Source organism: Coregonus clupeaformis, chromosome 28 (genome assembly GCF_020615455.1).
Source record: "Coregonus clupeaformis isolate EN_2021a chromosome 28, ASM2061545v1, whole genome shotgun sequence".
NCBI lineage: Eukaryota > Metazoa > Chordata > Actinopteri > Salmoniformes > Salmonidae > Coregonus > Coregonus clupeaformis.
In genome coordinates, this window is record NC_059219.1 from 13688283 (window position 1) to 13760371 (window position 72089).

General features: G+C 42.8%; 1 protein-coding gene across 3 annotated transcripts; it reads left to right on the plus strand.

Annotated features, from left to right (window-relative positions):
• The first annotated feature begins 1600 nt into the window (after window positions 1–1600).
• LOC121542716 (ephrin-A4) lies at window positions 1601–46171 on the plus strand. Of its 3 annotated transcripts, XM_041852221.2 has the most exons (6): window positions 1601–1731; window positions 1926–2239; window positions 30151–30464; window positions 34949–35017; window positions 43761–43796; window positions 43904–46171. In XM_041852221.2, the coding sequence occupies exons 2-6, from the start codon at window positions 2118–2120 to the stop codon at window positions 43996–43998; spliced, it is 636 nt and encodes a 211-aa protein (XP_041708155.1). In that variant the 5' UTR covers window positions 1601–1731; window positions 1926–2117; the 3' UTR covers window positions 43999–46171. The 3 variants fall into 3 exon arrangements, with proteins under 3 accessions (XP_041708155.1, XP_045064321.1, XP_041708156.1); XM_045208386.1 differs by having other exon boundaries at window positions 1601–2239; XM_041852222.2 differs by having other exon boundaries at window positions 1601–2239; window positions 44293–46171.
• The last annotated feature ends 25918 nt before the right edge of the window (window positions 46172–72089 follow it).

A 72089-nucleotide genomic window follows, 5' to 3' on the forward strand; every position in this document is an offset into this window, starting at 1 on the left:
GATATCTCTAGTTTAAACTGACAGATTTTTATGGGGATTTTTTTATTATGCGAATTAGATTTTTGCGGGAGTGCAGACATCAACTCTAGGTAAAAGGGATACTTCGGGATTTTGTCATTATCTATTTCCCCAGAGTCAGATTAACAATTTTTATGAGTGTCCAGTAGAAGTAGTTTCATGAGCCAATGCTAACTAGTGTTAGCGCAATGACTGGAAGTCTGTGGGTATCTGCTAGCATGCATGTGACTAGGTTCAGCGTTACCTAGACCCTAGCCAGTTCAACATTGGAAAACCAAACGGACAGCAAATATTAACTATTAACTATATTATTATTATATTATATTATATTATTATATTATATTATTATATTATTATTATTAACTATAATAATCAGAATTACGACTGACTTACCGGTAAAAAAATATGATTAGTCTCTTTCGAGTGACGACTAGTACAGTTAAATACAAAACATGCCGGCATGGTGACTCTCTTTGTAAAATCTAAAAAGTGGACTATATATAAATTATAAAATTATTTCATCTCGATTCTATATTTCATCTCAATTCTATATATTTTTTTATTTGTAGACTATCTTTATCATTTGTGCAACTGCGTCATTTTGTCATCATAAAGAATAACCTTAGACATACAATGTAGTTTGGAATTCAAAATGTATTCAATTATAATTGTGTACAAATTGATATTTCAAACATAGTGTGAGCCAATCCTCCATCTCCATCCCTTGTCATCCTCTGTCAGCCCCTGAAACATTGGTCAGCCCCTCCATCTCCATTTGACAGGCTCCTTGATTCCGGACTATCACCAGGAAAGAGCGTGGATTGGTCTGTGTCAGCACATGGTTCTGTGTGACTAATGTATTAGTCAGAATGGATCACTATTTAATTAAATATCTCGATTTGTAGCGAACTTTAAAATAATTCAACATGGGGATCGAACTTGATCATAATATACTAACTTTAAAGGCCAAAACGGCCATCTAAAAAAAATGTTTGGACTGTTCTGGCGATCATAATTTACTTAGGCTTTCTAGGGCAGACCTGGGCCCATATCCACAAAGCATCTAAGAGTAGGAGTGCTGATCTAAGATCAGTTTGAACTTTTAGATCATAATGAATACGTTTATATGGACAGATCCTAGATCTGCACTCCTACACTGAGACGCTTTGTGGATAGGGGCCCAAGGTTTTTGGCCCAACTAGGTTGCTACGCAGTAGCCAACCAGCAGAGCTCATGACTTCATGCTCCAGACCAGACATGTGGGCCTGACTTGCGTTTGACTTGCAGCATTGTGTTACAGAGGCAGTGGCTTGTTGCACGGATATCCAGATGATGCTGCACAATAAAGCTGTAGGTGTGATCGACGCATTAAGGGCAGAAGAGGAGAGGAAGAAACGTATTTGACGCACTACACCCGTGAGCTCACACAAGTCGGCGCACCTCACACCTCTAAAGAACTATGGAATGTTGACACCGCCCATGCGTTCCACTGATTGGTTTAAAGTTTCCCGGGTCCCTCCCTCGCCCATGGCCCTCTCGCCCTGTGCTCCTCCCATCCCAAATCACAGCTCATCGGCTCGAGACAGGATTCATTGACACAAATCAACTGATTTGGACTCTAATTACCGAAAACGCTGCTGTTTAAACGTAGCATACTCATAGTTCATCAGGTGATTATCAACAACTTGCAAGTTAACTTTAGGGATATACTCGGTAAGTGAGTCTACTTTTAAAAGTTGTAATGCTGCTGATTTTTTTTATTCTAAGGAAATAAATTGTGCTGCACCAGAAAAAAGGAGGCTATTCTTTTGAATATCAGTCAGCAACTTTACTTTCTTGTGTTCAGCTTTTGAGGGGTCTCTCCCTCGCTTGACTTTATTCACCATGCAACAACGGTTTCCCCATAGGATGTACACGGAGGGGAAGGTATTTTGGTGAATTAATTTGAGAACGTTTGAACGGGAATATTGCGTCAATCTGCGTTGACCGGGGCCACTTGTCTACCTGTCACCGAATTCTTACAACCCACCACTCCCACCGGTCACCTCTGGTGCTGTCTACGGTGGGTCGCCTGCCTTGCGCCACGCCCGCTAACCGTGATGGGGTGCGGTTGGAGTCCGGGAGTTGTCACGGTTTGGAGAACTACCGTTTTCCTGCTCAACATCGCGTGCACAGCGTTGGCCAAGAGACACGTCGTCTACTGGAACGCCACCAACTCTAGGTGAGCAAAGTGTTTAGAAAACAAGCACGGAAATCCTCCCCGCTGCTCTGAAGCAGAGTGGAATAGTTTAGGGATTGTTCATTTGGTTGAGTTTACGCATTGCTCATTTGGAACAAGTCCATGAACTTCAATTTCCCATTATCTCACGTTTCTGCATGAGTAGCCCACGTCCTTTTGCATTAGCCTACTGCACAGACAGGACAATACCATAGTATTTATGCATATTAGTCCAGTTTGAGTGAAAACTGGTAGCACATTGAGATTGGGCAACATTCAACCTCCAACCCTGTGGTGCTCTAACTGAGCTGTGTGATAGGCCAACTATAACAGGAGTCAGGACCTATCCTTCCTACATTCATGTCAAACATACAACCCTGGTTTTTACCTTTATTGACATGCTCACCTGCGGTTATGCAATAACTAACCGTTTAAACGGTGATGGCTTCCCATGCAGGTCAACATTCATGAGTGAAGTTGTGCTGACAGCTTCTCCAAAACACCCACATGACCCAGTCCTTTACTAATGCATAACCAACCGCCAGCGCCAGCCTTCATCATACCCTGATGAAGCTAGATTGGCTGTCGAAACGTTGCTAATAAATGATTGCAGCTGAGCTCCTAGTGCGTGCAGTGCTTTTCCTTTTTAAAGAGGCAAAGCAATAGACGTAGTTTGAATGAGTACTTTCCAGATGTATCCTTCTCTCCTTCCTTGCGGTAATAATCACTGTTCTGACATGACTGGATTAGTGTTAGTTCTGTAGTGGAAACCCTTGCTTTCACTTATCCAGCCATGTTGTAGGAAGAATTCAAACAGGGCCCTAGATACTGAAGTGTTCTGCTGACAGGTGTGTGTTTGACTCCAAACCACCACCATGTGTAAGTGTTTAGTTGGTAATGGGAGGGTGCTGTGTGGTTTTATATAATACCGGTGTAGTACCTGTGTGTGTGTGTTTAATGAGTTGATTGGGGCCATTAGTCAGGCAGAGAGAGGTTCACCTGCTGGTCCAGGTGTTACCAAGCAGCTAATTGAAGACTAGAGCTCTGGAAGCTGCACCACCTCAGGGTTTCCCATCGCAGGTAGGTAAGGGCCCCGAGCAACATACAGGGCTGCGTTCATCAATCACTGAAGTATCTGATTGGACTTAAAGGGATACTTCAGAATTTTGACAATTATGTATCTGCGTCCAGTATTAAGGAAGTTGGAGGTAGTTTCACGAGCCAATGCTGAAATTAACGCTATTTAGCAATTGCGCTAGCGCTAGTTAGCAACTTAATTCAAACTGCACACAGAGACATAAAAATGGTATCCACGAGTTCATCTGACTCTGAGGAAGTAGATAAAGGGCCTCACTAGGCTTGGGCGGTATACAGTGTATACCAGAGTATTTGGAAATAGCCACGGCATGGTTTTTCAATACCGTTGAAATACATTTTAATATTTGTAGCTAATTTTTAAGTTAATACCTGCAGTCAACTTGTGCAATACATTAGGAGATAAAGCAGATCGTGTTCTTCATTTCACCTGTCACATTATTCTACATTATGAAGCTTACCGTAGTTCTCTCCCGAGTGGCGCAGTGGTCTAAGGCACTGCATCGCAGTGCTAGCTGTGCCACTAGAGATCATGGTTCGAATCCAGGCTATGTCGTAGCTGGCCGCGACCGGGAGACCCATGGGGCGGCGCACAATTGGCCCAGTGTCGTCCAGGGTATGGGAGGGAATGGCCGGCAGGGATGTAGCTCAGTTGGTAGAGCATGGTGTTTGCAACGCCAGGGTTGTGGGTTCGATTCCCACGGGGGGCCAGTATGAAAACAAAAATAAAAAAATAATAATGTATGCACTCACTAACTGTAAGTCGCTCTGGATAAGAGCGTCTGCTAAATGACTAAAATGTAAATGTAATGTAAATGTTCCCCAGAACAGTTGAGCCAGTCAGGTGTTTGTTTGTAAATAGCACAACAGTAGAAAGCGGGAGCAGGTGAGTCCAGCTGTGTCTTGACAGGGGTTGTGTTTTATATTGAAAGTCAAGTGTTTTTTTTTTTTTTTTTTTTTTTAATAGAGTGATCAGGGGTGTGCAGCTATAGTTTCACAAAAAATGTATTAGTGCAACACGTGGTAGAAGTGCAATGCTATTTGGCTGGCAGCCACACAAGTAAATGAGCTTACAATGAAAAAGCGAGGTATTTTTGCAAAAACAATGCATGGCCATCATATTTCTAATGTTAATCTTGCATATTACCGGAAAAGTAGGCTACCGGAGAAAAGTAGCTAAATCAGAGTGCTGTCTTCTGATAGAATGCCCGTTCATGAATTCTCATCCGAGTGGAGAAGTGCAACTGAAGTACAAAATGAGTCTGATGCCAAGCAGAAATTAGAATAAGAAGCAGAAAAACTCAGAATTCTGCATTAACACGACCCCTAAGTTTAACTTACTAGTTATTTAAGTAAGTAGCTGAATTAATAAGAAGACGGGGCATCATTCGCTTGTAAAAGTCCAAACCTACCAAAAATTCTATTCTGTAGCTCCTACCAATATACAGTTGAAGTCGGAAGTTTACATACACCTTAGTCAAATAGATTTAAACTAAGTTTTTCACAATTCCTGACATTTAATCCTAGTAATAATTCCGTCTTAGGTCAGTTAGGATCACCACTTTATTTTAAGAATGTGAAATGTCAGAATAATAGTAGAGAGATTTATTTCAGCTTTTATTTCTTTCATCACATTCCCAGTGGGTCAGAAGTTTACATACACTCAGTTAGTATTTGGTAGCATTGCCTTTAAATTGTTTAACTTGGGTCAAATGTTTCGGCTAGCCTTCCACAAGCTTCCCACAATAAGTTGGGTGAATTTTGGCCCATTCCTCCTGACAGAGCTGGTGTAACTGAGTCAGCTTTTTTAGGCCTCCTTGCTCGCACATGCTTTTTCAGTTCTGCCCACAAATGTTCTATAGGATTGAGGTCAGGGCTTTGTGATGGCCACTCCAATACCTTGACTTTGTTGTCCTTAAGCCATTTTGCCACAACTTTGGAAGTATACTTGGGGTCATTGTCCATTTGGAAGACCCATTTGCGACCAAGCTTTAACTTCCTGACTGATGTCTTGAGATGTTGCTTGAATATATCAACATAATTTTCCTTCCTCATGATGCCATCTATTTTGTGAAGTGCACCAGTCCCTCCTGCAGCAAAGCACCCCCACAGCATGATGCTGCCACCCCCGTCCTTCACGGTTGGGATGGTGTTCTTCGGCTTGCAAGCATTCCCCTTTTTCCTCCAGACATAACGGTGGTCATTATGGCCAAACAGTTCTATTTTTGTTTCATCAGAGGACATTTCTCCAAAAAGTACGATCTTTGTCCCCATGTGCAGTTGCAAACCGTAGTCTGGCTTTTTTATGGCGGTTTTGGAGCAGTGGCTTCTTCCTTGCTGAGCGGCCTTTCAGGTTATGTCGATATAGGACTCGTTTTACTGTGGTTATAGATACCTTTCTACCTGTTTTCTCCAGCATCTTCACTAGGTCCTTTGCTGTTGTTCTGGGATTGATTTGCACTTTTCGCACCAAAGTAAGTTCATCTCTAGGAGACAGAATGTGTCTCCTTCCTGAGTGGTATGACGGCTGCATGGTCCCATGGTGTTTATACTTGTGTATTATTGTTTGTACAGATGAACGTGGTACCTTCAGGCGTTTGGAAATTGCTCCCAAGGATGAACCAGACTTGTGGAGGTCTACAATATTTTTTTCTGAGGTCTTGGCTGTTTTTTGGCGATTTTCCCATGATGTCAAGCAAAGAGGCACTGAGTTTGAAGGTAGGCCTTGAAATACATCCACAGATACACCTCCAATTGACTCAAATGATGTCAATTAGCCTATCAGAAGCGTCTAAAGTCATGACATCATTTTCTGGAATTTTCCAAGCTGTTTAAAGGCACAGTCAACTTAGTGTATGTAAACTTCTGACCCACTGGAATTGTGATAGAGTGAAATAATCTGTCTGTAAACAATTGTTGGAAAAATTACTTGTCATGCACAAAGTAGATGTCCTAACCGACTTGCCAAAACTATAGTTTGTTAATAAGAAATTTGTGGAGTGGTTGAAAAACAAGTTTTAATGACTCCAACCTAAGTGTATGTAAACTTCTGACTTCAACTGTATATCCTTATGAGCTGAATTGCCTAGCTTTGCAATTTGTGTATTTTCATTTGCATATTTAGCTAGCAGCCTCCATGGAAATTCACTATTACTTGTGCTAATTTTGTTAGCGTTCTGGTAATAGATGCCCAATGGTCTTTTTTCCTTTTTGTGGAGACTCCTTGTGTACTTAGCCGGTAATACCATAAATCCCTGGATGAGAGAAGGCCGGTATGACGTTATGAAAATCTGGATACTGCCCAACCCTAGGTCTCATTGCCAAAATCCTGAAGTATCCCTTTAACTGAACCCAAATATTTTAACGCTGATGACTGTTCCAAATGTTATCAAATGCATACTTCCTTCCTCCCTTCCCTGAGGAAATCTCTGACCTGCATGTATGTGATTGGATGAGTGAATATATGGTTGCCGTCCTACTGCTTTGACCAATTAAATAAAAATATAAATTCCTCAAGGAAAGAAGGAATACGTTTTATATGTATTTGGAACGGGGCCCTGGAATTATGAGCCACCTAAAATTCTGGGAAACACCACTGCACATCTGTCTCTCTCAGGGGAAGCTGTGAGGGTCACACTCTGTGGCAAGGAAAACACTTTCTGCTGCACCACCACCCAATCAGAAACCCATCAGTGTGTCCGTGATGCTGCACCCAGGACAGGGTCCCCAGGGGCCAGTGTGTGTGTGTGTGTGGTGTTGCTCTCATTCCCCCTCTTCTCCCTACTCCTTCTCCCCTGCCCTCTCCTCTCCCTCTGTCCAGAGCAGGATATTGGCTGTGTGATTAGTTTAGGTTCAGCCATTTTCCCTGAGCTGCTGTTGAGAAGCTATAGGCCGTCCCGAGGCCCATAAACCTGGCCAAGCGACCACTGCCTCCCTCTGCCTGTGTCTCTGCAATACACCACAGTGCTCTCTTAACCACAGATCTAGGATCAGCTTACCATATCCTTAACCATTAAGGTTGAACAACAAAACTTACCTGAGATCAGTGTCTAGTGGATTCATCCTACTGAAGTGAGGGTCTAGTGGAGGATAGAGAGGGGCGACAGCTGACATTTAACATTAACACCAGGCTCCTACAGTCACAACACACAGCAGGCTGCTGTTAATATAGATGATTTAGGACCCTGACTTGTCACCTTTTCCCATAGAAATCAGGATTTATAGTTTTAATGAAGAAAAAGCAGTGATGTGTGAACGGGGGTTTATAAAGTCAGCCATCTTCTCTAGTTAAAATGGCTGGAACAAAGAAGACTATAGCCTGGTCGCTGTAATTTATTACTGCTGCACAATTAGCTAGCAGACTCTTGGCTATAACTTTATAATACTTTCATTAATATGCATTACTAAACTAATATACATAGTATGTCATATTAATAAATGAGTATTTTGACATTTATTAACAATTATAAACATGTATACTTTTAAGCATTACACACATTTATATGCAATAAGAGTAATTACTTAATAATTGAAAGTTATATAAAATTAAAGTTATTGAAGTGTATCCGGCTCTACTCTAAAATGAAAGATTTACTGCAGGAGAGGTATAAATGAGATAATTTTTTGTTGTGATGTGTTTTTATATTCTGAATGAATGTTTTCTACAGGAGCTGTCTCGTTGGCCAGGGCTCCACATGCTTTATCTCTGTGGTACTTCCTGGTTTAAATAAATGTGAAATAAAACAACCGAGTTATAAACCAAAGTTCATGTAGTGGCGAGTGCATAGCTACAGTATAGTGTATATACAGCTTTCCTTCCCAGTGTGTAGCAGGCTGGGGCTAGTTCTCTGCTGTGGATTTGGTTGACCTTGAGTCTGTGGCTCCAAACCAGTTTACCATGTAGGGGACCATGCATGTCTGTACATAGGCCTGCACTCTACTCGTTTTGCCACATTCTTGGTTGTGCCATTTTGGTTTTCATACTCCATATCGCTGTCTCTGTTTGGTTGGTCTGCTCCTTTATCCCCCATTCTCGGTTCACTCACCCTCACCTCCTTTACACACTCGAACACCCTTCAGTCCTCTCCTCCTCCTTTACACACACTAACACCCTTCAGTCCTCTCCTCCTCCTTTACACACACTAACACCCTTCAGTCCTCTCCTCCTCCTTTACACACACTAACACCCTTCAGTCCTCTCCTCCTCCTTTTAACTTCCTATTCCTAAGAATCTCTGCCACCAAGCCTGTTGCAACAGCTCTCTCTCTCTCTCTCTCTCTGCATGTGTGCTGAGAGAGCTCTAATAACAGTAACATGGAGAGATACAATAAGAACACGCTGTCTTTCACTCACTCTTTCTCTCTTCAACTCTTGTCCTCTGTCTTTCTCTCTCTTAGATGTAGGATCTGAATTTGATCACCCTGTTGCAGGAGAACTTTCCTGCAATGCAGGACATTTAAAACTAGTAGTGTATTTGTGGTTTGAAATTTCAGACTTGATTTTTCCCTTATGAGAAATGTATGAACTCCTATAAAGATGTCCATTAATTATAATCCACATAATAGACATTTCCTGTTGTAGGATTATTTTCACTCAACAAGTTTGGACATGTACTGTATATGCAAGAAATACTAGTCCAGCTCTCTCTTGCTGCAGTAGGAGGTAGAGATGAGTATTTATGTTGGTATTTCTGCATCTTTATTGAAAAAGTAATGTTCATCATGTCAACCTGGGTTCAGGCATGTACTGTACTGTAGACACTGAATGGAAAGCTGATAGTGTCTGTGTAATTGGGCCTAATCAGGGGAGTTATGATTGCACCTGTAGACTTGTCTCTCTCTCTCATATTCCTGTGTGCGTCTATCTTTCCTCTCTCTCCTGTGTGTTTCTCTCCGCTGTGTGTCTAGCTCAGTCTTAATCTCAGTCCTCCCCTGGTAAATGATTAACATGGAGAAGCTGTGAACTATAATCAACAAGACTAAAGTGTGGTAATTACCACTCTATTCCCTGTCCTGCTTACACCATCTCTCTCTCGCTTCCTCTCCTATCTGTGTCGATGATGCTCATTCCTCGTCTTGCCTGACGTAGTAAACATTGTGGTTGATGGTGTGTACCAGGAGGCAGTCTGACTGTAGTTGTTGTGTACAAAACAATGTGTTGCAGTAATTCCAGTGATTTGTCGCAGGCTGAATCAATGTTTCTGGCCATTGTGCTGAACTAAAGTTCATTACAGTAGAACAATGACTCTGTCAGGCTGTGTGTCCTAGACTGTCGGAACATGTTTCTTGGAGCACTGTGTGTGTGTGTGTGTGTGTGTTTAGGGGAAGTGTGTGTTTCCGTCACCAGAGCAGGGCTGAGATACGACCTGTTACTGGAAAGACCAACACTCAGTCACAGGAGGTCTCTCCTTGACGCTTTCAAAACAGGACACACTCTCCTAAAACCGAGACATTTCATAAAGGGTTAGGCCTATTTTCTAGGTTTTCCTTTTCCAATAAAGTAGTGAGATACTGTAGAGCATGGCAGACAACATTGTTTGCTTTTCAACAAGCAAGGACCTTTCTCCCTGCATGTGAACTTTCCTCCTACTGGGCAGTGATGATAATAATAATAATAAAATAATAATAATAATAATAATAATAATAATAATAATAATAATAATAATAATAATAATATGCCATTTAGCAGACGCTTTTATCCAAAGCGACTTACAGTCATGCGTGCATACATTTTTACGTATGGGTGGTCCCGGGGATCGAACCCACTACCCTGGCGTTACAAGCGCCATGCTCTACCAATTGAGCTACAGAGGACCACCAGTGATAAGGAAAGGCCTAACTGGAAGGACCAAACCCAGGTCTCAGCCAGTGATAAGGAAAGGCCTAACTGGAAGGACCAACCCCAGGTCTCAGCCAGTGATAAGGAAAGGCCTAACTGGAAGGACCAACCCCAGGTCTCAGCCAGTGATAAGGAAAGGCCTAACTGGAAGGACCAACCCCAGGTCTCAGCCAGTGATAAGGAAAGGCCTAACTGGAAGGACCAACCCCAGGTCTCAGCCAGTGATAAGGAAAGGCCTAACTGGAAGGACCAAACCCAGGTCTCAGCCAGTGATAAGGAAAGGCCTAACTGGAAGGACCAACCCCAGGTCTCAGCCAGTGCTATGGGAAAGGTGCCAAGTTTTATGACAGAGTATAATTTAAATGGATCATTGTTTTGTTTCAACTTGTAGTTAATTTATTATGACAGTGTCAAAGAGGAAAATGTGTTTTTGAGGGAGGGTGTAGACTAGAGACTTGTATTGTACTGTGACTGCCATGTCTGTCTTTTTGTAAACATTAACCTACCTGGCCTCAATTTGTAAATCATTCTAACAAATCCATTAACATTTTTGTATTGAATTGGAGCACCGTCGAGGTGTGTGTAATCCACAGTATTGCGAGGAGCCAGGCGGCTACAGACTGGTGTATTACCCCTCTGAATGAAATCTTATTTAAACGAGCTTCCAAACAGAACATATAATCCTGCAGCAAGCAATTGAGGTGGATAAACACACACACACACAGTTGTAAATTAGTTTTTTTGGTGGAGAGGGTGAGAGAGAGGCCTTGTACTCAGTCTGATACAGACATACAATCAGATAGTCATGGTGCTGAGTGCATTTACAGAGCGGTTAGAATACCCCTGGTCAAGGTATTTAGGGAATATCGATACCAATTTAAATGGTAGATATAATCACTGTACCGTTGCATTATCGCAGGACTACATATGGACCCAAACCTGGCCCCAGACCTCTCTTTCGATCTCTCTCTATCTCTCACCATTTCTCTCTCTCACCATTTCTCTCTCTGTGGAGAATCATTATTGAGTTTATTTAGTGTATCTAATATTGACTGTAGAGTGAATGTCTTAGTGTCCTGAAACGGCTGTTGTCCAGGGACAGATGAGGTTTGGATAGCGGGTCTGTCGACATGGATACTCACACGGCTTCGGTTCGGCACAAAATGGCTGCCATGTGATAAGGAGGTTTGGGATGATGCAGACGAGCAGCAGTGTGTTCGAATCATATTGTATGCATTAAACATCAACAAAGCAATCTTGAAAAAAAGTTATTCACTTTTATGATGTTGGAAGTATTCTATTGATTTGGTTTGTCTCACCTGAAAGCTATAGAAATGAGTTAAATGGTTAACACTCATTCAACTCCCTCTGCTTAACCACTGTGTTCTGCTTCATCACACACACACACCTCAGAAGCCTTGCCAAGAGGCTGCCAGGGAATTCTCTGCTATAGAAAAATTGAATTAGTATTGACCGAGGAGGACGAGGTACAGGGAGACGCAGAGGAACCTGGATTATAGAACCGTACAGAAGCCTACAAGGCATTTGACAGAAATCCTGTGTTTCACATGAAAGCTGTTAGCGTGTGTGTAGGCCGCAATTGTTGGGTTTGTATTGTCATCAGGTTCATCGAAGTTGTGGAATATCTCTTGAGCTTGGAATTTCCATTTTCCTGTTTTATGAGCAAATTGGCATAGGTCATATGATCATCAATGGTGGTGGTTGCTATGACTACAAATATTTTTTGTCATTGTTCTCTGATAAACGCAAGAGATGCGTAAATGCTTTTTTGCTCTGACCTGATGAAACTTTGTTTGGACAAATCCTCACCAAAATTCGTCCATATGATTGATATATTAACCATCTATATGGTTCTCTAATACAAGCCCACTAGCATGCAGGTGCGTTGGAGTAGTCTATAGAATGTATTTAGAAAGAGGAGCATATTTCTGTACTGTTTGCCTGCAAAGTTTCACTGTTTTTATTAAATGTTTTGGTGTTCTGACCTTTTTTCCAAGATATAATTTCTTATGAATTACACAGTAATATTCATATAATTTATTGCAGTCTATGGGGTGTGTATGGGTAACAGACACTGCATGAATACCCTGATGTTGCTTTGACATTCATTAATGTTTCATGTAAATAATATTGCAAACACCCTAACCCATAATAACAAAAGCTCAGAGACCGCTATAGAATACCCTTTCCATCCACATGCAGGTCTAAAGTATCACTCCATCTTAAATCATATTGTTGTCTCCATCGTAACCTGAAATGGACAGAAAGATATTCAATATATACATTCAAAACAACTGTGACATAGGAGCTGGAAAAAATATGAAAGTGAATTGCCTGTGATCTTTATTGGTCTGACTACCTGTCTGGCTCTATCTTTATATCTATATTGTTGGTTTTATCTATTGCAGGTATTAGGCTTGTCCCCTGTGTACTACTGTGTTCATCTGTACAGTAGAGTTGAGTTCAGTACAGAGGAGAGAGGTAGGGTGGACTACTATGTTAATCTGTGGAGTTCAGTACAGAGGGGAGAGGTAGGGTGGACTACTATGTTAATCTGTGGAGTTCAGTACAGAGGGGAGAGGTAGGGTGGACTACTATGTTAATCTGTGGAGTTCAGTACAGAGGGGAGAGGTAGGGTGGACTACTGTGTTAATCTGTGGAGTTCAGTACAGAGGGGAGAGGTAGGGTGGACTACTGTGTTAATCTGTGGAGTTCAGTACAGAGGGGAGAGGTAGGGTGGACTACTATGTTAATCTGTGGAGTTCAGTACAGAGGGGAGAGGTAGGGTGGACTACTATGTTAATCTGTGGAGTTCAGTACAGAGGGGAGAGGTAGGGTGGACTACTGTGTTAATCTGTGGAGTTCAGTACAGAGGGGAGAGGTAGGGTGGACTACTATGTTAATCTGTGGAGTTCAGTACAGAGGGGAGAGGTAGGGTGGACTACTATGTTAATCTGTGGAGTTCAGTACAGAGGGGAGAGGTAGGGTGGACTACTATGTTAATCTGTGGAGTTCAGTACAGAGGGGAGAGGTAGGGTGGACTACTGTGTTAATCTGTGGAGTTCAGTACAGAGGGGAGAGGTAGGGTGGACTACTGTGTTAATCTGTGGAGTTCAGTACAGAGGGGGAGAGGTAGGGTGGACTACTATGTTAATCTGTGGAGTTCAGTACAGAGGGGAGAGGTAGGGTGGACTACTGTGTTAATCTGTGGAGTTCAGTACAGAGGGGAGAGGTAGGGTGGACTACTATGTTAATCTGTGGAGTTCAGTACAGAGGGGAGAGGTAGGGTGGACTACTATGTTAATCTGTGGAGTTCAGTACAGAGGGGAGAGGTAGGGTGGACTACTATGTTAATCTGTGGAGTTCAGTACAGAGGGGAGAGGTAGGGTGCAGAACACATCATACCAGTTTATGGTGTAATAAAGCTCCTTGTACAAAGCACCGCTCCACAACACATTATCTACACAATATACAGTAAGGGGTCAGTAGTCTGACTTTGCTGTGGGTGGTTGTGGGTGGTTGTGGGTGGGTGGGTGTGCACTGCGATTGATTATTCTGTCAAATTAATCTGTTTTTGTGTGAGTGTCTGTACTAAGGTTCTATTCTATGGTCTGCATATTGGTTACCTACTGCTGTCAGGAGGCCTTGAGTATAATTGTAAAGTGGTTATCCCACTGGCTATAGGGTGAATGCACCAACTTGTAGTCGCTCTGGATAAGAGCGTCTGCTAAATGACGTAAATGTGCCCTTGAGCAAGGCACTTAACCCTAATTGCTCCTGTAAGTCGCTCTGGATAAGAGCGTCTGCTAAATGACTAAAATGTAAATGTAAAATGTTATAGCTACTCCTGTATTTTACTGGATGGTTTTAACATGATATTAGTTATATTCTGCTACATTAATATTGTACCATATCTCCCCCAGTAGTTTAGCAATGCCTCTCTGTAGTATCACAAGCTACTTTCCTACCTCCCCTGAGAGATCAGAAAAACACACACACACACCAGCCCCCAGAGATGGTAAAAACATTAGACCTGTGCTAGTGGAAGAGGGGGATGGAGAATGCATTAGGAAGGATGGCAGAGAAAGAGTCAACAGATTTCATCTCCCCAAACGGCAAGGCCTTCTCTAGGGATGGAGGGATGAGGTGAGAGGGAACGAGGGAAGAAAGGATGTCAGCTGGTATCACTATCACTGTCAGGAGGTAGTGGGAGGAGAGGACCCACGCACACACTCATACGCTGCCTATGTATATACACACTCTCACTCACACACCCCACTAACACGCTCTCATAGCTGCTGGTAGAAGCCTCTGGGGAGAGTCAGAGTGGGGAATTGCAGCCCATTTTGTGCGTGCGTGTCGATATGGCCAACACCTTAATTATTTTAATTTTTGTACAAAATCTGGATGGAATCCTGTATCACGTACTTATTTAAACACTACTCCCACTTTGACTTGGCTGGGTGTGTATATAGTATGAGGTATTGGAATGTGTGTGTTTGTACATTTGGGTGTGTTTTTCTAATGATAACCAGTACCACGTGAATTTCAGGTTGGCAATCTGTTTGCACTAATTCCTCACCCTGTTTCACCCTCTTTCCTTCTGTTCCTCTGTCTTTCTCTCCCGCTATTCTTTCTCTCCATTCCCCCCACCCCTCCAAATCTCTCCATTCCCCCCACCCCTCCAAATCTCTCCATTCCCCCCAACCCCTCCAAATCTCTCCATTCCCCCCACCCCTCCAAATCTCTCCATTCCCCCACCCCTCCAAATCTCTCCATTCCCCCCAACCCCTCCAAATCTCTCCATTCCCCCCAACCCCTCCAAATCTCTCCATTCCCCCCACCCCTCCAAATCTCTCCATTCCCCCAACCCCTCCAAATCTCTCCATTCTCTCCATTCCCCCCAACCCCTCCAAATCTCTCCATTCCCCCCACCCCTCCAAATCTCTCCATTCCCCCCAACCCCTCCAAATCTCTCCATTCCCCCCCACCCCTCCAAATCTCTCCATACCCCTCCATATCTCTCCATTCCCCCCACCCCTCTACATCTCTCCATTAGTCCTTCTCACCCTCTCTATTTTAAGGAGAAACTCTGTTTAACCCTCTTTCCCAAACAGATTTTTCAGAGGCTTCATTTAAATGAGGAGCGTGTCCTGCTGATATTGTCAGACTATTTTGTAATGCGGCTACAATTATCTGGTTATTATTCACAACATTAGAAAAAACAGAGAAGTGGTTGTATTTTTCCAGTCCCATTTTAAATCTTCATAGACTTATACCCTCCTAGCAGAAGAACTCATCAATCTCGTTGCACTTTCATTCAGATGGAAATGGATGTATTGTAGTCACTCTGCTTGTCCAAATACTGTTGGGAAAAACTCCATTAGAGATGTAATATTCTGTGAGTTCAAAAAATATACATCTAAGTAATGACTATTGGAAAGTGCTTAGTCATTGCATCTGTCCTGTTTACCTAGAATACCTACTTTCTTTCTTTATGTATTTTGAGCATTTTAGCTGGAGTGATATGTTGCTTTCATAACACCGCTATTACAGAATCTGTATGTTCTGTACAGAAAACAGACACCAGCGTACACACACAAACACACACACACACACACACACACACACTTCCCATGTTGATAATCAGGTAACTCTAGAGTCAGCCCTAGATGGGGTCTGACTCTACCATTACTCTACTGGTGTTGTCACAATACCAGATTTTTTACTTCGATACCAGGTTTAGTATCATAATACTTATATAATATTATATTATTTATTTATTATAATACTTGATACCAAAACGATACTCAATACTGAAAAACAAATATATTAGCTAAAGTCACCACTGGGCTTTATTTTGAACAATGAACAACATGTTGATAACTGGTAGAACACATAGAATGTCTTCTATTCTATATTCAATTTCTTGCAAAAAATTAATCCCCATATTACATTTCAGAACAATACCTTACATTTTCCTTATGCAAAACCATATCGGAGACTCTGAACAGACAATCATTTTACAATTTCAGTAAAACTGTTTTCAAATGTAATTTGATACTTCAGGGTTAATTTGCTCAACTATGGCCATAATATTGGGTCAAATGACATTCATTTGACCTATAATTCATTATTTATTACAGCTAAGTAATTGAATGTATTAAATGAATAGTTTAGTTCCAAAACTAAATAAACACTTTGAAGCTCATTTAGTTAATTTCTGAACTAAACCTCCCTTTTGCTTAGTTGTTTAGGTGCGCCGGCCTCATCTGCTCTGTAATCAAAGTATTCCCATAGTTCGTTTCTACAGACAGTTTTGTCAACAAGCTGCGGGTGTGAAGGTATGTTTCCCTTTGAAGAAGCCATGCTATCAGCATTTTCTCTCTTCTTGATTGCTTCTCAAATGTGGCTCGCGCTGTGTCCGCTGCATGCGCAAGCGCAGCCTGGCTAGCTACTGCCCCCTTGAAGATTCAGACAAATTACTAGAAAGACTCTATCCTCTCAATCCGTATATGTAAGCCACATTTGACAGAAGTACCAAAAGTAACAAATTCTAGTACCGACCCATTTTTCATGTTCTAGTAACGAAAAAGTACAGAAGTTTCGGTATACCGTGCAACACTGTAGCCTACTCTATTCTACTCTATCTCTACTATAATTTACCTCTACTCTACCTCTACTATATGTTTCTACTCTACTGTACCCCCTACTCTAATCGACCTCTACTCAACTCTACCTCTACTATACTCTATTCTATTCTACCTCTACTATACTTGACCCCTACTCTAATCAACCTCTACTCTATTCTACCTCTACTTCACCTCTACCTCTACTATACTCTACCATACTTTACTCCTTGCTCTACTCTACCCCTACTCTACCTCTCTCTCTCTCTCTCTCTCCCCACTCGTCTCCCATATTTCCCTTTTAGTTCTCTTCTCATCTCTGCACATTTATTTCTTAGTTTTTAGTCACCATTTTTAAAGACCATTTGAAAATAATATAGAATGTATGGCCATTTTATTTTGGTGGGGATGAGCGGTTGAGTTTTTCATCAATTCATCTGTTTTATTGTGTAGGAAAAACTGATTTACAGAAAACAAAAGGTTATTGACATAATTCAGACAGTTGCTAGGACTACCCTGCTCTGAATGTAGTGTGAAAACTGTCTGACCAGAGCTTTAAGTCAAACTTTGTTCATAAAAACTGTTTGACCTCAAGTTTTGAACCGACATGTTAACATTCTATCCATCTGTACATCAACAGTGAGCCATAAGCTCACCTCAAGCAGTGACTTAGATAGATGTCTACATTATTGGGTTAGGTTAGGCTACCTATAGATTAGTCTTAGCCTACAGCTTTAGGTTGAGATGGAACCAAGGCATTAAGGAAATGGAAGGAAGGAAACGTTTGCCTTTGACTGACATGGTTTGAACATTTCCAACCTACTAGGACGTTTAGTATTACAGTGACTAGTGTGCCTCTTCTAACACATTGTTTAGAGGTGGCAACTTCCCTGTCGAGGGGTGTGTGGTGTGTGTGTATGGGTGAACGTGTGTCTGAGGAGACAGGGCGGGGGGGGCTTTGGGGTCCTGTGCGTGACTAGAGCAGGACAAAGCTGGCAGCCTGGAGGGGATATGGGGGGAAACTGGGGGGGGCATTTCATCCTGCCGACAGATCCACTAGATATGAACATGACCCAATCGGACGCAGAAAGATGGAGAGAGAGGGGAGTGTGGACAGGCTGCGACAGAGAGAGGGAGTGGGTTAGTGTGTGAGAGAAAGGGGGAGAAGGAGAGAAAGAGCGAGGGAGAGAGCTGGTTAGTGTAGGATACAGAGAGATGGGGCAGTTTAGTCCCCTGGGATTCCTAGGCAGTGACCGTGAAAGTACTTAGATAAACAGAGAAAGGGAAGGAGGGAGACGGACAGAGGGGGAGAGGAGGGAGGGAGAGTGGTGGAGAAATGATGACGGGGAGGAAATGAGACCTGCTGAAGATGGAGTGAAGGAAAGAGAGAAAAAGAAAGTAAAGAAGTCTAGAACTTTTTATATGAGCTCACTGAGGGACTGGAAAGGGCCGGCTCATAGTGATTGGGTAGAAAACCAATGGAGTTACATATTGGGATATATGTTTTTGTGATAGATCGTTTTGACAATATTGCAATATTATTTTTGCGCTAGTTGACGGTACCTGCACCAAAACTCCAGTATTTTTCCTTCATAGCTTGTTTTCTATCTTTTTAAATACGGAGCCAATTTGTTTTCAGCACTTTTATTTCCCTGACTGATCAAAACTCGTTTTCTCATGGCTCTCTCTTGTCCATCTGCAGCAGACATATGGTGAGCAATATGTTTAGAACATCGAATCTAAATAAAATCACAGTATGGAATCACAATGCATATACAGTAGAATCATGAGAATCACAATACACATCGTATCGGCACCTAAGACATGCCACGAGGTCACTTCAGTCCCCAAGTCCAGAACAGACTATGGGAGGCGCACAGTACTACATAGAGCCATGACTACATGGAACTCTATTTCACAACAAGTAACTGATGCAAGCAGTAAAATTAGATTTAAAAAAACAGATACAAATAAATCTTATGGAACAGCGGGGACTGTGAAGCAACACAAACATAGGCACAGACACATGCATACACACGATAACATACGCACTATACACACGTACACATGGATTTTGTATTGTAGATATGTGGTAGTGGTGGAGTAGGGGCCTGAGGGCACACAGTGGGTTGTGAAATCTGTGAATGTATTGTATTGTAATGTTTTTAAAATTGTATAACTGCCTTAATTTTGCTGGACCCCAGGAAGAGTAGCTGCTGCCTTGGCAGGAACTAATAGGGATCCATAATAAATAAATATTGTGGTATCGTATCGTGAGGTCCCTGGCAATTCCCTGCCCTACCGACTCACTCTCATTGCTTCCCACATTCATTCCCTCCTTGCTCTCCTCCCTCCTCTCCCTCTGTCCACGTAAATAATTCATGCCAGTCCGCTGTGCTGGGGCAGGATCCTAGTTGTCTAAACGTGTGTGTGTGTGTGTGTGTGTGTGTGTGTGCTCTAAACGAGGGCTCACAACCCCAGAGCCCAGACCTGCCGTCCTCTCCTCTGTTCCCCCACTAACAACCACAGAGGCGTCAGAGAGAGGGATGAGAAAGAGAGCACACCTGGTCCACGTACATCAACCTCTGAGCGGTGTTAGTACTCACACTGACCTTCACGTCAGAACAAGAGGGAGAGGAAAGAAAGAAAGAAAGAAGGAAGGAAGGAAGGAAAGAAGGAAAGAAAGAAAGAGTGCATACCATCAGAAGACTGACCCAGTTAGTAAATGATGGTTTCTCAAAGCCAGAGCTGATTTATTGGTGTACAGTATTTGCTTAGTGAGTGCCCTTTTCACCAAGCTTAAGTTTGCGTAGGGTGTATGTGTTAACACGTGTGTGTTTAGGCCCGTCTCTCCCACTATGTCCTCCTTAACCTACTTTTTACAGGTGGTCTTTGCTGAGACCTCCACACACAGCTACACACACAGCTACACACACAGCTTAGTCTACATACACAGCTACACACACAGCTTAGTCTACATACACAGCTACACACACAGCTTAGTCTACATACACAGCTACACACACAGCTTAGTCTACACACACAGCTACACACACACAGCTTAGTCTACATACACAGCTACACACACAGCTTAGTCTACATACACAGCTACACACACAGCTTAGTCTACATACACAGCTACACACACAGCTTAGTCTACACACACAGCTACACACACAGCTTAGTCTACACACACAGCTACACACACAGCTTAGTCTACATACACAGCTACACACACAGCTTAGTCTACATACACAGCTACACACACAGCTTAGTCTACACACACAGCTACACACACAGCTTAGTCTACATACACAGCTACACACACAGCTTAGTCTACATACACAGCTACACACACAGCTTAGTCTACACACACAGCTACACAGTCTAGCCTACATACAAATTCTAGGGTATGGAGAGTACCTAAACATGGGATTTTGTGACTGGGGGGGCTATCCATTTTTAAAAGCGCGTCTCGGCAGATATATATATGTGTGTGTGTATATATCTCTCAAAAATATAAACGCAACAATTTCTAAGATTTACTGAGTTAGTTTCATATAAGGAAATTAGTCATTTGAAATAAATAAATTAGGCCCATATCTATAGATTTCACATTACTGGGCAGGGGCGCAGCCATGGTCGGGCCTGGGAGGGCATAGTCCCACCCACTTGGGAGCCGAGCCAGCCCCAGCCAATCAGAATTTGTTTTTCTCCACAAAAGGGCTTTATTACAGACCGAAATAATCCTCAACAACTCAGTATTACGGTACTGTATATCTCTGTCCTTCTCTCCAGCTAACGCAACACTGTTATTTAAGCTCAATTTAGAGACATGGAGAGCACTCATTACTCTGAGGTTTGGAGGAAGGATGGAGGAATGGATGGAGTGAGAGATGGGTGGGGCAGAGGCCTTATTTACCCCTACACGCCCTCGCCGTGCACACACACTCCGCTCACACACACACTCCGCTCACACGTACACTCCGCTCACACACACACACACACTCCACTCACTCTGCTCACTCTGCTCACATACACACTCCTCTACTGCTTCTGATGGGCTTGACAGAATGGAATAGACTTCCTGTCCATTTGTCTGAAAGCTTGACGCTACAGTGTGTGCATATATCTGCTTGTGTGTGTTTTTTGTATTCCTTTTTGGATAAAGATTCTATGTGGAGCAGGAAGAAGCATGTATAAAATAACAAGTCACTTCCCAAAGCTAGAGCTGGAGTCCTATTGGACTGGCTCTGTTGGAGGCCTGTCTCCATGACGATTGGCCCTGTTCTCCTCAGCTGTGAGGTCCTCCTGTTTCCTGCTTCTGCTGCTGACTCCCTCAGAACACACACACAGCGCTCAGGCCCTAACAGGCATAAAATAGGGTCTGGGGTGTCGTTTAAGCTGACCAGGCCCCTTGCTGCCCCAGAGTGTGTGTGTGTGTGTCCACTCTCCATTGAGAGATACGGGGAGTAGAACCATCTGAGGCACCAGGTCATTTAACGGATCATGCAGAGTGAAAGGTGCAGCCTGGGGTCAAGATGCACTTCCTGTTATCCCTGTAGGAAGTGTGGGAAGTACAACACACACACATAGGAGGAAGGGGAGATGAGAACAGGAAGTACAACACACACACATAGGAGGAAGGAGAGATGAGAACAGGAAGTACAGCACACACAGGGAAGAGATAACAACAGTGTCTTCCACTAATGTCCCCTTTCCTCTACCAAATCAATTTGTATTTGTCACATGCTTCGTAAACAACCGGTGTAGACTAACAGTGAAATTCTTACTTACGGGTCCTTTTCCAACAATGCAGAGTTAAAGACACAGTGGAATAGTAGGAGGGGGGGACTGGGGGGAGATTTTAGAAGGCAGCTGGGGAGGATGGGGAGGATGGTGGGGGGGTCCCAGATGGCCAGAGGTGAGGGGTTAAGTCTGTGTTTGTGCGCGTGGAGGGGACAGCGAGAGGACAGAGGCCTAAGCACTAGGTTAGACACAACATGCATGTCTGAGCTGCTTAGGCCACTCTGGGTCTGTAATGACGAAACCGAGACAAAGGAGGAGGGGTTAGGGCTGTGCCATATATCGAATTCATTCAAATGTATGTTTTTGCGTGATATTCCAAATGCGTGTATCGCATTTTTTAAATAAAAAAGTGTTTTTATTTAATAACAATTTTTCTGAGCGTTTGTCCACTTGGTCTCATGTTGTTGCTTTGGTCTCATTTCCTTCGCTCCTTCTGTGCTGTGCACACACACCAAGCCCCTCCCCCACACACCAAGCCCCTCCCCCACATACCAAGCCCCTCCCCCACACACCAAGCCCCCCCCAACTCGCTATTTTAATTTGAGGTTTGGTCCAACAGAATCCGTCATATGGACACCGAAACACATTGAGACATTATTTTGCTGTAATAGAGGAGAAGTTAACCTTTCTAACGATACCATTTTTATGTCTCAACTCCTCAAATTGCGCGCGGAGCAGACTCTACTAAAACGGGAGTATCAATGAACATTGATTCTGGAAAATGAATGCTCAGTTTGTCGTGCGCCGGCATTGCAGTACCACATACCGCTAGCAGCATTTTAGCCAAACACTGTTATACTAGCTGTCTAGTCTGTGTTTTTATAAATGTGCAATAAGCATAAAACACACTTATATAAGGAATTGGCAACTTGTTCTCATTCTGAGAAATAAGGTAGGCCACTTGAGTTCAACATCTGAACAAAGTGGACAGGCTAGCATGCTGTTCAAACAGTTGGAGACGGACAGAAGGTTGTGTTCATAACTTTTCAACTGTTCTACCTCGTTAGCTAGCAGATATATCTAAGTTGGCTAAACTTGAAATATAAAGATTAGCTGACTACTCATTATCAGGCGGGCTTGTGCTTGAGAGATTGTTTGAGACCTGTGTTAATTTTCTATAATGTCTGCTGCCAGACGTTTGTCATTATTAGTGAATGTGCATTATTCATGGTTCTGGTTAATAAATAAATGAAATATATAGCATTTTCATAGACAGACTTGAAAGCTAGATAAGTGATCATTGCAGAAAAGCAGGTTAAACTATTTTGATAAAATAATTTAATCATTAGTGGGTGTTATGGTTGTGGAAGGCTTATTTAGGCTAGGTATAATTTCACAAGCCCTAAATTCATTAGATTATTGTTGACTGTTTGAAAAGCAGTGTATTTTACCTTTTTAATTGTACAACAAAGTTTATTTAGATAATTTTTTTTGTAAAGATATATTGTGAATCGCCTATAAGTTTGAAAAAATGGAGGTATGATCTTTAGGCCATATCGCCCAGCCCTAGGACGGGTAAGGGGTAGACTGATGGAAACATTGAGACCTGTAGGACATTGAGAGGAAAGAGGTCTCTCCCTCCCTCCCTCTCTCCCCTTTCTCTGTCTTCTCATGGGCAGTGGTGCTCTGTTCCTGTCTTTCACTCAGTGATGGAAGGATGACATGTGGAGAGATCGCTGGAGCGATGGAAGCCTTTAGGAAATCATGTTCTCACTCTTGTTGATTCTCACTCCCTCCATCCCCCTTTCCCCCTACCCCCTCATTCTGCAGTGTACCTCGGTTTCTACCTTCTCTCCCATTTTTTCCTTTACTCTCTCTTCTTCTTTGATGGACTGCTAGAGGTCAAGGACTCTTTCATGCACTTGAGGTAGAAGTACCCCTAACCACAGATCTAGGATCAGATTTCCCCACCCCCAGTCCAACCCATATACATTTGGGTGAGGAATAATATCTGACCCTGTATCAGTGGTTCGGGGCATTGTCTGCTCTGGATTACACAGAGAAACTGTCAGTGTTGCGTTGCTCTTTTGTGGTCTGTCATTGACATGTTGCTACACACCACTACAAAACTCCTCTGTTGAGTTGCAGTGTTATTCCATGGTAATGATGACTACCTTTTATGTTTTGGAACACAGTAGAAATGTGGGAAATCATTCTGCGGCAGGTAGCTTAGTGGTTAAGAGCATTGTGCCAGTCACTGAAAGGTTGCTGGTTCTAATCCCCGAGCCAACTAGGTGTAAATCTGTCGATGTGCCCTTGAGCAAGGCACTTAACCCTAATTGCTCCTGTAAGTCGCTCTGGATAAGAGCGTCTGCTAAATGACCCCCCCCCGAAAAAATACGTCCTGTATTATTATTACAGCATGATAGACCGACTTCCATAGAGGGGTGTTAAGACATCATGCTATGCCCAACCAAGGCAGAGTTGCAGCTACATGCTATGGCTACATGCTATACCCAACCAAGGTAGTGGTGCAGCTACATGCTATGGCTACATGCTATGCCCAACCAAGGTAGTGGTGCAGCTACATGCTATGGCTACATGCTATGCCCAACCAAGGTAGTGGTGCAGCTACATGCTATGGCTACATGCTATGCCCAACCAAGGTAGAGTTTGGGCTCCACCGAGCCTTACAACCTCTCCACAGTCACTACAATAACAACACCTCCCCGGTCACCCCACAGACCATTCAGGAACCCTTCTCTCCTTCCCTTCTCTCTTCTCCTCGTAGTTTAGTTTACTTGGTTTATGTACTAGTACACTGTTCTCCTTTGTACTAGTGTACTTTGGTACTTGTTGTGTGCAGTAGCACAACTTAACTTTTGTCATTCGGAGAGTGCGACCCTGCCTTACACAGGAAGCGGCGCAGGTCCTGGTCCAGGCACTTGTCATCTCCCGTCTGGACTACTGCAACTCGCTGTTGGCTGGGCTCCCTGCCTGTGCCATTAAACCCCTACAACTCATCCAGAATGCCGCAGCCTGTCTGGTGTTCAACCTTCCCAAGTTCTCTCACGTCACCCCCCTCCTCCGCACACTCCACTGGCTTCCAGTTGAAGCTCGCATCCGCTACAAGACCATGGTGCTTGCCTATGGAGCAGTGAGGGGAACGGCACCTCTGTACCTTCAGGCTCTGATCAGTCCCTACACCCAAACGAGGACATTGCGTTCATCCACCTCTGGCCTGCTGGCTCCCTTCCTCTGCGGAAGCATAGCTCCCGCTCAGCCCAGTCAAAACTGTTCGCTGCTCTGGCACCCCAATGGTGGAACAAGCTCCCTCACGACGCCAGGACAGCGGAGTCACTCACCACCTTCCGGAGACATTTGAAACCCCACCTCTTTAAGGAATACCTGGGATAGGATAAAGTATTCCTTCTAACCCCCCCAAATTGTAAAGTGGTTATCCCACTGGCTATAGGGTGAACGCACCAATTTGTGAGTCGCTCTGGCTAAGAGCGTCTGCTAAATGACGTTAATGTGCCCCTGAGCAAGGCACTTAACCCTAATTGCTCCTGTAAGTCGCTCTGGTTAAGAGCGTCTGCTAAATGACTAAAATGTAAATGTAAAATGTCATGTACTTGGTATGCGCAGTATGTACTTAAAGTGTAGTAAAGTGTGGTTATATTCAGTATGCGTATTGTGTCGTTGACAGTAGTATGTGTAGTAGAGTAAGTGTTCTGTATTCCAGGCTGACTGTCTGCTGAGGGATTGTTGCTTGTTTAATTATTCTCTCATATAAAGGATCAAAGATCCCTGGCACAGTCAACCTCCTGCATTTCATTACAACTACACACACACGTGCACACACATACAGTACACTCCTAATCCTCACGCCACACACACACACACGCACGCGCATCAGTAATACCATCCATTATGTACAATATTCTTTTGATTTAGTTATGAGGTTTTGTAGTTGTTAATTGGCTATATTTTACATCGCTGTATTGTTGAAGCACTCAACATGTGGGTTATCGTAAGAATGGATTAGTTTGAACAGACCATAGAGTTAACATAGGACCTCAGGAGAACTGTGGTAAGCTAACTCCACATCCATCTTCCTGGGTTACACACTACACCAAACACAGAACAGAACACACACCTAGCGTCCGGTAGAGGGCTGGACATGGGATGTCTGACAAAGACTTTCCCCTAGTCCTCCTCTCTCTACTGTTTGTTTCTGTATGTTCCTACAATGTCATGGTGTCATCCCCAGACCCTGGCCCCTGTCTCTGTCATAATTCCAGGTTGTGTGTCCTACACTGCCCTGTATTTGATTATCTTCCTGTTTCACTTTGTTCTCTCACTGATTGGCTGCTCTGACATTCTACTCTGTGACACTGTTCTACAGCACTTCCATGATTCTATGTGCTGTCACAGCTCCCCTGGCTCGCAGCTGGCACAGAGCAGAGCATCCTGGGTATAATTAGGGTGTACCTCATCCTCCAAGGTCTGGAGAGAGGGGGCGGGGGAGAGGGGGGGAGAGGGGGGGGGGGAGATATTGAGGAAGGAGGAGAGAAAGAATGAGAAAGAGGGAAAGGTTGACAGTGTTTGGCACCTTTGGCACACACCCTCTGTAATTGTCATCTGAGCTGAGGATAGAGGAGAGGAGGATGAATGGATGGAGCAGGGGAGGGATGCAGGGAGACGTGAGAGGAAGAGTCTCAGAGATGGGTGGGGGGGAAGAGTGATTGATATGCAGAGAGAAAGGGAGAGGGGGGGGAAATAGCAAAGGGGGGAGGAAGAGGAGAGGTGGTTTGACAAGACTCGTGAGCAGCTTTAGATAGGAGAGGAGTCATGGTGACTGACACTCGCTACAGGTGGTACACCCCTATGTAAACACACCACTGTCACTGCCTACACACACACACACACACACACACCCTGCAGAGGTTCTAGTACACCAAAGTAAACATACTGCTGTCATAGTGTGTGTGTGTGTGTGTGTGTGTGTGTCGCTGGTGGAGAGCCGATACAGGTAGTAGAGCTATGCATCGTGACCTGAGGGGTTGAACACACACACACACACACACACACACACACACACACACACACACACACACTGGGGATCAATACTTTGTGCGTGTGTCCTGTTTGAGTGGCCCAGATCGATGGTGCCCCGTCCTGTAGATTGATCACCAATACTCTGCGGCTTGTATTGATTAGGAATCAGCTTAGTGAAGAGCTGTCTCAGTGCTGTCCCTGTGTTGAAGCCTACAGCACCTCTCTACTAACTGTGCTGAAGCCTACAGCACCTCTCTACTAACTGTGCTGAAGCCTACAGCACCTCTCTACTAACTGTGCTGAAGCCTACAGCACCTCTCTACTAACTGTGTTGAAGCCTACAGCACCTCTCTACTAACTGTGCTGAAGCCTACAGCACCTCTCTACTAACTGTGCTGAAGCCTACAGCACCTCTCTACTAACTGTGCTGAAGCCTACAGCACCTCTCTACTAACTGTGCTGAAGCCTACAGCACCTCTCTACTAACTGTGTTGAAGCCTACAGCACCTCTCTACTAACTGTGTTGAAGCCTACAGCACCTCTCTACTAACTGTGTTGAAGCCTACAGCACCTCTCTACTAACTGTGCTGAAGCCTACAGCACCTCTCTACTAACTGTGTTGAAGCCTACAGCACCTCTCTACTAACTGTGTTGAAGCCTACAGCACCTCTCTACTAACTCTGTTGAAGCCTACAGCACCTCTCTACTAACTGTGTTGAAGCCTACAGCACCTCTCTACTAACTAGGTTTTCTGACATGTTTCAAATCTATTTCTGAGTCCACTTTCACATCACTTTTAGCATGCAGTTTTTTTCCCAACCCAGCACTAGCTCACCTGTTTCAACCGATCAACTAATAATCAAAATCCTTTATTAGTTGAATCAGGTGTGTGAATACTAGGCTGGAACTAAAGCCTGCACACCCTGCAGCTCTCTAGAACCAGGGTTGGTGATCAGTGACCTAGGCTTTTGACTGGATATTGCTGCTGAATTACACATGGGAAATGGAAATCTTTCCTAAAACACATACTGCTCACACTGTAACCGTTTTCTGTTCTCTCTCTCTCTCCTCCGTTAATCCGTCGTACTCTCTCGCTTTGTGTCCTCTCTGTGTTCATTTCATTTCCTCCCTTCTCTCTTTCTGATGCCCCAGTCTTTCTTCTTCTCTCTGTCCACCCACTTAACTGGAGACCCCGTCTCTCCCCTCCCTCTCTCCATGCTATTCTCTCTCCTTTTTCTCCTCCACTGACTCCCTCGCTCTATCGCTCCCCTATAAAGACTCCCTCTGACGGACCTGAACTTGCCGCCCAAGACACACATCCTGTCTTTTATTTCTCTTTTTCTCCCTCTTGCGTTCTCTGCCCCCCTCATCCCCCTCTCATGTGCTCGGTGTGGAGTAGAGACCAATTAAAGTCCATCTCCTCCCCTCTCTCTCTCTCCAGGGTCACTAATTAAAACTCAACTCTTTTGTCTCTACTCTTTTCTCCTCCCCTCATTGTCTTACTTTAATAAACTCACTTTGTTTCTATCTTTTTTCAGTCTTTCTAATTCTCATGACCCTCTCACTTTGTCCATCCTCTCCTCTTTCTCCTTCTGTCATGCCGTTCTACATCCCTTTACACTCTCTCTCTTCCCTCCCTCCTTCCTTCCTTCTCTTGCTCTCTTTTCTTCTAACGGTTTTTGTTTCATCACACACTTCATCCCTCGCTCTCTATCTCAGACTGACTATCACTGCTCGACATATCTACCTCTTTTCTGTCTCTGTAGTTAACCTCAAAAATATTTTTTTGTTGTTATATTACTTAGATTGCGTCAATCAACTCTTAAGGATTCATATTCTGCACACTGGTGGACATACTGTATGGCCAGTCTGTTTTTCTCTCTCCACTAGTAGAGGACTGTTAGATATGCTGCTTCTCTCTCCACTAGTAGAGGACTGTTAGATATGCTGCTTCTCTCTCCACTAGTAGAGGACTGTTAGATATGATGCTTCTCTCTCCACTAGTAGAGGACTGTTAGATATGATGCTTCTCTCTCCACTAGTAGAGGACTGTTAGATATTCTGCTTCTCTCTCCACTAGTAGAGGACTGTTAGATAAGCTGCTTCTCTCTCCACTAGTAGAGGACTGTTAGATAAGCTGCTTCTCTCTCCACTAGTAGAGGACTGTTAGATATGCTGCTTCTCTCTCCACTAGTAGAGGACTGTTAGATATGCTGCTTCTCTCTCCACTAGTAGAGGACTGTTAGATATGCTGCTTCTCTCTCCACTAGTAGAGGACTGTTAGATAAGCTGCTTCTCTCTCCACTAGTAGAGGACTGTTAGATATGCTGCTTCTCTCTCCACTAGTAGAGGACTGTTAGATATGCTGCTTCTCTCTCCACTAGTAGAGGACTGTTAGATATGCTGCTTCTCTCTCCACTAGTAGAGGACTGTTAGATATGCTGCTTCTCTCTCCACTAGTAGAGGACTGTTAGATATGCTGCTTCTCTCTCCACTAGTAGAGGACTGTTAGATATGCTGCTTCTCTCTCCACTAGTAGAGGACTGTTAGATATGCTGCTTCTCTCTCCACTAGTAGAGGACTGTTAGATATGCTGCTTCTCTCTCCACTAGTAGAGGACTGTTAGATATGCTGCTTCTCTCTCCACTAGTAGAGGACTGTTAGATATGCTGCTTCTCTCTCCACTAGTAGAGGACTGTTAGATATGCTGCTTCTCTCTCCACTAGTAGAGGACTGTTAGATATGCTGCTTCTCTCTCCACTAGTAGAGGACTGTTAGATATGCTGCTTCTCTCTCCACTAGTAGAGGACTGTTAGATATGCTGCTTCTCTCTCCACTAGTAGAGGACTGTTAGATAAGCTGCTTCTCTCTCCACTAGTAGAGGACTGTTAGATATGCTGCTTCTCTCTCCACTAGTAGAGGACTGTTAGATATGCTGCTTCTCTCTCCACTAGTAGAGGACTGTTAGATATGCTCCCTCTCCTCAATTCACCACGGCCCTTCGATACCGTACTGCTCATGTCTGGCCCCATGTTGTTATGCCCAGAACCAGCCAGCCTTGACTGGAGGCCCTAGTGTGTGTGTGTGTGTGTGTGTGTGTGTGTGTGTCAGAGAGTCAAGTCCACATTGTACTCTTCCGACTCCCTTTTCTCCTTAATTAGCATTGTTGGGCCTCTCACTCTCTCATCTGTCTCTCTCTCTCTGTTTTTCCTGCCACTGCTCCTAGCTATATCATTACATAGTATCAGATACCAAAACAAGTAATAAAGGCTGCTGTACATTATGTTGCTTTATCATACCTTGTAATCTCTGTGTGGAATATTGATGATCTATCCATCCCTCTTCTCTCTCCATCTCTCCTCCAGGCCCACAGTTATATAGACTATCTATCAACCATCCATCTCTTCTCTCCATCCCCCTCTCTTTCTCTCAGACTAACAGTATTGTATTTTACTGTGTTTGATGGCTATTGTGGAATGTTGATGCTTCATCTCTTTTCCTCTCCCTCTTTCTCTCTCCCAGGTTGACGGGAGGTGATCTGTCCATCCAGGTGAATCTGAATGACTACCTGGATATCTACTGCCCCCACTACCCTCACCCGTCTCCCCCCAGTGAGGAGGCCTCCCCTCAGGCCCCACCAGACAGCCTGGCCCTGTACCTGGTGGCTGAGGGGGGGTTCAGGGGCTGTGTGGAGACCCAGGGGGCCATCAAGAGGTGGGAGTGTAACACCCCCCATGCCCCCTTCGGCCCTGTCCGCTTCTCAGAGAAGATCCAGCGCTTCACCCCCTTCTCTCTGGGCTTTGAGTTCCTCCCCGGACACCACTACTACTACAGCTGTGAGTAGATGGGAGGGGGTGCGTGTGTGTGTGTATGTAAGTCAATCTGTATGATATTATAATGCGGGCAGTGAAATAACTTGGGTTTCCTCTTTTCCCACTACTTCCTCTTTCTGTCTTCCTCTCTCATTTATCTCCAACCACTGGAGGAGGGAGAGAGGGAGAGGAGCAAGGGAGAGTGAGGAGGGAGCAAGGGAGAGCGAGGAGGGAGCAAGGGAGAGCGAGGAGGGAGCAAGGGAGAGCGAGGAGGGAGCAAGGGAGAGCGAGGAGGGAGCAAGGGAGAGCGAGGAGGGAGCAAGGGAGAGCGAGGAGGGAGCAAGGGAGAGCGAGGAGGGAGCAAGGGAGAGCGAGGAGGGAGCAAGGGAGAGCGAGGAGGGAGCAAGGGAGAGAGAGAGGAGATGGGAGGGAGCAAGGGAGAGAGAGGAGAGAGGAGGGAGTGAGAGAGAGGAGGGAGCAAGGGGGAGAGAGGAGGGAGCAAGGGGGAGAGAGGAGAGAGGAGGGAGCGAGAGTGAGAGAGGAGAGAGGAGGGAGCAAGGGAGAGAGGAGGGAGGGAGAGGAGAGAGGAGGGAGCAAGGGAGAGAGAGGAGAGGGGAGGGAGCAAGGGAGAGAGAGGAGAGGGGAGGGAGCAAGGGAGAGAGAGGAGGGAGCAAGGGAGAGAGAGGAGAGAGGAGGGAGCAAGGGAGGGAGGGAGGAAGAGAGCAGGGGAGGGAGGGGTGGGTTTGTGGAAGTAAAATCAGATGAGTTTTTAACTTTATTTAAATTTTATTCTTTACAACTTCTGGTTGCAGTCCAACCAAAAGGGACAAGACTGTATATAGCCATAATATGAGTTTTAAAATGTCTCTATACCTTTGGAACTTTTGATTAATGTTTACTGTTAATTTTTTATTGTTTATTTCACTTTAGTTTATTATCTATTTCACTTGCTTTGGCAATGTAAACATTTCCCAATGCCAATAAATCCCTTTGCATTGAAATTGAATTGAGAGGGAGCAATAGAGAGAAAGGGAGGGGAGAGAGAGGGATGGGTTTGTGGCCGTAAAATCAGTTTCTTACTGTTTTTCCAACTTCTGGTCACAGTCCAACTTCTGGTCGGGGGGGAGGGGAGGGAGAGAGAGAGAGAGAGAGGGAGAGAGAGAGAGAGAGGGGGGAGAGAGAGAGAGAGAGAGAGAGAGAGAGAGAGAGAGAGAACGAGAAACAAGAAAGAACAGAGAGAGAGAGAGAGGGAACGAGTGGAGAGGGGCGACAACAAAGAAACAGACAGAGGGACACCGACAAGCTATGAGGAAAAATGGAGATCAATACAGAGATGGAGCCAGAGAGAAAAAGAAAGGCTTTTAAAGCAGCGGAGGAAGAGAAGCGTGGAGGAATGACAGAGAGAGAGAAAGAGGGGAGATGGACAGAGTCTGACAGTACAGGAAGGGAGGGGGGAAAGAGAAAGAGGGTTGAGTGGAATCCACGGGGAGAGAGAAAGGGGGAGCAACAAAAGCGAGGGAAAAGGGCGAGGAAAAATAATGGATGAGAGAGATGGAGGGAAAGAAATAATCTTTACATAAATTACTATTGTGGTCTGCAGGACAATGGAGCATTGTCAGGGCATGAGAGAGCGCACACACACACACACACACACACACACACACACAGCACTGGGCCATTGTGGATGTGCAGGGCTGGAGAACACAACAATAGCCTCCTCCCCTGGTACTACCCCACTGGGCCTGGCTGGCTGGCTGGCTGTGTATTGTCCACATCAAAGATAACACTTGAAGTTTGTCCAAACGTCTGGCTGGGTGAAAGGGCCAGGCCATAGGGACAGTATAATGGTTTTAGACTGGGGACACTAGAATGGGGACAGTATAATAGTTTTAGACTGGGGAAACGACAATAGTATTAGAGCCGCTAATCGTATTAGCTGTTTCAGTCTGTGTCTCTTATAGCGATCCACACTGACAGCTCACATAGCATCCGCATCAATCAGTCTAGTGATCTATAGTCACTAGATGGCATTACTAGAAGGAACAGCATTTTCAGAACTGACGAGCAAGTAGACAAGCTTTTGTTCGGTTACGTTAAGGGTTAAGATTAGAGGTGGCTGTTTTGTTTGCATTCTCCTTATTATACACTGCTCAAAAAAATAAAGGGAACACTTAAACAACACAATGTAACTCCAAGTCAATCACACTTCTGTGAAATCAAACTGTCCACTTAGGAAGCAACACTGATTGACAATAAAGTTCACATGCTGTTGTGCAAATGGAATAGACAACAGGTGGAAATTATAGGCAATTAGTAAGACACCCCCAATAAAGGACTGGTTTTACAGACCACTTCTCAGTTCCTATGCTTCCTGGCTGATGTTTTGGTCACTTTTGAATGCTGGCGGTGCTTTCACTCTAGTGGTAGCATGAGACGGAGTCTACAACCCACACAAGTGGCTCAGGTAGTGCAGCTCATCCAGGATGGCACATCAATGCAAGCTGTGGCAAGAAGGTTTGCTGTGTCTGTCAGCGTAGTGTCCAGAGCATGGAGGCGATACCAGGAGACAGGCCAGTACATCAGGAGACGTGGAGGAGGCCGTAGGAGGGCAACAACCCAGCAGCAGGACTGCTACCTCCGCCTTTGTGCAAGGAGGAGCAGGAGGAGCACTGCCAGAGCCCTGCAAAATGACCTCCAGAAGGCCACAAATGTGCATGTGTCTGCTCAAACGGTCAGAAACAGACTCCATGAGGGTGGTATGAGGGCCCGACGTCCACAGGTGGGGCTTGTGCTTTCAGCCCAACACCGTGCAGGACGTTTGGCATTTGCCAGAGAACACCAAGATTGGCAAATTCGCCACTGGCGCCCTGTGCTCTTCACAGATGAAAGCAGGTTCACACTGAGCACGTGACAGACGTGACAGAGTCTGGAGACGCCGTGGAGAACGTTCTGCTGCCTGCAACATTACATTTTTTACATTTTAGTCATTTAGCAGACGCTCTTATCCAGAGCGACTTGCAGTTAGTGAGTGCATACATTATTTTTTATTTATTTTTCATACTGGCCCCCCGTGGGAATCGAACCCACAACCCTAGCGTTGCAAACGCCATGCTCTACCAACCGAACTACATCCCTGCCGGCCATTCCCTCCCCTACCCTGGACGACGCTGGGCCAATTGTGCGCCGCCCCATGGGTCTCCCGGTCGCGGCCGGCTATGACAGAGCCTGGATTCGAACCAGGATCTCTAGTGGCACAGCTAGCACTGCGATGCAGTGCCTTAGACCACTGCGCCACACATCCTCCAGCATGACCGGTTTGGCGGTGGGTCAGTCATGGTGTGGGGTGGCATTTCTTTGGGGGGCCGCACAGCCCTCCATGTGCTCGCCAGAGGTAGCCTGACTGCCATTAGGTACCGAGATGAGATCCTCAGACCCCTTGTGAGACCATATGCTGGTGCGGTTGGCCCTGGGTTCCTCCTAATGCAAGACAATGCTAGACCTCATGTGGCTGGAGTGTGTCAGCAGTTCCTGCAAGAGGAAGGCATTGATGCTATGGACCGCCCGTTCCCCAGACCTGAATCCAATTGAGCACATCTGGGACATCATCGCTCCATCCACCAACGCCACGTTGCACCACAGACTGTCCAGGAGTTGGCGGATGCTTTAGTCCAGGTCTGGGAGGAGATTCCTCAGGAGACCATCCGCCACCTCATCAGGAGCATGCCCAGGCGTTGTAGGGAGGTCATACAGGCACGTGGAGGCCACACACACCTACTGAGCCTCATTTTGACTTGTTTTAAGGACATTACATCAAAGTTGGATCAGCCTATAGTGTGGTTTTCCACTTTAATTTTGAGGGTGACTCCAAATCCAGACCTCCATGGGTTGATAAATTTGATTTCCATTGATAATTTTTGTGTGATTTTGTTGTCAGCACATTTAACTATGTAAAGAAAAAAGTATTTAATAAGATTATTTCATTCATTCAGATCTAGGATGTGTTATTTTAGTGTTCCCTTTATTTTTTTGAGCAGTGTAATATATGCCATTTAGCAGACGCTTTTATCCGAAGTGACTTAGTCATGCGTGCATACATTTTATGTAGGGGTGGTCCCAGGAATCAAACCCACTGTCCTGCAAGCGCCATGCTCTACAAACTGAGCTACAGACGACCAGATAGTGACGACTGTGTTTCTGTCGCTTAACTCTGACAGCAGCTGCCAAACAGGAAACACCTTGACTCCCACAATCCATTGAGTCACCTTTGACCCCTGTAGTGGTTGCTGTCTGGCTGGAGTTTCCAAATGGAAAACCTTTTCTCTAGTTTCTTTCATACCAACTGAATGCAATCCAGCGGAGTTCTGCTGGTTGGTGAATGGTGAGACATTATATGGTGACATGTTCTATATTATTGTCAAATACACTACATGAGGGGTTGGGCAGAAAAGCTCCCAACACTTCAGCACATACCTTTACTGTAACAAGACAACCTTTCTCTCTCTCTCCAGCATTGCCTACAGGGGAAAGCTCCCCCCTGCCCTGCATGAAGCTGCGAGTCACAGTGTGCTGTGAGCCCAGTGAGTAAACTCCTCCTTTTTTTTTTTTTTTTTTTAGTCATTTAGCAGACGCTCTTATCCAGAGCGACTTACAGGAGCAATTAGGGTTAAGTGCCTTGCTCAAGGGCACATCGACAGATGTTTTTTTTTTCCCACCTAGTCGGCTCGGGGATTAGAACCAGCGACCTTTCGGTTACTGGCACTATGCTCTTAACCACTAAGCTACCTGCCGCCCTTTTCCTCTGACTCTCTCGCTCCCTCCCTCCATCACCTCTATGGGCTCTTCTGTGTGAAACCAGTATGTAGACCCCTCTAACCCCTATGGGCTCTTCTGTGTGAAACCAGTATGTAGACCCCTCTAACCCCTATGGGCTCTTCTGTGTGAAACCAGTATGTAGACCCCTCTAACCCCTATGGGCTCTTCTGTGTGAAACCAGTATGTAGACCTCTCTAACTTCTCCCTCCATCACCCCTATGGGCTCTTCTTTCGTTCTATCACAGCTAGCTGGGGTTATTCCTGCTCTTCATCCCTCTTCCTCTTCCTCTAGCTGGGGTTATTCCTGCTCTTCATCCCTCTCTTCCTCTAGCGTGGGTTATTCCTGCTCTTCATCCCTCTCTTCCTCTAGCTGGGGTTATTCCTGCTCTTCATCCCTCTTCCTCTTCCTCTAGCTGGGGTAATTCCTGCTCTTCATCCCTCTTCCTCTTCCTCTTGCTGGGGTTATTCCTGCTCTTCATCCCTCTCTTCCTCTAGCGTGGGTTATTCCTGCTCTTCATCCCTCTCTTCCTCTAGCTGGGGTTATTCCTGCTCTTCATCCCTCTCTTCCTCTAGCTGGGGTTATTCCTGCTCTTCATCCCTCTCTTCCTCTAGCTGGGGTTATTCCTGCTCTTCATCCCTCTCTTCCTCTAGCTGGGGTTATTCCTGCTTTTCATCCCTCTCTTCCTCTTCCTCTAGCTGGGGTTATTCCTGCTCTTCATCCCTCTCTTCCTCTAGCTGGGGTTATTCCTGCTCTTCATCCCTCTCTTCCTCTAGCTGGGGTTATTCCTGCTCTTCATCCCTCTCTTCCTCTTCCTCTAGCTGGGGATATTTCTGCTCTTCATCCCTATCTTCCTCTTCCTCTAGCTGGGGTTATTCCTGCTCTACATCCCTCTCTTCCCCTTCCTCTAGCTGGGGTTATTTCTGCTCTTCATCCCACCTTACACCTTTGATTTTTCTCCGCCACCTCATCTCTTCCTCTTCCTCAAATGTAAACATTTGTGATGAAGGGCATCCTTTCTTCATCATTCTCCTTCTCCCTTTCTCTTCTCTCTCTACCTGGTACCTCTGCACATTGACTCAGTACTGCTACTCTCTGCCTGTATGTACAGTACATATCTACCAGGTACCCCTGCACATTGACTCAGTACTGCTACTCTCTGCCTGTATGTACAGTACATATCTACCAGGTACCCCTGCACATTGACTCAGTACTGCTACTCCCTGTACTGTATATAGACATGTTATTTTCTACTCTGGATTTATTCCTTGTGACACTATATATGACTCCTCCCCTTTTCCCTCTTCATTTTCTGGAGAGTTAGTCAGAGGACCTGGGCAACTTATGGAAGCTCTAGCATCTTCTTTAGCCAGCGTGTGTGTCAAAATAACATTTGTTCATCAGTTCAACAGCAAGCTCTCTTGCTCTCTGTCTCTCTCTGTCTCTCTCAAATTCAAGCTGCTTTATTGGCATGAAAAACATTGCGTCAATATTGCCAAAGCAACAATGTATACAATATATATTGTAATAAAATAATGAAGAATAATATAAAAGGCAGCAAATAATAATACAAAGAAAGAAAAAAATAATAATAACAATAAAATGTTAACAGTCAATAGTAGAAATATAATAAATATAAAAGGCTAAACATGGAAAATGAAACTATAACTAACTTATAACAAACTGTAATCCTCACCATTACATCAGTACTACAACTACCATCATCATTACCACCACCACCATTAAACTTCTCTCTCTCTTGTTTTACTCTACCTCTGGTGTGAGTTCCCAGAGTTGTTCTAACCCAGAGCCTTCCTACTGTAATGTTAGTCTTCCGGTCCACTGAGCTGCCTGTTCCTATTCTGGTCGGCAATGTTGCCCAGTCACTGTGGGAATGCCTCTACACGCTACAGTTGAAGAGACGTGTGTGTGTGTGTGTGTGTGTGTGTGCACGCTTGTGTGTAAGAGACGTCTGTCCCAATTCCCATCACATCCCAGTGGAATGGGCAGGAGGGCTAAAGAAATATCCCAGTCTCGTCTCAACGCTACAGGCAGGGATATCATTAGTTAGGTGTGTGTACATCTCTTCTCTTCATAGTGTTTATCATCAAGCCCAGAACCAGGACATATATTATGTTGTATATATTCTCTCTTCTTAAATGCTAACTCTATTCCAACGAGAGAGGGGGGACATTTCATCTGTCAAACTAGAATGAAGGTTTGTGTTAAGTTCTAATGGTCCCATAGTTGTTCACTAACAACACTCTGGATAGTGTTTCTGTGGGGAACAGCAGCAGTAGTGTTTCCCCTCTGACTGTTTCCTTCCATTGCTGCTGTTTTTCAGACTGACTGAAAATATGTAAAGCGTTTTATATACAGTATATATTAACTCATTTACCCAAATTGACATTATTTTCAGTCTCTATTCCTCTCTCTCTTTCTTCCTCTCTTTCATTCTGTCTCTTCCTCTCTGTTCTCTCATCCTGTTCTCCTAGTGAAGCTAATCCAGACAACATTTCAAGAGCCCTCTTCTCTCTGTCTTTTTCCTCTCTCTAGTCTTCTGTCGTTCCTGAAGTGGCACTAATCTCCCTCTCTCTCTCTCTCTCTGTGTCTTCTCCTTGTTCACCATCCCTCCTTTTTATGATCTGTCGCTACTGGAGCAAAACTAATCAAGGCTTCATCCACTACCATGTATTTCACTCCCTACATCCCTCCCTCCTTCACTCTCTCTCCCTCCATCCCTCCCTCCTTCTCTCTCTCTCTCTCTCTCTCTCTCTCTCTCTCTCTCTCTCTCTCTCTCTCTCTCTCTCTCTCTCTCTCTCTCTCTCTCTCTCTCTCTCCTTCACTCTCTCTCTCCCTCCATCCCTTACTCCTTCACTCTCTCTCCCACTGTGCTCCCTCCATCCCCATGTCTCCCACCCTCTCTCTCCCTCCATCCCTCCCTCCTTCACTCTCTCTATCCCACTGTGCTCCCTCCATCCCCATGTCTCTCACCCTCTCTCTCCCTCCATCCCTTCCTCCTTCACTCTCTCTCTATCCCACTGTGCTCCCTCCATCCCCATGTCTCCCACCCTCTCTCTCCCTCCATCCCTTCCTCCTTCACTCTCTCTCTATCCCACTGTGCTCCCTCCATCCCCATGTCTCCCACCCTCTCTCTCTCCCTCCATCCCCATGTCTCCCACCCTCTATCTCCCTCCATCCCTTCCTCCTTCACTCTCTCTATCCCACTGTGCTCCCTACATCCCCATGTCTCCCACCCTCTCTCTCTCCCTCCATCCCCATGTCTCCCACCCTCTCTCTCCCTCCATCCCTTCCTCCTTCACTCTCTCTATCCCACTGTGCTCCCTCCATCCCCATGTCTCCCACCCTCTCTCTCTCTCTCCCTCCATCCCTTCCTCCTTCACTCTCTCTATCCCACTGTGCTCCCTCCATCCCCATGTCTCCCACCCTCTCTCTCTCCCTCCCTCCATCCCTCCATCCCTCCAACGTATTATTTTGTCACTCTTCTTCTTCATCTCTTTTCTTTGTCTTTTCTATCTCACCTCTGTATCTCTCCATCTCCTCTCTGGCCACTTCTTTACCAACTCTCCCTCTTTTCTTTTGTTCCCCCTCTCCCTCTCTATCTCTGTAATGCAGGGTCTGTTCTGTAAATGTGTTGGGATGAGGATACATGAGGAGAGAGCAGGATGAGACTGAGATGGATGAGAGGAGAGAAGTTTCTCTCTCTCTCTCTCTCTCTCTCTCTCTCTCTCTCTCTCTCTCTCTCTCTCTCTCTCTCTCTCTCTGCCTGTCCATTAGTGGTTGTTTAGTGCAGCTGTTGGTGTGCTCCCTGCGGCAACGCCTCACACTCTCTCTCTGGTTCCTTCCTGTAGAGGTTCCCTTTTATCTAACAGGCAGTGTGGCACATACAGTGTTTGTGTGAGGGCCCAGTGATGGCCGCTCCTGTCCTTAAGCTACAGCCTGTCTCTGGCTGCTCAGGATGCTTTATTTCCACTGAGTCTCTCTCTCTCTCTCTACAACTCTCTTGCTCTCCCTTACTCTCTCTACAACTATCTCTCTCTTTACAACTCTCATGTCTTTTTCAAACAACAACCCGTGCTCTGAATGTATGTTTCAGGTGTTGATTCCCTGTAGTTGGGAACACACACACACACACACACACACACACACACACACACACACACACACAGGGACCTGAAGGACAGAGCGGTGACAGAGAGAGAGGGTCCATCAGGTACACTGTCATTGTACCAAGGTCACCCAGCACTCTGTGGTGCCATCCTCTTCTCTCCTGTGTCACTGTGTGTGTGTTTATCCACTCAAATTAACCAGTACTCTCCTGTGTGTGTGTGTGCATGTGTCACAGGCCAACTTTTTCTCTAACTCAAATGAACTAAAACAGCTGTAAAGAGAGCAGGGCAGGTAGGACATGGTTGCACGTGACACAGGAAGCTCCTAAGGTCTGTGCTGGGAGTAATTAGTCACTTTATCTATGTTCTTCTCTCCCTGTTGGTGTCTATTTATTAGATTCAATTCTCTTTGGATATCTTGGTTCTGCAGACTGCTGAATGACATTGTAAATGAACAGAAAGTCTGTAAGTTTGACTCTACTGTAAATTTGAATCTACTGAAGTGTCCCGGTGAAAAGGGTCCCCTACCCACTCCAGTTGAGCGGTGTCACGGCAAAAAGCCCTCTTCCCCAATTCTGCTGTGCTAGAACAGTGTTGCATCAGACACGACCTTCAAAATCCGCATAACCAGAGCGGTGTCACGCTGAAACAGCTCCCCCTGCAGCTCCACCTTTCTTTCCTCCTTTCCCCCAGCAATCTTCTGCTATCCTCCTCTACTCACCTTTCTATGAAGACGACTTCTCCAAACATGAAGTCTGCTGTTGTTCCTCACCCTCCTCTCTCTTTCCTTCTCTCTCTCTCTCACCCTCTCTCCCGCTGTGTGAAGCCGTTATAGACGTTCTACTCTCTCTAATTGATTTCCCCTTTCTTTCTCTTCCTCTCTTCTGTTTCTCCCTCCCTCTCTCCCCTGCTGTGAACAGTCCATCGCGGTCATTTCAGGTTGCAGTCCCCTCTCTGTTTTTTTCACTTCTTTTGCGCTTTTTTTCACTTTTCTTTCAAAATGTCCTTCCATCACTGACCCCCACTATTCTGAATACCTTTGTGCCCCCTGCCCACCCTTCCGAACACACACTCACACACCACTCGTCTACCTCTCTCTCCGACTTCCAACTCGACACTGAAAGACTAACTTTGACCAACTTTCTACCGTGTTTAGATTTTTCTCTCTTTTTCGGCGAGCGGGTTTGGAATGTATTTTTTTGCTCAGGAAGATGGCTACCTACCTTTAGTCACTGTGTTTATAAAATGGCGGCGTGGGGGAGGGAGAGGTGGAGTCAGGGAATGGTGTCTCGCTGCAGTTCTCCGTCTGGAGACACACACATCCATGCGTGCTCACATCCACTCACTCACACACACAGTGGGTCTCTCTCTGCAGTGCAGTGCTGTCCTGAGACGCATGCGACCATGGCAGCCATTTTGGGGTAGAGCTGGCCGTGACCAATACACCACAGTTATCTACAGCATACATGTAGTCATTCACACATGCACATTCATACACACACAAATTCACTTAATCACATACAACAGGGACATGGTTTTACAAAAATGTTAACCTTAAAATGAATCAATTATAACATGAATTAGTAAATAATAATCTTAAGAAATGACTTTGTCAAAGCAACAAAATAACTAGGGCTTTACAATGATGGTGGAAATTGAGAAATGTTGGGGTTAAGTGGGTTAAAATATTCTTAGAAGTCACAGAGGATGCCAGAGGGACATGTCAAAATGCTGAATTTTGGCACTTTAGTTTTTATTAAAGATGGACTATGCAGAAATCGCTCCTCCATTTCCTGGTTGCTAAAATTCTAATTCAATATCTTTTCCATAACCAAAAAATATTGTATTTTCAGCTGTTTGAAGCTGATGTACAAAACAGAAAGTAAAAGACGCAAAAACTAAACTTAAGAATGGGAAGCATAGAAATAACACACGTAGAACAGATCTAGCGCTTCTTAGACTTAGAATTTCTATGTGAATTTGGGTGGGTCGTCCAAAAAGTTACATGTTGCAGCTTTTAATATACAAATCAGTTTTGTTGAATTTTCCATGTGGTCTATATTAAAGGGCACTTCATTTATTATATCAGGCTTTTAATATTCAATATTTCTGCACAATTTCTGCTTGAAATATCAAAGGGACGCAAAAGGCACTCATTTTGTAGAACGGCCTATTCATTATCAGTGAACAAAAAATTATATTTAGTCTTTCAATTATTTGACGTATATATATTTTTTGACGATTCAATATTTAATTGTTTATGCAGACTTCCGGTGATCTTCTTGAAATGGCAGCATAGTTTGGTATAGTATTACGTTTATTATTAAACATAGTTATAATTACGCAGAATAATTTTAAAGTCGGCTATTGATGTAGGCATTAGGTCAATGCGTACATTTCAAAATCAGTTAATGCACTTTCATTTCTTAATTTAGTCTTTGAGTGTGCACTTGTTTGTTGCCTTTGATGTAAATAGTTTGGTATGTTCTGTTAATTGTATTTGGAGAATTACCTGATAAAACCTCTACACCTTATTTTCCTGGCTTTATTTTGGCTGTTTTTATCTACTCGATTTAGACATGAAAGGTTGGATTGTATTAATATAATCATTTTTTGTTTGTTATTTCATAATTAATAACTAATGTTACAAAACAGAAAATGGAACAGAAGTGATGTGTTCTGTAACGTTCATAGTTTTGATGCTTTGGACACAATGCCATTTTCACATTTTCTTCTGGTTAACATTAGTGCTCACTGCTCGACACACACACACAGTGAGAGGCCCGGTCACAGCATGCTATTTAATGCTTCGTTAACTCTTTGATAGTTATTTCTTCGCAATATGAGAGGTTTGTTAAGCCCCTCCCTCATCAACATGGAAGCCTCTTTGACTTATAGTATGTCCCTGACTATAGACATAACAGAATATCACACCTATAGATACCTTAGTCAGGCCCTAATATCAGACCTAGAGATACCTTAGTCAAGCCCTAATATCACACTTATAAATACTTTGATTCCACACATTCACAGAGACACACACAGAGAGAGAAAAAATTATGTCCAAGCTAAGCATTTGATCAGTGAACAATCTTGTGAAAAATATACGTTAGACATCATGTACACACAGTCAACTGGAAAAGAGTTTAATTACAACAATCTCCTCCCCATTTTCTGCTCCTTTTCTCCCTGTACCACATCTTTTCCCCCTCTCTCTTCTCTATCCATACTTACTTTTCTCCCTGTACCACATCTTTTCCCCCTCTCTTCTCTATCCATACTTACTTTTCTCCCTGTACCACAACTTTTCCCCCTCTCTTCTCTATCCATACTTACTTTTCTCACTGTACCACATCTTTTCCCCCTCTCTTCTCTATCCATACTTACTTTTCTCCCTGTACCACATCTTTTCCCCCTCTCTCTTCTCTATCCATACTTACTTTTCTCCCTGTACCACATCTTTTCCCCCCCTCTCTTCTCTATCCATACTTACTTTTCTACTTATTTTTGCTCTTTCTGGTATTTTAGCCTTCTCTCTCTCGCCCTCTCCACCTTCCTTTGCCCTCCAGCACCCATCCACCCATCCACCCCTCCCTAACTCTCTTGTTCCACCTCCCTCTCCCTCCATCCCTCCATTATTTCCTTTTAGTCAGCCCCCCTGCTGAGGGAGTGACACCCAGACACAAACACCCCTCCCTCCTCCGTCTCCTTCTCTCCCTCTCTCCGCCTGACCTTCTTACAATCTTTCCTTCCCTCCCTGCTTTTCTCCGTCTGTTTTTCTCCCAGGTCTTTTCCACCTCCACCCGTTTCATTTCCTCTCCTCTGTCCTCTTCTGTTTCTCTCTGTCATTCAGACTTTTGTTGCTGCCTTTCTTTTTCTCTTTTCCCCTCTCTCTCTCTCTTTTATTCCTCAGCTCGCTCGCGCTCTCTTATTCCTAATCTCTCTCTCTCTCTCTCTCTCTCTCTCTCTCTCTCTCTCTCTCTCTCTCTCTCTCTCTCTCTCTCTCTCTCTCTCTCTCTCTCTCTCTCTCTCTCTCTCTCTCTCTCTCTCTCTCTCTCTCTCTCTCTCTCTCTCTCTCTCTCTCTCTCTCTCTCTCTCTCTCTCTCTCTCCTTGGCTCAACATTATCTTCCTCCCGACTCACTTTCTTTGCTCTTTTTTCATTCGACCTTTAAGATAATTTGCATTGGGGACATATTTTAGGGTTGCGCAGTCATTTTTCATGGCATTTGGCTGTGAGTAATGGTAAATACCCTCCCCTAGTAATTTTTTTGTTGTTGTTCCATGCAAGTGAGGACGTAGTTTTTTGGGAAACTTGAAAATGACTTGAATAATGAACTTTATTTGTATTCCTCCTCTCTCCCTCTCTTCCCCTCGCTTAGCAACCGAAGGATCCAAGCAGAACAAGCAGGAACAAGGTGAGATACAACTGCACTCATTGTGTATGTTTGTGTGTGTGTCGTATGCACAGCATTCCCATTGGATGGTATTGATGAACTGCTAATTCTCTCTCTCTCTCTCTCAGGTACTCCAGCTCTTCACAGTGATGTGTGTTCAATGAGGACAGTTCCTCTTTCTCTCCTCCTCCTCACCCCGCTCTTTAACTTTCTCTCTATCTAACATCCCTCTATTCAAGCTGACCTCCTGAGTATCTACCATGCCCACTGTAGAGATGGCCTGCCTCACCCACTCAGCCCTTTCTTTAAACTAGCCACACCTCATTGGGAGGCCAAGTCTTAAATTCAGACCCTACGTTGACTGCAGTAGGGTAGACTTCAACACCACATACACACACACTCCAACACCTCTGTCATTTCTGGAGTGTACTAATCTTTCTCTTCTTGGTCTCCTCTTTTCTCTCTGTCCACTCTCTCCTCTCGTTCCCCCTCTTCCATCCCTCGCTCCTGACTAAAGCTCCCTCTGAAATAGACTGGCACTAATCTACCATCAAAGCTCTCATTCTTCATTTCACACCTTTATCCTCTCCATCACTCCATCCTGTAGACTTAATCTATGTCCAGTCTCTCTCTTCCTCTCTCTGTCTCTCTCTGAACATAATGAGCCTGCTGAGCCAAAGTGGACCATCCGGACATTGTTCTGTTAAATTACTACTGAGAGGACCAGACTTGGAGGTGACTGGCTGTCAGAGTTGACTGCTTCTGAACAGAACCATGTTTTTGAGTTGACATCATTGGATTTGGAAGTCCAAAGTGGGACCAACTTTTAAAAAAACACAGGAACACCAAAAGTTGTCCAAACTTTATTTAAAAAGTTAAACAGTGACGACACTGCCTAAACCAGGATATGCTGTGTGCGTGGAACCCTGGGAATGATGAACTGGATATTGTGACTGGTCTGCTACACCCTCTACTGGGATCATACTGGTTAGACTGGTCCAACTGGTCTGTAACACCTGACACTCTGGGATTGGAGAATAGACCCTGCTACTCTGTGGTCGTAATCTGACCATATCTGGGATTAACTGGACTGTTTCTGGTGGTTTACCTCTGTCTTAAAAGGCAATCAAAAGGAAACACACTGAGGGTACCGCCTCACTTCACCTCACTTCACCTCACATGCTCCAAACCACATCGGCTGATTGGCAGATGCTCCTAACCAACCAGGTGTGCAGGTATTTAGACTGTCTGCTGAGGATTTAACCAGGCGAGGCCCTCCTCCAATGAGGAGAGGCCTAAAGCTGGTGTTTATGTTTGAATAGAGGAATAGAGGTTCTTGTTTTAGCGCAGTAAAGACTCTGCTTTAGGTGTTTCAGTTAAATATTGATGTTTTGTAGAGGTCCAGACATGTGTTGGCATCCATTTGGATTATTTGAAACATTCTGAAAAATCTCTTAATTTTTACATGGCTGAACTTTTTTTATACAAATGTTTACACGTGTAGATTAAACCAGATTGCTGTTGCTTAAAGCGCTATCAAGAATAACTAAAGCTCTTTAGTACAGGTTACCCTGTATTTTTTGTTATAAAACATCAATTTTGTATAATCTGTTCATTAAACAAATGGCATAAACAAATTCAACTTTTATTATCAATGCAATTTAAATTCATTAACTTGATTTTGATTGTGTCATATCTTTTATCTGTTGGTTAGATATATGACATTTATGAATTTATTAGTTTAATGCAATTTCATTTTCCAATCACAAAAGTAATATCAGGGAACAATATACATGTTTTGTTTTCAAAAGTGAGAGATATAACTGAAATTATTCTTATTAATTTAATCCCACAAAAACAAGTGTATATTTAATTAAATTAATAATTCTGATTATTTGCTTACCTTAATCCAACATTAATCATTGACAGTTTACCTCCGTTAATCTTTCTTAAATACAGGCTTTTCTGGGCTGCAGTTTTTTCCACATTCTAATGTTGTCTTTGGTCACAGCATTTAGAAAACAGCGTTTTCTTTCAGAATAAATATGTTGACTATTAGTTATGCGTGTAAGCACTTACTCATGAAGAGGAGTCTAGTATTACTTTGCATACACTTTTGGATACCAATATGCTTTAAATGACAGTTAAATCATTTTGTTCTAGTCTACGCAGGTTATTCAGGAATGTAATGATTATTCCAATGGTGTGAACACTGATGTCTGGAACCTTGTTGTATAAAGCTGGTGCTCCCAGATTGAGTTTATTACAATCAGTTCATAGGAAAACATATTTGGTTTTTTGTTTTCACATTTTAGTGAAGTATGTAGCATCTTCTATGAAGAACGAACTGCAATCTGAGCCCTTTTTTACAAGGCCAGACAACAAAATAAAGATGATTGCAGTAAGACTTGAATTTTCTTAACTTCGCTATTTGTGGATTTTCCTGGTTTATTTGTCTTCATTCTTGTTTCTTTGTTTTACTACAGGAAGTCCTATAATCAAGACAAATTTAGACAGTATACACACACATACAAATACACACCTTTATTTATGGAATACAAACATAGTATGTTCATAATGAGACCTCGGAGACTTCAGATGACCTTGTGGTTTGAAAAGCCATTGTAACCTGAGAAACCCAACGGAATATTGAGCTGAGTTTATATTTTATGTACAGTCGGCAGAACCCTGATAAGACTGAGACATTGCATACTCCTGGGAGTACTTCTCGTTCATACATCATAGCTCGTACATCTATACAGTATAATATGTACAGTAGTTATTTATATTCCTATCATGACAGATATGCAACAATGAATACAGTAATATGAGCATTTGTTTAAGATACACATCTAAATAACCTATACATTTGCGCAGTTGGGCGTGCCGCGACCGTTAGACCCGATGACGTGTTTCTGCGCATGAGCTTAGCTAGCTAATGTCGCCATGACATCGCTTACAAGTGTGATCAGGGATTTCTATTGGAGAAACAGTTTCTGCCCATCTTCATACTGTACTATCTTTGGCCTATATGTTTGAAAATACATTTCCATTTATGTCGGTTTTAAATTATGGCACCAGATATCCAATATCCCTGGATACGATGGCTAATGCCTCTTATTGCATGGTTTATGAACTCACCTGATTTGTATTTATTATGGATCCCCATTTGTTCCTGCCAAGGCAGCAGCTACTCTTCCTGGGGTCCAGCAACATTAAGGCAGTTATATACAATTTAAAAAAAATACGTTTCATAACACTTTACCCAATACATTTAGTGTGTTCCCACTGATGACATGTTTGTCACAGATAATACATGCTCTTTAGGACTGGTTCTGGGTTTGACCTTAATACATGCTCTTTAGGTCTGGCTTTGGGTTTGACCTTCACTTAGCTTCCCCTGGTGGCTCTTATGGACCATAGCAGTTAGTATGGAGGGCACTGGTTCAACACTTCATAGATGTAGTCAACACTTCATGGTGTAGTCACTCTCATTGTGAAGCTGAAGGGAATGTCCACCTTTTAATGGACAATAATGTTTTTCTAATAACATTTCATTTAAAATGTTTATCTTCCACTTCCAATTTTCATACCACCTTCAAACTCAGGGCAGACTCCTTTCTGATTTCAGAGAGCAGTTTGACCACAGGATGCTGTTTCTCTTGTTCCATGTGGATCAAAAGACTCTAACACTAAGGACTGTGCCTGTCTTCTGGATTATGTGCTGCATGTACTTCAGACACCGGTAGAGTAGTGCTGGGGTGAGGGGACATTCATCCTTTAGATTTATTTTGTGACCCCAGGAACCTTCAACCATTGGGAGTAACTTCCACAAGATGTTTAAATCCAGAGGAAGCACCTGCTTTAGGATTGTGAAGTCTTTATGGGGAGACTTAATTATGCCAATGGACGCCAGGGCTTTTCTTAAGAATACCCAGGGAAACTGGAAACCCAGGGAAACTTGTATGGCAAACTCTGTGTTGGTATTTTAATCCTTCCTCTGAACGAGGGTGCTAGGTACATCTGCAGACGGTTGGCAAGTATTGTGGCAAATATTTTGTATTTTAGGTTAAGTGACATATTGAATCCCACTGGTATTTTCTTCTTCCTGAGTATTTCATTGTAATAATGTTTCAAATATCTTTGATTTCATGAGATTCTCTTCCCTTGATCCATTTGATGTTGAGTCGGTCAACGATTTCATTGCCACAAGGACTTTCGCCTCACTGATTTCTCCTGCTCTTCTATCTAATTTGGTCTTGTCTTCTATTCTGCTATCTCCTAACATCCTTAGCTTTTGATGAACATCTGCTAACATACTTCCTGTTTTAGGAAGGTGGATCTTCAGAGACACAGGGTTGTGATCTGAAATCCCTGGGACAGTGTGAATCTCACAGCTCTGAGCACATGGGGCTTTGTCCTGTTGCATGAAGAACATATCTATCCGGGAGTGGCTGGTGTTCTGAGAGCAAGTGAAGGCTTGCTCTTTTGGGTGTAGTCTTGCCCAGATGTCCACTAGGTTCCGAAAGGAGATGAACTCTTCCAGATGAGGCCTTAAGGCTGTTTGCTGTCTATGTTCAGATGCAGAGATCCTGTCAAAGTCAGGGTCAAGGACTGTGTTGAAATCCCCTCCAATCATTAAGATGCCAGTGGCCACATCCTGAAGATACTGTGACAGCCTCTTCAGTACTTTCTTGTCTTCTTTATGATTGTACACGTTCACTAGAGTGAAGAGTTGACCATACATCTGACAGAACAGCACAATGTAGCCACCAGCGTAATCTTCATCATGGCAGATGTACTCATAGTATGGTATGTTTTTATTCACCAGTATGGCCACTCCTTTGCTACTTGGTGAGTAAACAGTAAAGTAAGAGGTCCGATGTTTTTCCATCTCTTCATAGCAGTTAGGTCCAATGTGAGTTTCTTGAAGAAAGATTATATCAGCCTTCTGTTCTTCAAGATGGTTTATGATATCAATCAATTTATTTGGGTACCGTTTTGTTGGTTTAACACCACAAGTGTTCCAGGTGATGATAGAGAATATTTCCTGTAGATTGTGCCATAGTTCTTGGTGTTGCTAAATTGAATTTGGGATTCTATAACATAAAGATATCAGATTGAGTTCATAATAAACTGCTTTAAATCAGTATTTTCTCCTTCTAACCAAAAGATTCAGTCAGATTCAGCAAGTATTTGCACCAGCACAAAATTCACACACCTGTTATTCTGAAGATAATTTTAAAAAACAAAGCTTAAAGATAAAATATCTGCTTATCTACCATTTACCATCTACATGTAATAATGGTAAAGGTCTGCACTCTGCACATACTGTTATCATCTCACCAACACATATTTAAAAATAACCTCACCTGTGTAGCGGTGATCCAGGTGTGTCTTCTCTGCCTTGCTGTATGACCTCTGATACTCAGGTAGTAAGTAAGTAGTAAGTAGCCTTGCATTAGCCTTGGCTTGTACAAGCTAGAAAGGCTCATAGGAGCAGGATCTCCTGTTTATGTAGCGTGAGGCAGCTTGATGTTCAAGTACACCCCCTGGACAGGATGCTAGTTTATCGCAGGGCCCTACCCCCAATCTATCTCCTTAATGCTGAGTGCCAAGAAGAGGCGCAGTGGGTCCCATTTTTATAGTTTTTGGTATGACTTGACCGGTGATCGAACTCCTAACCTTCCAATCTCAAGGCAGCTAAGTTGGCTACTGATACTCAGGTGAGTCTCTTTAAAGGTTGCATGTATCTAAACAAACATCCACATGCACCTCTGCGCCACACCAGCACCTATGGTTAGATAGATGCCAGTGATATGACTTATGGAATGCCACCCGTAAAAAAGTTTTACTCGTGGCTGTAATCGCTGTTAAAGGTGCTTCAACAAAGTACTGAGTAAAGGGTTGGAATACTTATGTAAATAACGCATTTCATTTTTTCTTCTTAATACATTTGCAAAAAATTATAAAAACCTGTTTTCGTTTTCTCATTAAGTATTGTGTGTAAAATATTTAATCAATTTTAGAATAAGGCTGTAATGTAACAAAAAGTGGAAAAAGTTAAGGGGTCTGAATACTTTCCAAATGCACTCTACATATAGGTAGGGATAAAGTGACTAGGCAACAGGATAGATAATAAACAGGAACAGCAGCATTATGTGATGAGTCAAAAAGAGTTTGTGCAAAAAGGATCAATGCAGATAGTCCGGGTAGCTATTGGTTACCTATTTAACAAACTATTTAGCAGTCGTATTGCTTCGGGGTAGAAGCTGTTCAGGGTCCTGTTGGTTCCAGACTTGGTGCATCTATAAGCCACGGTGCGTTTGCTTTGAGTGAACCCTGTGATGTCTGGTTTGAAAGGCTTTTCAGAAACTCCCTTATGTACCCCAATATAAGCAGGGGTCAAGGTTTTATTGATCTCAGAACTGTGGCAAACCTGAGATTATGATAGTTCCCTTATGTGTAGAATTAAAGCTAGACACAAACTTAAATCACCTCACTCAGTCACACCTCACATGAGACGGTTCAAAGAACTCTCTCTCTCTCTCTCTCTCTCTCTCTCTCTCTCTCTCTCTCTCTCTCTCTCTCTCTCTCTCTCTCTCTCTCTCTCTCTCTCTCTCTCTCTCTCTCTCTCTCTCTCTCTCTCTCTCTCCAGATGATTTCTAACAACTGAGAATCCATTCATCCTGAGTGTTCACCATCCCTCTCAGGAAGGGGAGCTGAATCGCTGTCTCATGCTGCCTCCGTCTCTTCTTACACTGAGAGAGCCAGCATGGAATTGGATTAGAGGCCATCCTCTATAGAACATGATCACACTATCTGAAGAAGGCTTACATCTGGGGATGTTAAGGCAATGGTGCATTACCAAATCAAAGTCCATCAGACGTTTTCACATCACCAGTGGTCTAAAGTCAAGCTGTGTCTGTATTCCATGTCATCTGTTGTGTAAATTAATTCAGCAATATGCATTATGGGAAATCTGTAGGCCTCCATCCCAGACAAATGGGGAAGATTGGCACCATCTAGCTCCTGTTTATTAGACGGTGAAACTTTGATAGAGAAAGTGTGATGAAATACTAGTGAGTGAGGGTGAACGGAGCAAAGGGAGGAAGTGGAAGAGAGAGAGGATGGTATTGAAGGAGAAAAAACATAGAATGATGGATTGCGGTGGAGGATGGGGGAAGAAAGAGGGTGGGAGGGATTGGGGGAGAGTGAGATGAGGAGGGTGGGATCAGGAAGGGTGGGTGCCTTGGTAGTTAATAGCAGAGCTGAGTCTGCTTCAGGTAAACAATCTGACCCTGATTACTGAACAAACAGGAGACCTGCTCGTCTGACCAATCACACACACGCACACACATTGCATTTGTAATTGACAACACACACACTCTCTCTCTCTTTTCATAGTTATTTTCATAATTTGTTGAATTTTACCAAACTTTATTTAAAAAGTTCACCAGTGATGACACTGCCCAAACCAGGACCCTAGGAATGAACCCTAGGAATGCTGAAATGGAATTCAGTGACTGGTCTGCTACACCCTCTACTGGGATCATACTGGTTAGACTGGTCCCACTGGGCTGTAACGCTTTGAACACACCAACTGCGTTGTTGCGCAAAATAGTATGCAGCATCATCTAGATATGTGTGCAACAAGTTCAACATTCACCTTCTGCTACCTTCTGATAAATCCAACGTACGCACCACACAGAACGCACTGCAACTGCCTCTGCAACGCAATGCTGCAAGGCAAACGCAGCGTTCCATTGGAAATGAATGTACTTCTGGTGTACCAAAATGCAATGACGCAGTCGGTGTGTTCAAAGCGTCACACCTGACACTCTGGGATTGGAGAATAGACCCTGCTACTCTGTGGTCTTCATCTGACCATATCTGGGATTAACTGGACCTGTGGCTGGTGGTTTAGCTCCCAGATTGGGATTCAATTGGGAGGGGCTGAGGGAGGGCGATTTCTATCTATTTCTTGTTTTGGCATGGGGACTCTCTCACCCCACTCCTTACCCCTGTCCCCCCTTCTTCAGTCTTAAAAGGCAATCAAAAGAAATCTTGGCACCCATTGGCTGATAGGCGGATGCTCCTGACCAACCAGGTGTGCAGTTATTTAGACTGTCTGCTGAGCACTTAACCAGGTGAGGCCCTCCACCAATGAGGAGAGGCTTACAGCTGGTGTTTATTTGAATAGATGTTTTTGTTTTAGCCCAGTAACGACTCTGCTTTAGGTGTTTCAGTTAAATATTTATGTTTTGTAGAGGTCCAGACATATGTTGGCATCCATTCTGATTATTTGAAACATTCTGAAAAATCTCCAAATTTTGACATGGCTAAACCTTTTTATAAAACATATGTTTTTTTAATAATCTGTTAATTAAACAAATAGCATAAATTAATTCAATGTTATTATCAATGCAATTTAAATTCATAACTTTTATTTTGATTGTGTGATATGTGTTTATCTGTTGGTTAGATATATGACATTTCTGTATTTATTACTTCAATGCAATTTCATTTTCCAATCACAAAAGTAATATCAGGAAACACTAAAGTGCATTTACAGTAGAAGTGTGATGAGGTGTGAATGACGGAGTCAGGCGCAGGAGGTAAAAACACAGAAATCCAGAGTTTATTCAGTGTACATGAATAAAGCGCAGTAAGCGTCAAAACGAAACTAGCACAAGGGAAAATCCACCTTGGCTACATACAAGGAAAGAGGAGCTCAACCGAGCTTCTCACAATGAACAATCACTCACAAAGGACAAGGGGGCAGAGGGAACACTTATACACAGACTAATGAGGGAATGAGTACCAGGTGTGTGTGATTGACAAGACAAGGCAAATGGAGTGATGATAAATGGAGCGGTAGTGGCTAGTAAGCCGGTGACGACGAACGCCGAAACCTGCCCGAGCAAGGAGGAGGGGCAGCCTCGGCTGAATTCGTGACAAGAAGTGTGTTACAAATATCACAAACAAATATACATGTTGTTTTGTTTTAAAACGTGTATGGGAGAATTAATTGAAATTATTGTTAATAATTACTTTATTACTTTACACACACATTTGGTTCTCAATATTCCTTAAATGACAGTTAAATATTTTTTTCTGGTCTATGCAAGTTAATCAGTAATGCAATGATTATTCCAGGGGTGTGAACACTTATGTCTGGAACCTTGTTGTATAAAGCTGGTGTTCCCAGAGTTAGAGTTTATTACAATCAGTTCACAGAAAAAATATGTTTTGTGTGTTTTCAAATTTTAGTGAAGTATGTAGCATCTTCTATGAAGAACGAACTGCAATCTGAGCCCTTTTTTATGAGGTGAGACAACAAAATAAAGATGATTGCAGTAAGACTTTTGAATTTTCTTAACTTCGATATTTGTGGATTTTCCTGGTTTATTTGTCTTCATTCTTGTTTCTTTGTTTTACTAAGTCCTATAATCAAGACAAATGTTGACAGTATACACACATATACAGTGGGGGAAAAAAGTATTTAGTCAGCTACCAATTGTGCAAATTCTCCCACTTAAAAAGGCCTGTAATTTTCATCATAGGTACACGTCAACTATGACAGACAAAATGAGAAAGAAAAATCCAGAAAATCACATTATAGGATTTTTAATGAATTATTTGCAAATTATGGTGGAAAATAAGTATTTGGTCAATAACAGAAGTTTCTCAATACGTTGTTATATACCCTTTGTTGGCAATGACACAGGTAAAACGTTTTCTGTAAGTCTTCACAAGGTTTTCACACACTGTTGCTGGTATTTTGGCCCATTCCTCCATGCAGATCTCCTCTAGAGCAGTGATGTCAACTCCCTCCAAAGATTTTCTATGGGGTTGAGATCTGGAGACTGGCTAGGCCACTCCAGGACCTTGAAATGCTTCTTACGAAGCCACTCCTTCGTTGCCCGGGCGGTGTGTTTGGGATCATTGTCATGCTGAAAGACCCAGCCACGTTTCATCTTCAATGCCCTTGCTGATGGAAGGAGGTTTTCACTCAAAATCTCACGATACATGGCCCCATTCATTCTTTCCTTTACACGGATCAGTCGTCCTGGTCCCTTTGCAGAAAAACAGCCCCAAAGCATGATGTTTCCACCCCCATGCTTCACAGTAGGTATGGTGTTCTTTGGAGGCAACTCAGCATTCTTTGTCCTCCAAACACGACGAGTTGAGTTTTTACCAAAAAGTTCTATTTTGGTTTCATCTGACCATATGACATTCTCCCAATCCTCTTCTGGATCATCCAAATGCACTCTAGCAAACACGTCTAGCACTGCAGGATTTGAGTCCCTGGCGGCGTAGTGTGTTACTGATGGTAGGCTTTGTTACTTTGGTCCCAGCTCTCTGCAGGTCATTTACTAGGTCCCCCCGTGTGGTTCTGGGATTTTTGCTCACCGTTCTTGTGATCATTTTGACCCCACGGTGTGAGATCTTGCGTGGAGCCCCAGATCGAGGGAGATTATCAGTGGTCTTGTATGTCTTCCATTTCCTAATAATTGCTCCCACAGTTGATTTCTTCAAACCAAGCTGCTTACCTATTGCAGATTCAGTCTTCCCAGCCTGGTGCAGGTCTACAATTTTGTTTCTGGTGTCCTTTGACAGCTCTTTGGTCTTGGCCATAGTGGAGTTTGGAGTGTGACTGTTTGAGGTTGTGGACAGGTGTCTTTTATACTGATAACAAGTTCAAACAGGTGCCATTAATACAGGTAACGAGTGGAGGACAGAGGAGCCTCTTAAAGAAGTTGTTACAGGTCTGTGAGAGACAGAAATCTTGCTTGTTTGTAGGTGACCAAATACTTATTTTCCACCATAATTTGCAAATAAATTCATTAAAAATCCTACAATGTGATTTTCTGGAAAAAAAATCTCAATTTGTCTGTCATAGTTGACGTGTACCTATGATGAAAATTACAGGCCTCTCTCATCTTTTTAAGTGGGAGAACTTGCACAATTGGTGGCTGACTAAATACTTTTTTTCCCCACTGTAAATACACACACATGCTAACACACACACATATACATATGTTGTGGAAGATAGACATATGTTGTACAATGCACAGGAGTATGTTCATAATGAGACCTCAGACTTCAGAATAAACCTTGTGGTTTCAACGGCCATTGTAACATGAGAAATCCAACAGAATATTGTGTTGATTTTATGTTTTATCTGAGATCGGCAGAAACCTGATAAGACTGAGATATTGCATACTCCTGGGGGTACTTCTCCTCCATACATAATACCTCATACAGTGAGGGAAAAAAGTATTTGATCCCCTGCTGATTTTGTACGTTTGCCCACTGACAAAGAAATGATCAGTCTATAATTTTAATGGTAGGTTTATTTGAACAGTGAGAGACAGAATAACAACAAAAAAATCCAGTAAAAAGAATGTCAAAAATGTTATAAATTGATTTGCATTTTAATGAGGGAAATAAGTATTTGACCCCCTCTCAATCAGAAAGATTTCTGGCTCCCAAGTGTCTTTTATACAGGTAACGAGCTGAGATTAGGAGCACACTCTTAAAGGGAGTGCTCCTAATCTCAGCTTGTTACCTGTATAAAAGACACCTGTCCACAGAAGCAATTAATCAATCAGATTCCAAACTCTCCACCATGGCCAAGACCAAAGAGCTCTCCAAGGATGTCAGGGACAAGATTGTAGACCTACACAAGGCTGGAATGGGCTACAAGACCATCGCCAAGCAGCTTGGTGAGAAGGTGACAACAGTTGGTGCGATTATTTCGCAAATGGAAGAAACACAAAAGAACTGTCAATCTCCTTCGGCCTGGGGCTCCATGCAAGATCTCACCTCGTGGAGTTGCAATGATCATGAGAATGGTGAGGAATCAGCCCAGAACTACACGGGAGGATATTGTCAATGATATCAAGGCAGCTGGGACCATAGTCACCAAGAAAACAATTGGTAACACACTACGCCGTGAAGGACTGAAATCCTGCAGCGCCCGCAAGGTCCCCCTGCTCAAGAAAGCAGATATACAGGGCCGTCTGAAGTTTGCCAATGAACATCTGAATGATTCAGAGGAGAACTGGGTGAAAGTGTTGTGGTCAGATGAGACCAAAATCGAGCACTTTGGCATCAACTCAACTCGCCATGTTTGGAGGAGGAGGAATGCTGCCTATGACCCCAAGAACACCATCCCAACGTCAAACATGGAGGTGGAAACATTATGCTTTGGGGGTGTTTTTCTGCTAAGGGGACAGGACAACTTCACCGCATCAAAGGGACGATGGACGGGGCCATGTACCATCAAATCTTGGGTGAGAACCTCCTTCCCTCAGCCAGGGCATTGAAAATGGGTCGTGGATGGGTATTCCAGCATGACAATGACCCAAACCACACCGCAACAAAGGAGTGGCTCAGTTGTTGTCAAGGCAACAAAGGAGTGGCTCAAGAAGAGGCACATTAAGGTCCTGAAGTGGCCTAGCCAGTCTCCAGACCTTAATCCCATAGAAAATCTGTGGAGGGAGCTGAAGGTTTGAGTTGCCAAACGTCAGCCTCGAAACCTTAATGACTTGGAGAAGATCTGCAAAGAGGAGTAGAACAAAATCCCTCCTGAGATGTGTGCAAACCTGCTGGCCAACTACAAGAAATGTCTGACCTCTGTTATTGCCAACAAGGGTATTGCCACCAAGTACTAAGTCATGTTTTGCAGAGGGGTCAAATACTTATTTCCCTCATTAAAATGCAAATCAATTTATAACATTTTTGACATGCGTCTTTCTGGATTTTTTGTTGTTGTTATTCTGTCATTAAAATTATAGACTGATCATGTCTTTGTCAGTGGGCAAACGTACAAAATCAGCAGGGGATCAAATACTTTTTTCCCTCACTGTACATCTATACAGTATATGTAACCATGAATACAGTAATATCTGCAGTTTTTAAAGACACACATCTAAATAACCTATATGTTTGAAAATACATTTACATTTACATCGGTTGTAATGTATAGGCTGTTGTGAATCCAGATATCCAATATCCCTGAATATGAAGTGTAATGCCTCTTATTTCATGGGTTATGATCTCACCTGATGACATGTTTGTCACAGATAATGCATGCTCTTTAGGACTGGTTCTGGGTTCGACCTTCACTCACTGTTCTGGGTTTGTGGCCTGGTGGCAAAGGGATAGTTTTATCTGTGGTAATACTAAGCCCAGAGTCTTTTCTGAATTTAAAGAGTACAGCTGCCATAGTTGGCAATTCCTTTTCTTCCATATGTATCAGACAACACCGTCTGAAGTAACACACACTGGTTATCTTAGTTTGATCATTAATCTTTCATTGCAAATTCTTCAGACATAGGGCAAATAGAGTTTGGGTGAGGGGACAGTCATGCCTTAACCATCTCTTGTCACATCGACGATTTGTGGGACCTAAAGTATGATCAGCAATTGGAAGCAACTTTGACCAGATGGGAAAGTCACGAGAAAGCACTTCCCTTAACCCCAGAGAGTCGATCAAAATCCATCTGTTTAAGATATCTGTTTTTTTGCATTGGAAATGTCTCAATCCACCGCATGTGCCGATGTCGCGCTTCCATATCAGCGGTAAAAGGTGGCAGAGCTACAGCAGTGCTTGTCAGACCATGAGACATTCCAAAAAACGGTCTTCTCATGAAAACATCTGTAGGGCCAGAATGGTTTGGCCTACAAAATATTATGACACCTCTATGGAAAGATGAGACACTCACGAACACGATGGTGTTCTCCAGGACTCGTCTGAAGTCAGTACTGCAGATCTGCCAACTTCTGTCTGTAGTGTCCAAACAGTATGGTACCTTTCCCCAGATCTGTGCCTTGACACAATCTTGTCTCGGCACTCTACGGACAATTTCTTCGACCTTATGGCATGGTTTTTGCTCGGACATGCACTGTTAACTGTGGGACCTTATATAGACAGGTGTGTGTCTTTCCAATTCATGTCCAATCAGTTGAATTTACCACAGGTGGACTCCAATAAAGTTGTAGAAACATCTCAAGGATGATCAATAGAAACAGGATGCACCTGATCTCAATTTCGAGTCTCATAGCAAAGGGTCTGATTATGTATGTGAATAAGGTATTTCTGTTTGATTTTCTTTATTTAAAATTTGCAAACATTTATAAAAACCTGTTTTCGCTCTGTCATTATGGGGTATTGCGTGTAGATTGATCAGATTCTTCAACAACAACAAAAAGGAAGTTAGAAGTCATTTTGCGAGCCAATGCTAACTACTGGAAGTCTATGGGAATCTGATAGCCATAGACTTCCAGTCATTGCGCTAACACTAATTAGCAATTGGCTAGCGCTAGTTTGCATTTTCCTTCAAACTGCACGCAGAGACAAAAAAACGTTATCCACGAGTTCATCTGACTCTTGTGATTTTGCCAAAATCCCAAAGTATCCCTGTAAAGCCACATTATAGTAATGTATATGTCTATGCTTCTAATACTTACAGAATAAATGCAATTAGGAGCATTTAATTGATATTTCCTATGCATTTCTCTTTATAGTGCATGCAAAATGTGTGCATGAACTTATTCCAAATAAGTTTTGTCTTTAAATATGTTAACACTTTAAAATCACAGTTATGTCAGATCATCTTCATTCTATTATAATTTCAATCCCAGACTCCTCTCTGATGTGGTAGAGGTGGTCCTCAGCTGATTGTACTCCCAGAGTGTCTATGTAGATCTTAAGACTCCTTCTTTAGTAGCTGATTCTAGTGGTGACATTTGGGATGACTCTGGAAATGTCGTCCTCCATGTATTTCAGACAAAGGCTGAATAGGGCTGGGGTGAGGGGACAGTCATGACGTAGACGTTTCGTATCTGCACACGAATGGTCAACCGTTAGAAGCAACTTCTGCAAATCCTGAGAAAGCACCTTCTTCAAAATGTTGTCCTCTTTGGGATTTTCTTGTTGTGGAAATGCCTTCATTGATTTAATTGCAATGCTTAAGAACTTCCAATTGATCCCATTAATGACCAAAGTAACAGTGCGATGCAGACTCAGGGGTTTCTTGGTCCTTTGATTTAATAAGGATTCCAAGTACATCTGCAGACGATTGGCAAGTATTGTAGCAAATATTTTGTACTCTTTGCTGAATGTTTTAGGGTTTTCTTATTTTCCATTTCCTCTGTGAGTACTTTACAATAGTATTTTAATATTTATATTTCCATAAGGTTATCTAACCTTGAATCATATGTTGTTAAATCTAATCTTGAATAATTTAATTCACATCATGGTGATTGTCTGGAGTCATCTGACCTTGAATCATGTATTGTTGATTGTGTGGAGTCATCTGATCTTGAATCATGTAGTGTTGATTGTTTGGAATCATCTGGCCTCGATGGCGACTGTCTGGTGTAATCTGACCACCTTGATAGGGATTGTCTGGAGTAAACTGACTTCGATGGTGATTGTCTTGAAGTGGTTCCCACATTCTAATGCTGTCTTTGGTCACAGCATTTAGAAAATAATATTTTATTTCCGAATAAAAATGTTGGCTATTAGTTATGCCTCTAAGGAAGAGGAGTCTGTGATAATGCTTTACACACACATTTGGGTATCAATATGATTTATATGACAGTTAAATGATTGTGTTTGGTCTGAGCAGGTTATTCAGGAATGTTATGATTATTACAGTGGTGTGAACCCTGATGTCTGGAACCTTGTTGTTAAAATCTGGTGCTCCCAGAGTTAGAATTTATTACAATCAGTTCATACGAAGAATACTTTTTTAGTTTTGTGGGTTTTAGTTTTTTGGTTTTCACATTTTAGTGAAGAATGTAGCATCTTCTATGAAGAGCGAACTGCAATAAGACTTTTGAATTTTCTTTCTTTTGCTATTTGTGAATTATCCTTTTTTATTTGTCTTAATTTGTTGTTCTTTGTTTTACTTCAGCAAGTCCTATAATCAAGATGAATTTAGACAATATACACACACAAATACACACACACTTGCAAATATACACACATGCAAATACACACCTTTATTTTTGGAAGAGAGACATATTATGTACAATGCACAGGAGTATGTTCATAATGAGAGCTCAGGGACTTCAGATTAACTTGTGGTTTCAAAGGCCTTTGTAACCTGAGAAACCCATCAAAATATTTAGTTGATTTTATATTTGATATACAGTCGGCAGAACCCTGATAAGACTGAGACATTGCATACTCCTGGAAGCATCATAGGTTACATCAAACATCTATTAAGTATAATATTTAGCTACAGTAGTTATTTATATTCCTATCAAGACGGATATGCAATGACGAATACAGCAATATGATTTTTAAAAATAAGATACAGTTACATCTAAATAACATATACGTTTGAAAATACATTTACGTTTATATAGGTAGTAATGTATAGGCCCAGATATCACATATCCCTGGATATGAAGTCTAATTCCACTTATTTCATGGTTTATGATCTAACCTGATGACATGTTTGTCACAGATAATACATGCTCTGTAGGACTGGTTCTGGGTTTGACCTTCACTTTGCTACTATCTTTCCTTCCTTTGGGATCCCATCCATCGTAGTGGATTTGGTTTGGTGTGGGTCTGTCTGGCCATGGGTCTGGTGATAGCTGAAGACACCGATGGCTGAACAGGCACTCAGGGCCCATAGCATGCAGTATGGAGAGCACTGGTTCAACACTTCATGGATGTAGTTCCATATATGTTTCTTATATTTTCATGTTATTTTGTTTATCTCATTGTGAAGCTGAAGGCAATATCCACATTTAGAGAACAGTAACAGTTTCTCTAATAATCTTCAAAGAACGTTTCATTTCATTTGAATGTCCATCATCATCCACAATTTTACATTAAATTACGTTCCAACTCAGGCCAGACTCCTTTCTGATTTCAGACAGCAGTTTGTCCACAGGATGCTTTTTCTCTTGTTCCATGTAGATCAAAAGACTCCGTCTTTGATGGCTAACACTAAGGACTGTGCCTGTCTTCTGGATTCGGTGCTCCATGTACTTCAGACACAAGTAGAGTAGTGCTGGGGTGAGGGGGCAGTCATCCTGTAGATTTTTTTGGGTAACCAAGGAACTTTCAACCATTGGGAGTAACTTCCACAAGATGCCCAAGTCCTGAGGAAGCACCTGCTTTAGGATTGTGAAGTCTGTAGGGGGAGACTGAATTATGAGAATGGACTCCAGGGCTTTGCTTAAGAATTTCCACTTAATCGATGGTTGCCTGGACAGGGAAACTATGTATGTGGTAGTATGTGGTGGTATTTTAATCCTTCCTTTGAACGAGGGTGCTAGGTACATCTTCAGACGGTTGGAAAGTATTGTGGCAAATATTTTGTACTCTCGGTTATTGAATCCGTCAGGTATTTGTTTCTCCCCGCTGAGCATTCCATTGTAATTATGCTTTAATGTCTCTGTTTCCATAAGGTTATCATCCGTTGATCCATTTGATGAGTCGGTCAAGGATTTCATTGCTATAAGAACTTCTGCTCCACTGATTTTTCCTACTCTTCTATCTAATATGGTATTGTCTATTAGTCCACCATCAGCCAGCTTTTGATGAACATCTGTTAACGTTCTTCCTATTTTAGGAATGTGGATCATCAGAGACACAGGGTTGTGATCTGAAATCTCTGGGACAGTGTGAATCTCACAGCTCTGAGCACATGTGGCTTTGTCCTGTTGCATGAAGAACATATCTATCCGGGAGTGACTGGTGTTCTGAGATCTAGTGAAGGCTTCTTCTGTTGGGTGTAGTCTTGCCCATGTGTCTTGGAGGTTCAGTGAGGAAATGAAACTCTGCAGGAGAGGTCGTAAGGCTGTGTTCCGTCTGTGTTCAGATGCTGTACTCTTGTCAAAGTCAAGGTCCAAGACTGTGTTGAAATCCCCCCCAATCACTAAAGTTCCAATCTTCATCTCCTGAAGATACTGCGACAGCCTCCCCAGTACTTTCTTGTCTTCTTTATGATTGTACACATTCACTAGAGTGAAGAGTTGACCATATATCTGACAGAACAGCACAATGTAGCCACCAGCGTAATCTTCATCATGGCAGATGTACTGATAGTGTGATTTTAGTTTTTTATTCACCAGTATGGCCACTCCTTTGCTACTCGGTGAGTAAACAGTAAAGTAGGAAGTCCAATGTCTTTCCATCTCTTTCCATCCATCCTCTTCATAGCAGTTAGGTCCAATGTGAGTTTCCTGAAGAAATATTATATCAGCCTTCTGTTCTTCAAGATGGTTTATGATATCAATTAACTTATTTGTGTGGCGTTTTGTTGGTTTAACACCACAAGTGTTCCAGGTGATGATAGAGAGAATATTTGCTGTAGATTTTACCATAGTTCTTGCCATAGTTGTTTCTAGGTTGGATTCTATAACATAAAGATATTGAGTTCAAAATAAATGGCTTTAAATCAGACTTTCCTCCTTCTAACCAAAAGATTCAGCCAGATTCAGCATGTATTTGCACAAGCGCAGAATTAACACAACTTTTTTCCAGAAGATAATTTAAAAAACAAAGCTTAAATATGAATCACTGCTTATCTAGCATTTACCATCTACATGTAATAATGGTGAAGTTCTACACTCATCTGCACATCAATACATATAAAAAACAATGTATAATAACCTCACCTGTGTAGCGCTGATCCAGGTGTGTCTTCTCTGCTGTGCTGTATGACCTCTGATACTCAGGTGAGTGTCTTTAAATAATAAAGGTTGCGTGCATCTTAATAAACATCCACACCCAACTCTGCATCATACCAGCACTGATGATTAGGTAGGTGCCGGTGATCAGACTCATGGAATGCCCCTCGACCGTGAGTCAGACAGTTACACATGAGTTTTGTTTCCTACTCCCAGCTTGAATCACTACCTTTACATGTGATCAAGCTAATTATGTTATTGTTGAAGTAGGAATTACTGCCAATGTCATCAAATATATATTTTTTATTAAAGTCCTATTATTGTGTTTTATAGAACATCTCACTTGTATGTATCTAAAACATTTAGAAGTAATTAAATCAGGAGGATTAGATTTGTCTCTAATTGACTATACATTGTAAGGTGTAATGTATAATTGCTGCATCCTTTGTTTTGAGGGGTGGGGGGCGTGTGAATTTTCTTATTTTTATTTTTATTTTTGTCTTGCTTTCGGAGTTAAGGAATGTCTTCGAGGACACATTACATTATAAGTTTAGTGACTGCAGTGCAGGATGTACTAGATAACTGGGTTAGAATAACTTTCTTGAGGTCCTTTCTATAACTTCACAAAGTTATCCTGTGTTTGTTCAGTCTGTACAGAGACAATGGAGGATTACTGTGTCTTAGGTGTTAAATGTCCTTTTGTGATTCCCTTTACTAATTACAGTGGAAATGCTGGTGTGTCATCGCTGTCGTGCAGTATGACCGGTGATACTCAGGTCACTTTAAATATAAAATGTTGTATGCATCTATAAAAACAACCACACCCACAGCTGCATCGTCAAATACTTTTTATTGCAATTTTTATAAAAGTTAAAGCCACATTATAGTAATTGATATGTTTATGTTTCTGAAACCTATAGAAGAAATGCAATTAGGAGCATTTAATAAATATTACTTTTACTTTTGATACTTAATTATATTTTAGCAATTACATTTACTTTTGATACTAGGTCTCCCGAGTGGCGCAGGGGTCTAAATGCTCCTAATTGCATTTCTTCTATAGGTTTCAGAAACATAAACATATCAATTACTTCTCTGCTAGCTGTGCCACTAGAGATCCTGGTTCGAATCCAGGCTCTGTCGTAGCCGGCCGCGACCGGGAGACCCATGGGGCGGCGCACAATTGGCCCAGCGTCGTCCAGGGTATGGGAGGGAATGGCCGGCAGGGATGTAGCTCAGTTGGTAGAGCATGGCGTTTGCAATGCCAGGGTTGTGGGTTTGTTTCCCACGTGGGTCCAGTATAAAAAAATTATAATGTATGCACTCACTAACTGTAAGAGCGTCTGCTAAATGACAAAAAAATTTAAGTATATTTAGAACCAAATACTTTTAGACTTTTACTCAAGTAGTATTTTACTAGGTGACTTTAACTTTTACTTGAGTAACTTTCTATTAAGGTATCTATACTTTTACTCAAGTATCACAATTGGGTACTTTTTCCACCACTGGCTACTGATATTCAGGTGAGTGTCTTTAAATATTAAAGGTTGCATGTATCTAAACAAACATCCACATGCACCTCTGCGCCACACCAGCACCTATCTTTAGATAGATGCCAGTGATATGACCCTGGATGCCGAAAACGGTTTTAATTTCCATTGAGTTTACATTTCCAATACAGCTTTTTAATCACTACATTTTAGTTTTTTTAATTACTGCCAATGTCATCAAATAGTTATTATTTATTAAAGTCCCATTATGGTAACCTTTAATTATTTAGTATTTAGTATTTTATTAGGATCCCCATCAGCTGTTGCTAAGGCAGCAGCTACTCTTCCTTGAAGCAACAATTAAGAAGTGCAATCAGGAGGATTTTGTCTAAATGCCCCAATCTTTGTTTTGAGGGGGTGGGGGCATTCAGATGTTCGTATTTTTGTCTTCCTTTCAGAGGTAAGGAATGTCTTGTTAGAGTTGCGTTTGAACACTCAGAGACAAATGACATTCTTTACATACAAGTTCAGTGAGCAGGATGTTGTCAGGGTATCTGATGCGGATGTGGTGTGGAATCAAGTGCTGGACACAGGAGCTAAGTCAAACCAGTCTTTACTTGAAAAGACAAAAATAACAAACGGGTCTAAACCAACCCGGAGGCGAACAATACGCAACAGTGCGTAAAACACCAAAACCGACTGCGCACGAAAACAACAGTGCGACGGTACACACTAGCGACTGGCAAAAAATGAACAGCACCAACAGACAGGTGAAAACAATTACACACAACACATGACAGAAACAACGAGAACTTATAGGACACATAATCAACACTAAACATGAACAGGTGTACCAAACAGACCAAACCAAACAAACATCGAAAACAAAGAACGGTGGCAGCTAGTACTCCGGAGACGACGACCGCCGAAGCCTGCCCGAACAAGGAGGAGGAGCAGCCTCGGCCGAAACCGTGACAGATGTACTAGATAACTGGGTTATGATCTTCATTATGATTCAATTTACTTTCTATAACTCCACAAAGCTCTCATGTGTTTGTTCAGTCTTTACAGGAACAGTGGAGGATTACTGTGTTTTAAGTGTTAAATGTCCTTTTGTGATTCTCTTTACTAATTGCTGAGGCAATGTGAACACACCCTGTTATTCAACAGCTAAAACTAGATAGATCACCTCATGTACTCTCTTTCATCCACACTGAGCATATTGCTTTTACTGGTCACCTGACGAGGAGAGGGTGCTTTAACCCTAATCCCAAATCTGGAAGATTGTCCAGGTTCAAGCAATCCACCTACCCTTGCTGTAGAATTAAAGCTAGACACAAACTTAAATCACCTCACTCAGTCACACCTCACATGAGACGGTTCAAAGAACTCTCTCCAACTCTTTCTCTCTATATATCTTCTCTTCTCTCTCTCTCTGTCTGTCACGTTCATTGAAGGACGGGTCAGACCAAGGAGCAGCGTGAAATGCATACATGTTTATTACAACGATAAACACACGAACAAAACAACGTAACGTGAAGTCCTCAGGCTAAACACAATACAAGCCTCTACACGGAACAAGATCCCACAACTAATGATTGCCAATAGGCTACTAAAGTATGATCCCCAATCAGAGACAACGAGCGACAGCTGTCTCTGATTGGGAATCACACCCGGCCAAACATAGAAGTAGAACAACTAGAACTAAACATAGAATATACAACATAGATCTCCACACCCTGACTCAACATACCAGAGTCCCATAAGTCAGGGTGTGACTCTCTCTCTCTCTCTCTCTCTCTCTCTCTCTCTCTCTCTCTCTCTCTCTCTCTCTCGCTCTCTCCAATTTCATCCCTTTTAAATGTGACACTTTTGATAGTGAACATCCCATTTCCTGCGTTCTGGTTGGTGGACTTTACATGCAGATCGGTTTGTGATTTTCATAGACTCAAAGGTCTCGCTCCTCTCTTTCTCTTTCTCCCTCTCTCTCTCTCCTCTCCATATGATTTCTAACATCTGAGTGTTCCTCTCAGGACGTGGAGCTGAATCGCTGTCTCATGCTGCCTCCATCTCCTCTTACACTGAGAGAGCCAGCATGGAATTGGATTAGATACGTTCCTTCATAGAACACACACACACACACATTGCATTTGTAATTGACAACACACACACTCACCCTCGCTCTTTTCATTGTTATTTTCTAAATTTTCATAATTGTTTCCAAAAAAACACAGAAACACTGAAAGTTTACCAAACTTTATTTAAAAAGTTCACTAGTGACGACACTGCCTAAACCAGGACAAGCAACGTGAGTGGAACCCTAGGAATGCTAAAATGGAATTCAGTGACTGGTCTGCTACGCCCTCTACTGGGATCATACTGGTTAGACTGGTCCAACTGGGCTGTAACACCTGACACTCTGGGATTGGAGAATAGACCCTGCTACTCTATAGTCGTAATCTGACCATATCTGGGATTACCTGGACCTGTGGCTGGTGGTTTAGCTCCCAGATTGGGATTGAATTGGGAGGGGGTGAGGGAGGGAGGTTTCTATCCCCTCTCCCCTTCTTGTTCTGGCATGGGGACTCTCTCACCCCACTCCTTACCCCTGTACCCCTGTCCCCCCTTCTTCAGTCTTGAACGGCAATCAAAAGGAATCTTGAGACCCATTGGCTGATTGGCGGATGCTCCTGACCAACAAGGTGTGCAGTTATTTAGACTGTCTGCTGAGCACTTAACCAGGTGAGGCCCTCCACCAATGAGGAGAGGCTTACTGCTGGCGTTTATTTGAATATATGTTTTTGTTTTAGCACAGTAAAGACTCTGCTTTAGGTGTTTCAGTTAAATATTTATGTTTTGTAGAGATCCAGACATGTGTTGGCATCCAATCTGATTATTTGAAACATGCTGAAAAGTCTCCTAATTTTTACATGGCTGAACTTTTTTATAAACCATATTTTAAAAAATAATCTGTTCATTAACATCTATGGGATCGGTGTCCATATACCGGGACGGTTGCTGCTCAATATGCGATATGTGATTAGAATGGCGTTGTAAACAACGGAAACTTTCCAAGACATAGACATGTCTTATATGGGCAGAAAGCTTAAATTCTTGTTAATCTAACTGCTGTGTCGAATTTACAGTAGCTATTACAGCAAAAAAATACCATGCTATTGTTTGAGGATAGTGCACAACAACAAAACACTTTTGTCATGGCAACTGGTTTGATACATTCACCTCTGAAGGTAAATAATGTACTTACATTCAGTAATCTTGCTCTGATTTGTCATCCTGAGGGACCCAGAGATAAAATGTAGCATTTATTTGATAAAATCCATGTTTATATTCAAATGTAGGAACTGGGTTCTACAGTTTGACCCTCTGCTGTCTCTGGCAATAATTCTACTTTGTTTGTTTTTACTCCTGAACTTCCTCTACCCTCAACCCCTCTGATCATCTTCATGATGTCCATCCGGTCTGCCTCTACATGCCATATCTTTCTAACTGTGCTCTTTCACAAAAGCTCTCAACCAGGGGCGCAATATAACCTATATACTTATTATTGACACAGTATGCTTTACATTAGTTATCTTGTTGTTATTAGTTGTTGTTAGTTGTTATTAGTCCCATCCTTCAGCTCCATTCAAGACCTCCCATCTATCTCTTAACACCATCCATATTGGATTTCTATTTGCCATATATTTTTCAACTGTAATGTGATGTTTCACAAAAGTTCTGAACTATCTATTCTCATTGTTTCTACAGATTTTAAATTGAAAATAAACATTTTTTTGCTAAAAGTGTTATTATATTATTGATCGATTGACTATGACTTTTCAGATCACCCAGTAGTGCTATCTGCAGGGTTATCTCCAGGTAAATATTGCAATCCTTCAGCCATTCCTGGACCTGTGACCAAAAACAAGCTACAAATGGACAGTACCAAAACAAATTATCCAATGATTCTGTCAATTCGCAGCAAAATCTGCAGAGCTGGGAAGATTGTATCCCCCATATAAATAAAACTATATTGGTAGCAATAATTTTGTATAATAATTTAAATTGAAAAATTCTAAGTTTTTAATCTGGCGTCGTTTTGCGTATCAGTTCATAAACACTATGCCATGGAATCAGTACGTCAAAAATCTCTTCCCAACTATTTTGCAATATATATGGGACGGCTGTCAATCCTTTGGTCCTTAAATGAAACTGGTATACTTTTTTACTTATCACAATTTTCTTTAACCAATTATGTTATTTAATGCAAGGCCGACAGACAAGTTCATTACTTTTTCCCCCTTCCACTTTCCTCTTCCATTTTTGCGGTAATGCTGCAATTATTTGCTTGTAATTTTGGGTAGAGCAGACATTTCCATATGTTTGTGTTAGCTGCATAACTCGACCAGTCCTACCTATGATATCATTTATGAAGATTATACCTTTTTAAAACATTTTTTCAAAAGATTATGCTTTTTTATCAATTAGTATATTTGAGTTTAACCACAATATTTGTTGCATTTTTTGTTCTGTTGTTTCTGGAGGATTGAATTAAAATTGCAACCAACTTTCTATGGCTTGTTTTAGAAATAGTGATATTTGGGAGATTATTTCCTTTTCAAATAACTGAAAGTGAGAGGTTGTAATCTGAATAAAGGGGAAAAGGACATTCTTGAACATGGGGTGAGACAATCTTACTAATTTGCTAGAGAACCAGTTCGGATTTAAGTATAACTTTTGTATGACTGAAGCTTTTAGTGATAGGTCTAATGCTTTAATATTTAATAATTTCTGTCCTCCGAATTCATATTCATTATATACAGTGGGGGGAAAAAGTATTTAGTCAGCCACCAATTGCGCAAGTTCTCCCACTTAAAAAGATGAGAGAGGCCTGTAATTTTCATCATAGGTACACGTCAACTATGACAGACAAAATGAGAAGAAAAAAATCCAGAAAATCACATTGTAGGATTTTTTATGAATTTATTTGCAAATTATGGTGGAAAATAAGTATTTGGTCAATAACAAACGTTTCTCAATACTTTGTTATATACCCTTTGTTGGCAATGACACAGGTCAAACGTTTTCTGTAAGTCTTCACAAGTTTTCACACACTGTTGCTGGTATTTTGGCCCATTCCTCCATGCAGATCTCCTCTAGAGCAGTGATGTTTTGGGGCTGTCGCTGGGCAACACAGACTTTCAACTCCCTCCAAAGACTTTCTATGGGGTTGAGATCTGGAGACTGGCTAGGCCACTCCAGGACCTTGAAATGCTTCTTACGAAGCCACTCCTTCGTTGCCCGGGCAGTGTGTTTGGGATCATTGTCATGCTGAAAGACCCAGCCACGTTTCATCTTCAATGCCCTTGCTGATGGAAGGAGGTTTTCACTCAAAATCTCACTATACATGGCCCCATTCATTCTTTCCTTTACACGGATCAGTCGTCCTGGTCCCTTTGCAGAAAAACAGCCCCAAAGCATGATGTTTCCACCCCCATGCTTCACAGTAGGAATGGTGTTCTTTGGAGGCAACTCAGCATTCTTTGTCCTCCAAACACGACGAGTTGAGTTTTTACCAAAAAGTTCTATTTTGGTTTCATCTGACCATATGACATTCTCCCAATCCTCTTCTGGATCATCCAAATGCACTCTAGCAAACTTCAGACGGGCCTGGACATGTACTGGCTTAAGCAGGGGGGACACGTCTTGCACTGCAGGATTTGAGTCCCTGGCGGCGTAGTGTGTTACTGATGGTAGGCTTTGTTACTTTGGTCCCAGCTCTCTGCAGGTCATTCACAAGGTCCCCCCGTGTGGTTCTGGGATTTTTGCTCACCGTTCTTGTGACTTTTGACCCCACGGGGTGAGATCTTGCGTGGAGCCCCAGATTGAGGGAGATTATCAGTGGTCTTGTATGTCTTCCATTTCCTAATAATTGCTCCCACAGTTGATTTCTTCAAACCAAGCTGCTTACCTATTGCAGATTCAGTCTTCCCAGCCTGGTGCAGGTCTACAATTTTGTTTCTGGTGTCCTTTGACAGCTCTTTGGTCTTGGCCATAGTGGAGTTTGGAGTGTGACTGTTTGAGGTTGTGGACAGGTGTCTTTTATACTGATAACAAGTTCAAACAGGTGCCATTAATACAGGTAACGAGTGGAGGACAGAGGAGCCTCTTAAAGAAGAAGTTACAGGTCTGTGAGAGCCAGAAATCTTGCTTGTTTGTAGGTGACCAAATACTTATTTTCCACCATAATTTGCAAATAAATTCATTAAAATCCTACAATGTGATTTTCTGGATTTTATTTTCTCAATTTGTCTGTCATAGTTGGCGTGTACCTATGATGAAAATTACAGGCCTCTCTCATCTTTTTAAGTGGGAGAACTTGCACAATTGGTGGCTGACTAAATACTTTTTTCCCCCACTGTACATGATTTTAACCCATTTTATAAGAGATTCTCCAAAATTGAAATGTTCAAGGCATTTATATATAAACTCCAGTCGTACTTTATCAAATGCCTTTTCAAAGTCTGCTATGAATAGCAGGCCTGTTTTCCAGATTCTTCATAGTGTTCTATTGTTTCCAGTCCTTGCCTTATATTATCTCCAATATATCGTCCATGTAAAAAACCTGTCTGATTAGAATGAATAATGTACCTTTTTAATTATATTATTTCACCTTTATTTAACCAGGTAAGCCAGTTGAGAAGTTCTCATTTACAACTGCGACCTGGCCAAGAGAAAGCAAAGCAGTGCGGTAAAAACAACAACAACACAGAGTTACATATGGAATAAACAAAAACGTACAGTCAATAACACAATAGAAAATCTATATACAGTGTGTGCAAATGTAGTAAGTTATGGAGGTAAGGCAATAAACAGGCCATAGTGCAAAATAATTACAATTTAGTATTAACACTGGAGTGCTAGATGTGAAGAAGATGATGTGCGAATAGAGATACTGGGGTGCAAATGAGCAAAATAAATAACAATGTAAATAACAATATGGGGATGAGGTAGCCCACTGGCTATCATAAGGTGAATGAACCAATTTGTAAGTCAATCTGGATAAGAGCGTCTGCTAAATGACGTAAATGTACATAAGAGTCTCCAGCTTCAGAGATATTTGCAGTTCGTTCCAGTCATTTGCAGCAGAGAACTGGAAGGAATGGCGACCAAAGGAGGTGTTGGCTTTGGGAATGACCAGTGAGATATACCTACTGGAACGCATACTACGGGTGGGTGTTGCTATGGTGACCAATGAGCTAAGATAAGGCGGGGATTTGCCTAGAAGTGATTTATAGATGACCTGGAGCCAGTGCGTTTGGCGCTGAATATGTAGTGAGGGACAGCTAACGAGAGCGTACAGGTCACAATGGTGGGTAGTATATGGGGCTTTGGTGACAAAACAGATGGCACTGTGTTAGACTACATCCAATTTGCTGAGTAGAGTGTTGAAAGCTATTTTGTAAATTACATCGCCGAAGTCAAGGATCGGTAGGATAGTCCGTTTTACGAGGACATGTTTAGCAGCATGAGTGAAGGAGGCTTTGTTGCGAAATAGGAAGCTGATTCTAGATTTAACTTTGGATTGGAGATGCTTAATGTGAGTCTGGAAGGAGAGTTTACGGTCTAACCAGACACCTAGGTATTTGTAGTTGTCCACATATTCTAAGTCAGACCTGCCGAGAGTAGTGATTCTAGTCGGGCAGGCGGGTGCAAGCAGCGTTTGATTGAAGAGCATGCATTTAGTTTTACTAACGTTTAAGAGCAGTTGGAGGCCACGGAAGGAGTGTGGTATGGCATTGAAGCTCGTTTGGAGGTTTGTTAACACAGTGTCCAATGAAGGGCCAGATGTATACAAAATGGTGTCGTCTGCGTAGAGGTGGATCTGTGAGTCACCAGCAGCAAGAGCGACATCATTGAAATACACAGAGAATAGAGTCGGCCCGAGAATTGAACCCTATGGCACCCCATAGAGACTGCCAGAGGTCCAGACAACAGGCCCTCCGATTTGATACATTGAACTCTATCTGAGAAGTAGTTGGTGAACCAGGCGAGGCAGTCATTTGAGAAACCAAGGCTATTTAGTCTGCCAATAAGAATGCAGTGATTGGCAGAGTCAAAAGCCTTGGCCAGGTCAATGAAGACAGCTGCACAG

Bases quoted from the DNA above. Each gene is read 5' to 3' on its own strand.
- LOC121542716 (XM_045208386.1), top strand. From the start codon at position 2,118: ATGGGGTGCGGTTGGAGTCCGGGAGTTGTCACGGTTTGGAGAACTACC. The intron at 30,465-34,948 runs GTGAGTAGATGG...CTCTCTCTCCAG, and splicing joins ACACCACTACTACTACAGCT to CATTGCCTACAGGGGAAAGC. The intron at 43,797-43,903 runs GTGAGATACAAC...TCTCTCTCTCAG, and splicing joins GCAGAACAAGCAGGAACAAG to GTACTCCAGCTCTTCACAGT.